Source organism: Pongo abelii, chromosome 5, assembly GCF_028885655.2.
Source record: "Pongo abelii isolate AG06213 chromosome 5, NHGRI_mPonAbe1-v2.0_pri, whole genome shotgun sequence".
Lineage (NCBI taxonomy): Eukaryota > Metazoa > Chordata > Mammalia > Primates > Hominidae > Pongo > Pongo abelii.
In genome coordinates this window covers 29,516,771-29,587,256 of record NC_071990.2, presented here as the reverse complement: position 1 = coordinate 29,587,256, position 70,486 = coordinate 29,516,771, and the positions used below count along the sequence as shown (strand labels likewise).

Below are 70,486 nucleotides of genomic sequence, written 5' to 3'. Positions count from 1 at the left end.
CGAGACTCTGTCTCAAAAAAAAAGAGATTAGCCCAACCAACAAGGTGAATCCCCATCTCTACTAAAAACACAAAAATTAGCCAGGTGTGGTGGCAGGCGTCTGTAGTCCCAGCTACTCGGGAGGCTGAGACCGGCCTGGGAGGCAGAGGTTGCAGTGAACTGAGATTGCCTCACTACACTCACCTGGGCAATGGAGCAAGACTCCATCTAAAAAAAAAAAAAAAAAAAAAAAAAGCAGCGAGAAGAGAGAGAAGAGAAGTAAGGCCCTCTTCCTGGTAACATCTTGCTCTACTCCTATTCCCGATGTGGGCCACCATTAGCGCTGCTATGTGGAGCAGAATTTGTGCATGCACCAGAGATTATACTTGCAATGCTATCAAAATACTCATGGGTGGTGGGGGATGCACAGAGGTCTTGCCAGGTCTAATGCTGGTGAGGAAGCTTTAGTTTGCTAATGGTAAGGGCTACTGGGCAGTACAGTAAGGGTACTGAGCATAGTAGCATCATGGACAGTAAAATGGCAGCACCTACAAATAAGGCAAGTAAGTAAAGCTATGGCTAAAAGAAAATATTCAGATAAACACTGGTAAGTCTTTTTGGAGAGGGATTCTGCCTATGGCTCAGCCAAGGCCCCGTGCTCTATGGCAGGGGGAATCTTCTGGATCTTCTGCTAACAGAAATCTTACCCACATAGTGATAACCCCAGTGATTTAATCCTTAGCAGCATTGCTGATATGCAGAGGACTCTCAGGGAGAGAGGCCCCTGGGTGCCTTGAGGATGCTTTCCACATCTTGTCACTGGGCTGGGCAGGGTTTTTGGAATCACTAATCTCACGTTGGCTTGTTACATGTGAGACACTGTGCAGATTATTAAACATGTTTGAGTTTCAGTTTTCCCATTTTGCAAATGGAAAGAATAATATCTATATCAGAGAATGCTATAAGGAGCAAGTGAGACAATCCAAGTAAAACACACAGCCCAAAACTGGTTATAGTAAAATAAATGCTATTATTATTATTATTATCCTGTAACTTATAGGGTGGAATGACTTAAATGTGTTTAGAATGTGTCACTATTATGGCCCATGGAACAAAGCATCCCATTTTACCAATACCTAGTAGGTCTTCAACAAACAACAGAGACCGCTAGGTTAATAGACTTGGAAACTGGTGTGATCATTCTGTACAATGGAATGAAACTCATCTCTGAGTCAGAAAATATGTAGCTCTTTTAGTGGGATAAAATGAGCCACATAGTCAAAATCCCTGCCCTCCTGGAGTTTATGGTCTGGTCAGGAAGGCAAATGTAAATACACTATTCCACAGTTACCTTAATTAACACTGAGATAAATTTTGTGGTTTTATTTTTATTTTGAGACAGGGTCTGTCTGTCACCCAGGCTGGAGTGCATTGGCATGATCGCGGCTTACTGACATTGACTTCCTAGGCTAAAGCGATCCTCCTGCCTCAGCCTCCCAAGTAGCTGGGACTACAGGCTCATGCCACCACACTCGGCTAATATCTTTAATTTTTGGTAGAGACAGGGTCTCCCCATGTTACCCAGACTGAGATAAGTTCCTTCCTTCCTCCCTCCCTCCCTCCCTTCCTTCCTCTCTCCCTTCTCCTTCCCCTTCCGCTTCCCTTTCCCCTTCCCCTTCCTTTCCCTTCAGCATGCACCACCACCCCCGGCTAATTTTTGTATTTTTAGTAGAGACGGGGTTTCACCTTATTGGTCAGGCTGGTCTGGAACTCCTGACCTCAGCTATCTGCCTGCCTCAGCCTCCCAAAGTGCTGGGATTACAGGCATGAGCCACCACACCCACATGGATTTTGATTTTCTTCTCTTTTCTTTTTTTCTTTTCTTTCTCTCTCTCTCTCTTTCTAAAAAACAAACAAAACAATGACTACAGTATGCCATATATGAGAGTGGCTAGTGGGATTGGGGAAACAGGGTTCTAAGTCTGGGGAATTCAGGGGAGGCTTTACTGAGGAGGCGCCATTTAAGCTGTTAGTAACATGAAAATGGTGTGGGGTGAGGAGGCTGAAGAGAGCACCACGCCCAGGCAGAGGGAGCTGGGTGTGTTTGGTTTCTGAGTTGAAAGTTAAGGAAGTTTAAAGAACAGCAATCAGATGACCATGGCTGGAGCACTGTGAGTGAGGGGCAGAAGGACCTGAGACTTGACTTTGAGGCCAAGCTCTGGTATTTATTGGCTGTGTGATCTTATGAAGTTCATTCAGACTTCCTGAGCTTCAGTTTTCCTATCTGACAAATGGAGATATTATCATATAGAAACAACAGAAAGAATTAGGAGAGCTAATGTGAGAATTCTTTGTAAATTATGCACCAATAAGGTATTCAGTTTCTGTGCAGATCTAAGTGTAACAAATACTGAAAGCATCTGAAGGTGTGTATGAGTCATGTCTGCTTTTTAGGTCTTCAGAGTGATGGCTTACAAAGACAGGCAAGGAAGAGTAAACTCAGCAGGTGTTTGTTTACTCTCAATTGCTAAAAGCCAAGCTTGCTTCACATCTGTTCCAGGCTTTCCCTCCACTAGGACTCAGTGGTTCCTGTGGTTCTCTGGACTAGGGTAAGATTAATCTGACCCACTGTAATAGGGTCATGGATGTGACATGGTCAGGTTTTCATACATGGCCTTTATGGAGATCCTTACTGGCATTTTAAAATTTATTTTATTTTCTTTTATTTTGAGACGGAGTCTTGCTCTGTCGCCCAGGCTGGAACGCAGTGGTGTGATCTCGGCTCACTGCAACCTCTGCCTCCCAGGTTCAAGCAATTCTCCTTCCTTAGCCTCCCCCGTAGCTGGGATTACAGGCATCTGCCACCACGCCCAACTAATTTTTTGTATTTTTGGTAGAGACGGGGTTTCGCCATGTTGCCCAGGCTGGTCTCGGACTCCAGTTCAAGCAATCCACCCGCCTCGGCCTCCCAAAGTGCTAGGATTATAGGCATAAGCCACCACGCCCAGCCCTCTTACTGGCAGTTTTATCATATTTCCATGAATAGAATTTCTAGTCTGTTGCCTCAGATTTGTTCATTTGACTCCTAAAACATCTATCTGTAAACATTTTCTCATGTTTATAAACAGTTTCACATATCTTTTTCTGCAATTCCAAAATTCACAGTACTCTGAAAACCAAAATTTTGTAACTCATTTGGTGGCAAAGCCTGGCCTGACTTGCATTCATTCTGTGACAAAACGAGATGTGAAGCTATTTATAGTCTTTCTTTACCTCATCTAGTGTAAATAGCCATACATTTAACATTAAAATATATTTTTGCTTATTATGGGCTTTAGACCTGCATACCCATATTAAATGATAGATTTTTGAGTATTGTGTAGCTTCTAATAGAAAAATCTGGGTGCTATATCCTTTTACTCTGAGTATTATTTGATTAGTGTGCTTTGAATAAGTGAACAATCATTTTAGGTACTTGAACGGAATATGACGAGAGACAGAAATCTATTGCAGCAAAATGAACAAACAAAAACCCTAGCAACCAATTACATACACACATTATGATGCATATGTTTTTCAGATTCGTATGAATAATTATTTGTAGATATTCACACCAGTATATACTTAATTACATGTTTAATTACATATAATACTTATTTTGAGATCTTTAAAATGCTCATTAAATTTGTGTTTATGAGAACTGAAACTTTTTTTTTTTTTTTTGAGACAGTTTTGCTTGTTGCCCAGGCTGGAGTGCAATGGCACAATCTCGGCTCAATGCAACCTCCAACTCCTGGGTTCAAGTGATTCTCCTGCCTCAGCCTCCCGAGTAGGTGGAATTACACACATGCACCACCACGGCCAACTAATTTTGTATCTTTAGTAGAGATGTGGTTTCTCCATGTTGGTTAGGCTGGTCTCGAACTCCTGATGTCAGGTGATCCGCCCGCCTAGGCCTCCCAAAATGCTGGGATTAAAGGCGTGAGCCATGGCACCCAGCCGGAGAACTGAACCTTTTCTAAGTCTGTTAACATGACCTCATTATCCTGTAGATGAACGGACAAAGAAGCTTTCTATTTTCCTTTTTGTTTCTTAGGTTAATCTAGCATTTAATTACATTGTGTTCATTCACTTATTATATAAAGGTGTACTTATTGAGAAATGATTTCTAGAGGCAACTTCACAGTGTCAACGTTGTAATCTGGTTATTGGCTCTGTGCACTCCTGAGACAGGGGTAGGATCCCCACTACCTCAGGGATTCTTGTGGGTGAGGATGGTAAGTGCTAGCGCAGGTATTCATAGTGTGGCTTTTTAATTTCGCTGAAGTTTTGTGACTCCCAAACTGGGCTCACCTGTACATGCCTGTAAAGACATGATAGAAATAGCTTCATGAGCTTCCTATTTCCTTTTATTGGCACAATGAACCAAGGCCAGAACTGCCAAGAATGTACAACTGCTATGGTCTGAATGTTTGTGTTCCCCCAAAATTCATGTTCTGAAACCTAATCCCCAATGCAATGTGGTATTAAGTGGTGGGGACTTTTGCAAATGAGATTAGTGCCCTTCTAAAAGAGGCCCCAGGGAGCTTGTTTGCCCTTCCACCATGTGAAGACACAGCTAGATGGCAGATGGCAGATGGCAGTCTATGAGGAAGCCAGCCCTCACCAGACACTGAATCTGCCAGTGCCTTAATCTTGGATTTCCCAGCCTCCAGAACTGTCAGAAATACATTTCTGTTGTTCATAAGTTACCTGGTGCAAGAGATTTTGTTATAGCAGCCCAAACAGACGAAGACAGCAACCAAACTAGGATTGTGTGTGGGGAGAAATAGAGAGGGTTTATTAAAGAAAGATGTTCCCTTACTCTTTTTTTTTTTTTTTTTTTTTTTTTTTTGAGACGGAGTCTCACTCTATTGCCCAGGCTGGAGTGCAGTGGCTCGATCTCTGCTCACTGCAAGCTCCACCTCCCAGGTCACACCATTCTCCTGCCTCATCCTCCCAAGTAGCTGGGATTACAGGTGCCCACCATCACGCCCGGCTAATTTTTTTTTTTTTGTATTTTTAGTAGAGACGGGGTTTCACCGTGTTAGCCAGGATGGTCTTGATCTCATAACCTCGTGATCTGCCCACCTCGGCTTCCCAAAGTGCTGGGATTACAGGCGTGAGCCACCACGCCCAGCCTACTCTCTTACTTCTTTCTGGCCCAGTGATTCTGAGTGCCTGTGCCTATCAAGACGGGAAGAAAGAGAACACACAAATGGAAACTGAGGGGAAGGATCAAACAGTTTCACAAAAATATCCTATTTTAGTGATATTAAATATGACGGAAAAGATTCAAAACCTCACTAAAAAGCCAGAGTGAATCCCAGAGTGTAAATAACTTCACGTTTGAATAATAAACCTTTGCCGTATACATTTTTCTAAACAGCAAGAGCTGTTACAGGACAGAAAACCCTCCTAGAAGACAGGTCTTTCATCCTAACCCAAGAGGACATGAACATCTTCCATTCACCCAGTGATCACCACTACTTTAGATGAAAGAATAGAACTGCAGTTTGACCCTTGATAGAAAATGCCTTGGAGCCAGGCGTGGTGGCTCACACGTGTCATCCCAGCACTTTGGGAGGCCGAGGCGGGCGGATTATGAGGTCAGGAGATCGAGACCATCCTGGCTAACACAGTGAAATCCCGCCTCTAATAAAAATACAAAAAATTTAGCTGGGCATGGTGGCGGGCACCTGTAGTCCCAGCTACTCGGGAGGCTGAGGCAGGAGAATGGTGTGAACCCGGGAGGCGGAGGTTGCAGTGAGCCGAGATCGTGCCACTGCACTCCAGCCTGGGCAAAAGAGCAAGACTCTGTCTCAATAAAAAAAAAAAAAAGAAAAAAGAAAATGCCTTGGAGTGGGAGTTGGGTGAGAGAAGTGCCTCAAAACTAAGCCTCTCAATGCAATAGAAAGAATTTGAAAATAGGGCAGTGAACTTAAGTTCAAATGTTGGCTCTGTCAGCTTTACAGGCTGTGTGACCTCTGATTTGCTTCTTACTTTCTTTAAATGGTAGTTTACTAGGCTCAGTATAGAACATGAATATCCACTCTGTGTTGTTAGGTGAGAATTTAATGAGATACTTCCAAAATGCACCTAGCATCTACCTGATCATCAATAAAGTGAACTATGTTGGTTAATATGTTTTCAGGGCTCCCAGAGTGTTAAATTCTGGGCTATATGCTCTCAGGGATGGATGGAAGATGAGGCAGAAGAGAGAAAAGGAAGTACAAAGAAAGTATGGGAGGCCAGGCCCGGTGGCTCATGCCTGTAATCCCAGTACTTTGGGAGGCCGAGGCGGGCAGATCATGAGGTCAGGAGTTTGAGACCAGCCTGGCCAACATGGTGAAACCCCGTCTCTACTAAAAATACAAAAAATTAGCTGGGCGTGGTGGTGGGCGCCTGTAATTCCCAGCTACTCAGGAGGCTGAGGCAAGAGAATTGCTTGAACCCAGGAGGCAGAGGTTGCAGTGAGCGAGATCGCGCCACTGCACTCCAGCCCAGGCGACAGTGTGAGACTCTGTCTCAAAAAAAAAAAATAAATAAATAAAATAAATAAAATAAAAATAAATAAATAAGAATAAAAAATAAAAATTATTAAAAAAAAGAAAGTATGGGAACTAAAATGAATAAGGTTTGTCATTTTTCAGTAATCTGAGTAGGAACTCCACTATCTCCATGAAAAACAGTCAAAAACTACAAAAGGAGATGGCATTGCCAAAGGCACAAATTGTACAGAAGTGAGAGAAGGATGGGATCAAGCCCAGGGATCCTTCCAGAGAAAAGAAGTTTTGTGCTTGATGTAAAAGGAAAAGAAGGAAGTAGACTGATTGTGGGGAGGATGAAATTAGGATACTCAAGTAGTGGTTCTGGAAGGACCTCTACAAATACCCTGAAAAATATGGCCAGGAATCCTGGCAGTGACATTGGAATATGAAAAGATGTGAAAGGGGGAAGTTGCAGCTACTGGTGGAAAAAGGTGAGTGGTTTGTATAATGAATATAATTGGAGCTCCTGTCTGTACCCTCAAATGCCTCTGCCTCCCAAACAAGTAACAGATTTTAGCTATACTGATTCAACCTGCTTAGGAAGGTTTTCTTTTAAACCTTTATAAATCAATTAAAAATGATTTATAGAGGAGACACTTGTAAAACATTTGAATAAAAGTTGAACAACAAATAAGATGAAAGAAAAGTATGCAGGCCCTGCACAGTGGCTCATGCCTGTAATCCCAGCACTTTGGGAGGCTGAGGCAGGTGGATCACCTGAGGTCAGGAGTTCGAGAATAGCCTGACCAATATTGTGAAACCTGTCTCTACTAAAAATACAAAATTTAGCCAGGCATGGTGGTGTGCACCTGTAGTCTCAGCTACTCGGCAGGCTGAGGCAGGAGAATCGCTTGAATCCGGGAGGTGGAAGTCGCAGTGAGCCGAGATCACGCCATTGCACTCCAGCCTGGGTGACAAGAGTGAAACTCCGTCTCAAAAAAAAAAAGAAAGAAAAAAAGAAAAGTATGCAATAATTAATGGCCCAGAGGCAATACTTGTTAACATTTTGAGGCATCTTTTAGCTGTTTTTTTTTTTTTTTTTTTTTTTTGACTGAGTTTCACTCTTGTCACCCAGGCTGAAGTGCAATGGCACGATCTTGGCTCACTGCAACCTCTGCCTCCCGGGTTCAAGTGATTCTCCTGCCTCAGCCTCCCGAGTAGCTGAGATTACAGGCATGCACCACCATGCCTGGCTAATTTTGTATTTTTAGTAGAGATGGGGCTTCTCCATGTTGGTCAGGCTGGTCTCGAACTCCTGACCTCAGGTGATAAGGGAAGGGGCACTATTGACATTTATGGGTGGGGCAGAGGTGTAAGATATTCTTCAAAGCACTACCTACATGTTGAAGAATTGTTCCTCACCCAGATTCTCAAAAGTCCCCTAGGACATTCATGTAGTGAAAACCTGTGTTTAATTATCTGAGCCTAGAACTTAATACAGTTTTTAAAATTTTTTAAAAATATACAATGAACTTTCTAGGAATGCAATTATAGTTCTGTGTAAATTTAGGGAAAATTAAGTTTGCTACCAAGAGTTGTTCAACATTTTGTTAAATAACTTCATTGATGGCAACATGCTGGAGGTAGTTGAGTCACCAACTCAGCACCTGGATCAGCCTGTGTTGGTAGCAGTTCCATCCCTGTGGTTCTGTGAATAGGTGGAAGCATCTGCTTACTCCATCAGGACTTCTAGGGTAGTCGGGCCTCGGCACTCACACATTAAAATACTGTTTATGTTATTTTATTGCAAGTTACTTTTCTTTCATTTCCCCTTTACGTTACAGAAAGGGAAGCATTTTGCTTTTTTTTTAACTTGTGTATGTAGGTAGGTTATATCATCTATGACTTTCTCTCCCTCCTTCCCTTTCTTTTTTTTTTTGAGATGGAGTCTTGCTCTGTCACCCAGGTTGGAGTGCAGTGGTGCCATCTTGGCTCACTGCAACCTCTGCCTCGTGGGTTCAAGCGATTCTGGTGTCTCAGCTGGGATTACAGGCGCACACCACCACGCCACGCTAATTTTTCTATTTTTAGTAGAGATGGGGTTTCGCCATGCTGGCCAGGCCAGGCTGGTCTCAAACTCCTGAGCTCAAGTGATCGGTCCGCCTCGGCCTCCCAAAGTTCTGGGGTTACAGGCATGAGCCTCATCTATGAATCTCAATTTAGGACAGTAAAAGTGTCATTACAAAATATTTATTGTAAAAAAGGGTTGGAGGTTGAGAATCTCAATTCTAGTCAGTCTCTCAGTGTTTGGTTTCTTCCTACCATTTTTTCCCCCTAGGACCAGCCAGAAAGCAGCTTTTTTTTTCGTCCCCCCCAACAAGGAGCCCACTGTTTCCTCTCCCAGCCCAAACTCAGGCCTACGAACAACAGCAGCAACACACACACACACACACACACACACACACACCCACCCTCCACTTCAAGGTATAGCCAAGAGCTTCTGGAGCCGTCAAAAAGGTCTGTACCTGCTGTCTTTAGAGCTTCCAGTTTGCCCTTGGTCAAGAAACACTGTTTGCCAGGCCCTGCTGGAGTACATTAGGTAATATTGGCTTCTAAACCACCCGGAGGTTCTTTTTTCTCTTGTCCTTTTACTCCCTTCGTACTTCAATTTCTCTCCTTGATGTCCCCCTCCCTGTTTTGTTTTTTGCCTCCAATCCGTTCTGCGCGTTCCCTGCAGAGCAGGCGAGTAGCAATGCTGCTGGACCATGGAGCTGCTCTAGTCTCCCAGAAATCTCTTCTACACCCAACCCTTCTTGCGCTTAGGTGGTCCTCAAGTCCCCCTCCCCCACCTCCTTCTGACCCAGGCTTCTTTCTCGCCCTCCGGTCGCAGTTCTCCTGGGCATCTGCCTCTGCCTCTCTCCTCTCACCCGGATCCAGGGCTGCCTTCTCTTTGTGCAGCCGTCCTTCTCCACCTTCATCCCAGACTCCCTGTCTCAGCGCCAGCTCCTCTGCCTTTGGCTCGGGTTCCCTCACCCCCACCCCAGCTTCCAGTTGTTTGGTCCGCAGGTCCCTCGGCAGTGACCGGTGCCCGCCGACGAGTGCGTGTACACCAGTGCACCTCCCTCTCCCCCACCCCTCATCCCCGCGCCTCTCCGCCGCCCGCCCCACCGCGCTGTGGGCGGTCCAGGGCGGGGCTGGGATCCGGGGCGGCTCCCGGGGCTCGGGTTGTGGGAGGCGCCCTCTCCCCGGTCTTCCCCTCTCTTCCCCCCGCCCTGCCTTCCCCTTCACCCTCCTTCTTCCCTCCGCCCGGGAGCTCTCCCCGGTCCCCGGCGCCGCCTCCTTCCCTCCCGGCTCCCCGCTCCCGTGGCTGCCGCCGCCCCGGGGAAGAAGAGACAGGGGTGGGGTTTGGGGGAAGCGAGAGAGGAGGGGAGAGACCCTGGCCAGGCTGGAGCCTGGATTCGAGGGGAGGAGGGACGGGAGGAGGAGAAAGGTGGAGGAGAAGGGAGGGGGGGAGCGGGGAGGAGCGGCCGGGCCTGGGGCCTTGAGGCCCGGGGAGAGCCGGGGAGCCGGGCCGGCGCGCCGAGGTAAGAGCCAGGGTCCCGGGTTAGCAGGGCTCGGAGAGGGGGCGCGCGGCGTCGTGGGGGAGGGGGCAGTGGGCGCAGGGCCCAGCTAGGGGAAGCGGGGCTGGGGGAGAGGAGGAACCGCGGGGATGGAATCGGGGAGCGCTGAGGCGGCCGATGCCGGGAGCGTGGGCAAGCCAGGTTCCTGCGAGCCGCGGGGGCCGGGGGAGAGGAGGTGGTGAGAGGTGGAGTCCCGGGAGGGTTGGGGGCCGAGGGAGGCAGGAGGAGGGTGGGGACAGGCTTTCTCTCCTCCTCTCCCCCCACCCCGCGCGGGGCTCCGCCCCCGCCTCCTCCGCGGGGCGCTCTCTTGGTCCCCAGGCTGAGCCCGGTCGGAGCCTGCGAGGCAACCGGCAAGAGGTCGAGTAGTCTCCGGGTGCGGGCCGCGCCGGCGGGGCTCGGTCCTCTTCATGGCCGCCTCTCACTTAGATGCTGCTGCTGCTGCTACTGGCGCCACTCTTCCTCCGCCCCCCGGGCGCGGGCGGGGCGCAGACCCCCAACGCCACCTCAGAAGGTGCATCCTTCTTCGACGACCTCGGGCCCTCCTTCGCCCCACTTCCTTTTCCCTGCATCTCCTCATTTCTGGTCCTCATCACGATCCCATCAGTCCCACATATCATCCCGGTCTGGCAACCCCTTCTGCTCGGCCCCACTTTACTACTGCTGACCTCCTTCTGTCACCCCACGTTACTATCCAGCACCTCTTTTCTCTGTCCACATTGCTACACTATACCATCTTTCTGTGCATTATTTTCTCCGCCTCAATCCCCTTTCCCAGCCCCACATTACTACCTCAATTATTCCCTTTTCTTGGTCCCACTTTGCTGTCCAGATGATCTTATAAGCCTCCCTTTATCCTCCTATCCTAATTCAACTCTAATATCCTCATTTAGCCTTTTTTTTTTTTTAAAGAAAAGCTCCACCCACATATCATACCCTTCATGATTTCTTAATTACTTTTCTTTCTTACCTCCACCCAGCACCCTTCCCTCTCCACTTGTGGGTTCTCTCATCAGCTTTAACCCTGGCCCTTTACTCTCTGTCCTTTAGCCAGGGGATCTGTACCTGTCCCCACTCCCACCCTCTAGTGCCCCATCCCTCTTCCTCTGTCCCCAGCCTGCCCACAGACCACGCCCTACTCTCCCCTTCCTCCCACTGGGGAGCCTGCCTTTTCCTCTTTCCCACCATTCCTCTTTGTATGCCTCCCCGACTCACCCCTTAGGTTGCCAGATCATACACCCGCCCTGGGAAGGGGGCATCAGGTACCGGGGCCTGACTCGGGACCAGGTGAAGGCTATCAACTTCCTGCCGGTGGACTATGAGATTGAGTATGTGTGCCGGGGGGAGCGCGAGGTGGTGGGGCCCAAGGTCCGCAAGTGCCTGGCCAACGGCTCCTGGACAGATATGGACACACCCAGCCGCTGTGGTGAGTAGCCTCGGAAGCCCCTCCCCTCTTCAAGACTATTCCTTTTCCTGCCGCAAACTTAGCATTACTGCTTGCAAGTCAGCACTTTAAATCCAGTGTACCAAAATTCACAAATACATTTATTGAATGACTACTACATAAGAGCAATTTTGCTCTGTGTGGTTGGAGGTAGTAGAGCTAGCAGCCTGCACAGTTCATTTCATCCTCCCTTCATTAGGCCACTGATCATTGGCCTATAACATTGATAATTCATCTTGTGAGTTATTCTCTTTGAGGATCATTAGTGGCAGATGATGACAAAAAAATTCTAAAATGATTTCAACACATTTTTGAATACCTCTGTCACCAACCCAGAGACCATATGCCCAAGAAACAAAAGCCAGTTTAATATTAATAGAAGCCAACTATAATAAGAAAAGCAAATCTGATTGTGCATCCAAAGTTATATACATCTACATATTTCAAAGCCAGAGAACCGCCCACTGTAGCTGACTTTGAAGAGATCCCATTTTGTGTGCTTATAGCCCCATCTTGGGTTCCTACAATGGTAATGTTTTTTTTTCTTTTGGGAATGTGTGGATGCTTGCAGAGGTAAGGGAGGATTGGAAGATAGGTAGGCAAATCCTTTTCACATGTGATTTTCTTTAGAGCAGGATGCTTGTGGACCCAAACCTGCACCTGAGTCCCCTGCTCTTTAAAGAGAAAGAGCCTTCTTCAACTCGCCTCTCTTCTTATTTTCCTATCTCTCCACAGTCCGAATCTGCTCCAAGTCTTATTTGACCCTGGAAAATGGGAAGGTTTTCCTGACGGGTGGGGACCTCCCAGCTCTGGACGGAGCCCGGGTGGATTTCCGGTGTGACCCCGACTTCCATCTGGTGGGCAGCTCCCGGAGCATCTGTAGTCAGGGCCAGTGGAGCACCCCCAAGCCCCACTGCCAGGGTGAGGGGAACAGCTGCCTGCATGCAGCTGATGAGGACGCTTGTGTGAGGATGGGAGTAGGGTGGGATTGGATAATGGGAAAGAATGGGGAGCTATAAAAATGTGGGGGAGGACATTGGAAAGGGGGAGATGAAAGTCCCTTTTTCCTCCATCACCTGCCTCAAACTTCCTCTTGCAGTCCCCGGTATCCTTTGTAGGTTGGGGGCTTCCTTCCTTTACCTTTTAAAAAAATCTTCCTGCTCCCAATTCTTAGGCCTCACGTTTTCTCTTTTCCTTTATGAATCTCACCTCTCTCACCTTCTTCAGGTTTAAATACTCCAATTTTCCCTTTCTCTAAACTTAGAAATTTCCATGCATCACCCTCTTCTAGAATTCATCCCTCACCATTCCTTATATACTTGATTTATTGTAAAGACTCAGAAATAAATCAAACATTCTACTAAGAAAAATTGAGAAGGGGAGCTCTGGGGGTGGAAACATTAGGGTAAAAAGACTTAAAATTGGAGGCAGCATTATCAGAAGATGAAGAACAACTCAGGGATGGGGTGGGAAGAAGACAGTCCTTTTCTATACCTCCCAGATAACCTCCATTATTCCCTAAGGGAATCAGTGTTGTGTCTACTTTTTTTTTTTTGCCACGTAATTTTACAAACTCTCCCTTTTCTAGACACCCGAACTCTCTGCCATCTTCTCTCCTGGGATGCAGCCATCCCATTCCTATGCCTCATACTTCCTCTACCCTGGTAGATTCTTACAAGATCCTTGGGCTTTACTTTCCTCATATAACTTAGTTATTCTGCTTCTAGTTTACCATTTTATTCTGGAAATTGAGAGTCCCATCCAGGGGTGGACTTATGACACTACTGAAACTTAGGCTTCAAGGTTCCTCACCTACAGGGCCCTCTTCCTGTGCTCTAATAATATAGAGGGCTCGATGGATATGTGTTCATATGGTAACAGGCTTTTGTAAAAATTGCAGAAATAAGATTTTAACAGCAATTGCTTAAAGCCAATTGTATGTGTAATTTTTTTCTTAAAGACTCCCAATTTTGTAATATTCAGGCACCGCAGAACCAAGATCTGCCCCAAACTTAGCTATTGGCATTCCCGTCTCAAATTCTGTTGTCCTGTGAAAAATCGAAGAAGAAAATAAGTCCTGACCCCCAGACCCACCTTGCTCTTATCCCCAGGCACCCTCCCCTCAGAAACGCAGGCTTCTGCTCTCCCCGGTCTTCAGCATGGACAGGTGTGGGAGGGGGCTGGGGATCAGGCCAGGGAAGCTGGGCGCCGGTGGTAACTCTTCTCTGATCCCCGTCTTTCCTGCTGCCAGTGACTCGAACGCCACACTCAGGTGAGATGAGAAACCCTTACCGCGCGCACTGCAATGCCCTCCCCTTCACTCTGCACCCTCCACCCCCTGAAATTCTGCCTTTAGGCTACGGGGCGTCGTCCTTTGTCACCTTCCCCAACCCACCCCAGTTTGCGGCCACCCCCTTCCCACCCTACCTGTTTCCTGCCTCCAGTCCCGGTTTTCCACGAGGCTGCGGTCCCTCCTTGTCCCTGCTTGGCTACACTTCCCTGGGCTCCACCTCCTCCCAGACTGTGCCTCGCCGGCGTCAGGCAGAGCCCAGCAGAGGGCGGCAGGGTGCTGGGAGACTCTGAGCTCCCACCACGTTTTCCCCTGTGGGGTTCCTTGCAACCTTCTCTGGAACCTTTTCCAGCCTACTGCCTCCTAGGATTTCACCTAATGGACTTCCTCAGCCTGTCCCACCCATCCCAACCCTGGCCAGGCCTCTCGCGCTCTTCCCCACATCATTTCCTTCCGTGTACCCCTCCCTCGTCTTTTCTCAATTCCATGTCCCGTCTCCCTTTCTGAGGCTTCTGTCTACCCCGCCCCAGGCTCTCTTCCACGACCCCACCACTCCCTGAAACCAGCCTCCCTTCCGTACCCAACTCGTTCCCTCCAAAACCGTTTCCTCTCCCCCACACCCTCAGTGCTTCACTGTATCGACTAATACTCCCACTTCAGACCTCAGGCGCCAGCCCCGTTTCTCTCCCGTCCCACTCGCATCCTTCCCTTCCTACCCTGCTTCCTCCGTGCTTCAGCCTCCCGCGGCTCCCTCCGCCCACCCCGCCCTCTTGGCACGCCCCGTCCCCATTTCTCCTCCCCTCGGGTCCCCTTAAGTGAGATCCCTCCCTTCCTCTTTCGTTCCTTTCCTCTTCGAGGTTGCATCCCCCCTCCCCTCCCCTCCCCGCCCCTCCGACTGTCGCTCCCACCTCGGTGCTCGCTTACCTCCCCGCCCCCTTCCTGCCTCCCAAGCTGCCGCCCGCCCGCCCCCCCCCACCCGGCTGCCGCGCGCCGCCCGTGACGTCAGAGCCCCCTCCCAGCCCCACATCTCCCTCCTGCTCCTCCTCCTCCCCTCCGTCGGTCAGTCAGTCCGCGAGGAGAGTCCGCGGTGGCGGCGACGGTGGCGAGAGCCGCGGGGGCCGTAGGAAGCCAACCTTCACTGCTTCTCCGGGGCCCTCGCCCCCTCCTCCCCACAAAACCAGGGATGGAGGCGCCTCCCCAGCACCCTCTCAGCAGCCCTCCCCAGGAAAAGTGTCCCTCCTGAGCTCCTTCCGCTCCCCAACAGCTACCCCTGCCCCCCACGCCATGGGGCCCGGGGCCCCTTTTGCCCGGGTGGGGTGGCCACTGCCTCTTCTGGTTGTGATGGCGGCAGGGGTGGCTCCGGTGTGGGCCCCCCACTCCCCTCATCTCCCGCGGCCTCACCCGCGGGTCCCCCCGCACCCCTCCTCAGAACGGCGCGCAGTGTACATCGGGGCACTGTTTCCCATGAGCGGGGGCTGGCCAGGGGGCCAGGCCTGCCAGCCCGCGGTGGAGATGGCGCTGGAGGACGTGAATAGCCGCAGGGACATCCTGCCGGACTATGAGCTCAAGCTCATCCACCACGACAGCAAGGTAGCCCTGGACATGGGGGTGGGTGGGAGGTGGGGGCTTGCGGGGCAGGGGGCCAGCCAGCTGCACGCGCCCCCATGTGTCTGAGTCGTCTCTGGGATTGCGAGGCAGACCCCTCCCTTGTGTGACTGGCAGGAGATGGGCTGGGGGTGCAGGAGCTTGGGGAGAGTCGCAGGGGCTGGAGGTCCAAGATGAGGGTCTAGGGGTTCAAGATGGTTAAGCATGCTGCAAGGCAGACCCTTCTGCCCCGCTGCGGGAGTCTCGCAGAAGTGTCAGGGTTTGGAGAAACTGGTGGTGGATTTAAGGTATTAGGAGACACTGATCCTCTGAGGGAGTAAACTAACCCTGGAATGGGTTGGGGGTGGAGGCAATGTCAGAGGTGGGGAGCTGGATTGGGGGTTTACATTTACCATGGTAACAAGGTAAAATCTTGGCGTAGGTTGGAGCTGGAAGGAATAGGGACAGAATGAGGAAAATTTTGAGAGACTTGAGAGCTCTAGTTTATCATAACAAAACAGCAAGGTAGTGGTGAGCCCTACCTGACTCCTTCTCATCCCTCTATTCCCAACCCTGTTGAGCATTACCAGACTGTGGGATAGATGGCATATGGTGATTGGGGAAGGCTAATGATCAAGAGGTGGGCAGAGGCACTTGGAAAATGAATTGGATTGGGGATCCACATGGGAACCCCCACAATAGCATGGGGATGAAGAAGAGTCAGCATACAGGGAGAAGAGAACAGAAAAGAACGGCAGTGGGGGAGAGGGGCAAGGAGGTAGCGTGGGGATAATGAGAGATCTTGGGGCACCCTCTGGAACTTGGGTCCTGACCTTCCCTTCCCTTATAGCATTGTGGCCTTTAGGATGTGAGAAGGGAAATGGGATATAGGGATTAGGGAGGTGAGTTGAGGGAGAGAGAGAAGGTAAGCAAATTTGGGTCCAGGGGTATTAGGGGATTGCTTATAATGAGGTTCTTTTCCCACCCCTCTCCCCTACATGAATAATTGGGGGTGTGGGGAAGGATGTGACACAGGGAAGAAGATTTAAGACCTCAAATTTATCTTCACTGGCATGTGGCCCCAGAGACTTAAGGAATTGGGTTAGGGTGAAATAGAGTACAGAAGGTGAGAATTTGGTGATCTTACTAAAGATCAACCTTGGGGTGGTCCAAGGATTTATATTCATTTTCAGAACATCACTATACACCTAGAAATAGGTGTGTGTCTGGGATAGGTGTGTGAGGGGACAGAAGTGAGGTTGAAGGTAGGGTGCTTGAGAAGTGAGCACAAGGATTATCAGGAGCTTGGCGAGAGAACTTAAAATCCTTTTTGACTGTTACTTTCTCGTGGTTCTCAGCCTTCAGTGTACATGAGAATCACCAGAGGAGTTTGTTAAAAATACAGATTCTAGCTTCTTGGTCAGGGATGAATCCCAAGTATTTATCTGTATTTTTACTAATAGACATCCTGTCTTGGTGGATTCCTGAGCTGTAAGCTAACCCCAGAATGCCTATGGGAAGAGCAGCAGGGTACAGGAAAATAATTAGGTATTAGGGTACGGGAGGCAGGAAGAGAAGTAGAGGATCAGATCTGGTAGAGGGTCAGACTTGGGACAGTCAGAGAGATCATTGGTTTTGGGGAGTGGAGTGTGAAGAAAATGACAGGGAGAGATGGGTGCAGGCTTTATGATAGGGAATCACAGGAGATAGGGGAGGCCTGGCTGTGAGCTCAAACTCATCCACCATGACAGGTGATTCCCTGGAGGTGGTGGGGAGCAGACGCGGGACCTGGGAGAAGGGAACTGGAGAACATATCAGAGGCATCAAGCGGGGTGGGATGGGAAGGCAGAAGAACCGGAATGTGTCAACTGGAATGAGTCGGTTTCCTGCCTGCAAATCCAGATCCTTGCAAGAGCAGAGAGAGGGAGGAGAACTAAGGAAGTCTATTGGGGAGGGGGAGAGAATCACGTGGTGGAGAGAATCTGCAGTGATGAATAGTGTGTGGAAGAGGGAAAGGGTTGCAAGAAAAAGTAGATAAGAAATCAGGAAACAAAATGGGGGGCATGCCTTGCCCTGTTGATATATATCTTATATGTTCTTGTATGTCCTCATTGTTCCTATTAACCCTTTCTTTAGATGAGAAGTGGAGGGGCACTGAGGGGCTGTGGGAGAAGCTGGGAGCAGGATCTGGAGTAATAGATGTGGGGAGAGTGCAGGAAGGTGGGTCCTGAGAATGGTAAAGATTTACAAAGTTGCCCTAGTGGGAGGCATAAAGAGAAAAGCTTCCAATGTGTTGAGCACTGCCCTTGGCCAGGGTGAGGGTAGGGTGGGCAACAGAGAATTCTCAGTGAGTGCTGGTTCTTCAGATTCCAACAGCTTCCCCTGGCTCCCCCTTCTCCAACTTCCCACCGTGTCCCAAATGTCAGGCCTCAGTGGGAGGTAAGCAGGCTCCGGAGTGCTTTCTTTATTTCCTTTCTACTTATCCTCCCCTCCCGGCAACATTTCACCCTCCATAGTCCCCTGAGCCCCCTGTCTGTGTCCCCTCTGCCCTGGCTCCCCACTGGCTGCCATTTCGTCTTCACATGCATTGGGGTTCCAGCAGCTTCTGAAATGTCATATATCAGTGGGAGGGGAACAGGCAGTGGGAGACCCAAGGCTGGCCCTTCCTCCCCCATTTCCCCTCCTCCCAAGCTTCCTTTCTTCTCCAGCTTTCTGCTTGTTTACTTTCCCTAGCTCCAAGCCTCTCTTTAAGGCACCTCTCAAATTGTCTGGTTTCTTGAGTTCCATTCTATTCATTCTCTCTGTTCTTTCCTCATCCTACATTCTTCCCGGCTTCCACCCCCCAGTGTCTTTTCTTCTAATGGACCTGTCAAATGTCAGCGCCCAGTAGGAGGGATGGATCACTGAGCGGGACCCCCTACTGGTCTTGTTCCTGTTCTCTCTTTACTTATCACTAGCTCTGAAAAGAGAAGAGGGAGGAAACAAATGGAAGGTGGGGAGAAGGGGTTTGCAGAGGTGAGGAAGGAATTTTCATAATATGGCTTTGAGCAAGCTATCTGGGGACATTGAAAGAGTTTACCATACTCCTACTGACTCTTCTTCCACCCACTGGCATTTGAAGCATAGAAACATGGGGTAAAGGGCCTGGTGACAGAGGGAAGGGGGATGTCTGAGGGTGAGCTGAAAGGAGGTAAGGTGGTATGTTCATTAATACCAAAGGAGGGGTGTTCAGGAGAGGTGATGGGTAAGGCTCCAGATGGAAGACAGAGAAGGAAGTTTAATGAAAGAGGAGAAAAAAGGCACTTGACAGGAAGAGATGGCAGAAAGGAGAAGAAAATGGTAATTAATGATGAAAGTGAGTAATTGAGAAAGGAACTAATTTGTTCAAGAAAGATAAGAATAGGAATTGCAGACAGGGGAGGGGCCCCAGGAGAGCTTGCCCTCCTCTCCTCTCTTGTCTTTCAGTGTGATCCAGGCCAAGCCACCAAGTACCTGTATGAGCTGCTCTACAATGACCCTATCAAGATCATCCTTATGCCTGGTTGCAGCTCTGTCTCCACGCTGGTGGCTGAGGCTGCTAGGATGTGGAACCTCATTGTGGTAAGCAGGGCTATGGGGGTCAGAAGATGGGGTCATTCCCTTTTGATTTCTACTGAAGGGACGATGGTGATTGCGGGTTTGTATTGAAAAGGAGTGCGGAGGACCTGCTACTAAGATTCAGAGTCCTCTGCAGACCTGAGCTAGGCAGCCTCCTAGCAACAGTGGCCTGACAGTGCTGCAGCTGACCTCTTTCTTCAGAAGGAATTGAAATTAGATCAGTGAAAGAGCATCCCGGTTGTGAGGGGTGTGTGGGCCTTTGAGAATCTCTTTTCCTTAGGCAGACCAGAGGTGGGGAGGTTTGGAGAGAGTAAGGAAGAGAAACCCAAAGGCAGGAAGAGGGTTAAAGGAACTCTTGGCCACTCTTGGTGTCCTTAGTGAACAGACCCTGTTGCACTCACTCTCCCTGCCCCACAGCTTTCCTATGGCTCCAGCTCACCAGCCCTGTCAAACCGGCAGCGTTTCCCCACTTTCTTCCGAACGCACCCATCAGCCACACTCCACAACCCTACCCGTGTGAAACTCTTTGAAAAGTGGGGCTGGAAGAAGATTGCTACCATCCAGCAGACCACTGAGGTCTTCACTTCGGTGAGGAGGGGTTGGGCAAGGGGTAAAGGGACATAAGCTCAAATTCCAACGCCAGGAGATGTGACGTGAGATTCACTTTTAGGGGCAAGAGCTTGATTCTTCATTAAAAGAGAACGCATTCCATGTGGGTTAAGTGCAGTTCTTTCTGTAGCCAGGGGAAAGAATGAGTTGAGTTTTTGGGATCCTCTCTATCTTTATGATTTTATGATTTTTTTCCCCCTGTTTGATGCCCTGTTCCCCAGACATATAGACCCAGAATGACTCAGTTCTGTTAAAGTAGGTTCAATCCAAAGTGGGGGCAAGAGATGGGAGGGAAGATGAGATAGGAATCCAGGAAGGCAGCAGATTCCAGAGGCTCTCAAGGTGGGTGGTGGGTGGGTGCGAATGGGAACAGAGGGGATGGAGCCAGCGGATTACAGAGGAGAGAGGGAGAGGAGAGAGAGAAAAAGACAGAGAGAGGAATGGGGGAGAGGAGAGAGAGGGGCAGAAAGACAGCTGCATGGATTTGGTAGTTGGTACTAAGAGAGAGAAGCCGACAGACAAGGAGAGGTTGAGGGGGAAGAGGGAGATTTGGCGGGGGGGTGGGGGGTAGAGAGGAAATACAGGCTCTACATCTGAAGAAGGCAGTCTGCTCCCTCCCTTTTATTCTATTCTTTGGGTCTTCTATCCACTGTGTTCAGTGGCCCTTTAATCCTCCCCCACTTTCACTCTGATTCAGACCATTCTTCTCTGATCCTTTGTCTGTCTGCCCATTTGCCTCTTGAGGTTGACATCATGCTGTCTGTCCCAGTCCTTGCCTTGTCTTTTCCTGGTTCCTCTATGTTTCTTTCCCCCATCTTTGCCTTCAGTGGTAGGAGTGGGTGAATGGAGTGGCTTCCCCCACACAGAGCCTCAGCAGGGGCTCACCATTCATCTTCCCACTTGGAAGCCACATCCTAAGACCAGATGCCTTCCCGAACTCCTGACTTCAGGGACAGAAGCTGTTGAAGGAAGGTTCAGAATGGCTGCTTCTTTGCTCTATCTGAGTATTGCTCTGAAATCCCCAGTTAACCTCTCTGGTCTTTAGTACCTCATACACCCTGCGTTTTTCCAACTTGTTTTTCATTTCCACCCAAGACTCTGGACGACCTGGAGGAACGAGTGAAGGAGGCTGGAATTGAGATTACTTTCCGCCAGAGTTTCTTCTCAGATCCAGCTGTGCCCGTCAAAAACCTGAAGGTCAGATGGCTGGGAGTGGTGGGCTCTGTTTACAGAGGGACCAAGCTGGGGGACAGTGACTGGTTGGAGAGGAAAGCCAGGCGGGGGCAGGTTTTGATTCTCTGAGGCAATAGCATCTCCTGGGGAAGTTTAGCTCCATCTTCCAATTGACGTTTATTCACTATACGTTGAGCGTTACCCTGCACTAAGCACTTTGGGATGGGAAATCAAAGCTGTGAAGACGTCTGGCTTAGCCCCTCAGGCATTCCCGGGCATCCCTCAGGAGCTGTTTCTTTCTCTGTTCTGTAGCGCCAGGATGCTCGAATCATCGTGGGACTTTTCTATGAGACTGAAGCCCGGAAAGTTTTTTGTGAGGTGGAGTTGGATCTGAAGCGGGGGGGGCACTGGGTGGGAATTTCCCTTGGTTTTCTTGTGGGGCCTCCTCTCGGCATCTGTGCCTGAGTTGATAGCATATGATCTGAGGTGGCGATTCATAGGATGTCTCTGTCTGTTGGCTCTGACTGCATCCCTTGTCTGCACACACATGATAACTTTCTTCAGATCTCATTTTTCTACTGCTTTGTGTTTCCTGAGAAGCCCATGAATTCCATCTGTCCTGACTGGCTGGAAAAGTCCACTCAGAAATACAGGGGCTGGGGAGAAACTTAGAAGGCAGAATTGTCAGCCTTTCCTACTATCCCCAAGACTTGTAGATTTCTCTTTTTAGTTCTACTGCTCTTCCTTGATTCCCAAGAGGCTAAATAGTGTCAAGTGAGATAAGACAAAATCAAACAAATGAGCAAACAAAAACTCAGCCATCCTCCTCTGTATTCAGGTGTACAAGGAGCGTCTCTTTGGGAAGAAGTACGTCTGGTTCCTCATTGGGTGGTATGCTGACAATTGGTTCAAGATCTACGACCCTTCTATCAACTGCACAGTGGATGAGATGACTGAGGCGGTGGAGGGCCACATCACAACTGAGATTGTCATGCTGAATCCTGCCAACACCCGCAGCATTTCCAACATGGTGAGAGTGTGGGGACTTGCAGGCTGGCACCTGGGAGGGTGGAGAGGACTGAGGGGGCCTTGCAGGGGAAAGGGTGGCAGGGAGAGGGTGTGGAATTTGGATATAAAGGAGAAGAGGGGGCTGTGCCCACCCTGAACTTGACTGCATTATGTTTCCTGTGGATCCTACCTTTGCTCTGACTTCCTTGGGTAGGAGAGAGAAAAAAAAAACGATAGAGTTGTATGTTCAGTAGGTTCCTGATGAGTGGAAGGGCTGTTACCATGGAGACGAGGAGCAGTTGGTGAGAAGTCAGGAGGAACCGGCGTTAATGATAATATGGATGCTTGTATACACAAGCACACCTTTACAGGAGCACTGTGTCTGGGCAGAATTGCATTTTATTTTCTTGGTGACTTATGTTAGTATTTTAGAGTTGCTTAATATTCACTCATGATTGATATGCAATTAGCTTGGATCCTGTTGCTTTTTTTAATGATTCTTTTTTTAGAATTGTATGTGGAGAAGGGGCTTTTGAAATCATTTAGCCCCAGACAGCTGGTTAATGACAGACTTGGAGCGAGGGGGGGCATTCTCTGATTTGGGAGGGCTGGGGCAGCCCTGCAGCTGAGGGGCAGAAGTGAGTGTGGGTGTGGGCGTAGGGGAAGAGGCTTCTTTGTTGCTCAGCACTACATTGTAAAGAGTACAGGAATTTTGGGTAAGCTCGATACGGCCAACTATGTGTCTGCTTATTATACCAAGTGTGTACCTGCTTTGGAGAGCATGTTAGGGGTGAGTTCGTGGTTGTAAAGCCCCAAAATAGCTTGATTAAAAAAGTTTTACTAACAGTGGCATTTATGTGGCACTTAGATTCATGATTTCAGGGATCCTAACAGCAAAACTCTGATGTGGACTTATCTACATTTTGTAGACCAGGAAAATGAGACTCAGAGTGGTTTAATGACTTGTCCCAGGTCATGCAGCTACTCAGCAGTCCAGCTGGAATTGAGTCCTAGTTAAATCTGACTCCAAACTGCTCTGCCTCATCACTTCCTATGGAAAACCATGAAGCCTGACTAAAAAGTTTGTAACTTTTTATCTGCTAACACTATTTAGCTACTGGCAGTTGCTGAGCAAAGGAGAAATAAGATTTAGGAAGTTGACTCTGGTGATGCGTTGTGATGAAAGATCTGCTGCCACATGGACTCTGATGATACACACTGTTTTGGGACATTCTAAATGGACTCTATGTTTTAAGGTATGTTAGTTGAAAAATACAATGAAAAAATTTTGGAAGATCACTTTCCTGTAGAGTACCCAAGAGGTGAGTCATCCGTAAAACCTGGGAAAGTATTGGAACTGGCTATCAAAGCCAGAAAGACTTGTTGGTGCCCTGAGTCCAGGACTTGCCAATCGTTGCTTCTGTCTTATAGCAGGATGCTAGAGGAGGCTGACAGAAAACAGGGATTTGGCTGGGTCCAGTGGCTCACACCTGTAATCCCCAGTACCTTGGGAGGCCAAGGCAGAGGATCACTGGAGCCCAGGAGTTCAAGACCAGCCTGGGCAATATAGTGAGACCCCCAGCTCTAAACAAAAAGAGAGAGAGAGAGAACAGAGAGTTGGTTAGGGACATAGAGGGACACCTGAGCATTGGGGCGGGAAGACTTGGAAGATCCCTTTCTGACTTTGTCTCTAGAGAAAGATGGTTCCTGCTTTTGAGGCTATAGGGCTTCCAGTGGGACCAGCCTAAAATGCTAGTGGGGAAGCCAATATTTTCTGAAGAGGATAGAGCAGTCTTAACAACAGGTTGGGGCGAAAGAGATATAGATGAATCAAACAGCACGAATAGAAGTGGATCAAAGCAAGGGTTGGACCTAGGGGGCCGGAGCCATGGAGACTTAGAAAGGAAGCAGAGTTGCTTTTATTCCCTAAGGATGGCCTTATGTTTAGATCAATAGTTCTCAAACTTTAACGTCCGTCCGAACCACCTGGAAAGGTAGTTAGTTCACAGGTTATCAGGCCCTTCCCCTGGAAATTCTGATTCAGTAGATCTGGGCTAGGGCCTGAGAATTGACATTTCTAGCAAGTTCCTGGGGATGCAGATGCTACTGGTCTGGGGATCACACCTCGAGAACTATGAGTTAGGGTAGTGGTTTTCAACTACTATCCTACACTTTCAGACGCTACACTATCTGGAGGCATTTTTGGTTGTTACAGTTGGGGGTAGGGGATAGGGAAGGATACATGCTCCTGATATCTAATGTATAGAAGCCAAAGATGATTCTAAATATCCTACAAAGCACAGCCCCCGACAACAAAGAATTATCTTGCTCAAAATGTTAATAGTGCAGAGACTGAGAAACCCTAGTTTAGAGAAAACATCTTTAGGGGCCATATGTGGAAATGGAGAGTGGGTTAGAGTGGTTTTAGAGAAATGTAGCTGTGGGCTAGAGGGGAATGTGGGAGGTGGCATTCTGGAGATAAGATTGTGAGGAAATCCTGATTGGGGTAGAGAGCCCATCAGACCTAGGACCAATACAAACTAAAAAGCTACCTCAAGATATACATTTTAACCCACTGTCAAGCATCCATTCTTGAGAGCCAGACAAGGCTGTTAAAAAAATTAGGTATAAATTTGCACTTGGTTGATTAACTAATTGCTATGGGTTGAGGGGTCTTTATTGTTCAGATTTCCTTAAGCTGCAGAGTAGAGTTTCTGTTTGACAATCTATAACTCTATCTTTACTGACTCAAGGGGGAAGCATTCTACTCTTCTTTACTCTTGGTGTGGCAGGAGCAGTGGTGCCCCCAGTGGTTAGGCATGTCAGTGGTAGTGACCTGGCGTGAGCACAGGGTCTGATGACCTGAGCAGGGGACCGCATCATGCTGAGCAGATTAATCCCTTTCCATCTGGGTGGTTTTTTTGATGCCATATTTACCTTGAACTGAAGATTGGATAGACCAATCTTTCAATCTGAAGCCAAAGAACTACTCAGAGTATTAGCCTAGCTGCTATTTGTGCAGGTGCTCTTAGAGAGAGGCAGTCTCATGTACAGAGACTGTGTAGGGTGGCTGGTAAGAGTATGGATTAGCTCTGCTACTCACTAATAGTATAACTTTTTTTAGGCAAGTTATATAACTTTTCTGTGCCTCAGTTTTCTTATCTCTAAAATGGGGATAATAACACCTTATTGGATTGTTTGAGGATTAAATAAGGTGATATAGTTTCCTCAGGAAAATGCTCGATATGTACTAAGGACTGTATACATGTTAGCCATCATCATCATTATCATCATCATCATCATCATCCTGTGTAAGGAGGGATTGATATCAATGAAACATTTCAACAAAAGAGTTAAGAGGGCTCAGTGATTTGAAACGGTCTAATGTGATTCCAAGGCTTCAGTCTCATTTACTGGGAACTGTTTGGGAGTAAGGAAAAATTGAGCTTCATCTTGGATATTTTGATTTTGAGATTATTCATCATACATTTATAAATGCCTCAGAGTCAGTTAGAAATATGGACTTAAGGCTGGGCGTGGTGGCTCATGCCTATAATCCCAGCACTTTGGGAGGCTGAGGCAGGTGGATCACAAGGTCAGGAGTTCAAGACCAGCCTGGCTAACATGGTGAAACCCCGTCTCTGCTAAAAATACACAAATCAGCTGGGTGTGGTGTCGTGTGCCTGTAATCCCAGCTACTCGGGAGGCTAAGACACAAGAATCGCTTGAACCCAGGAGGCAGAGGTTGCAGTGAGCCAGGATCGCACTACTGCACTCCAGCCTGGCAACAGAGCAAGACTCCATCTCAAAAAAAAAAAAAAAAAGAAAGAAAGAAAAGAAATATGGACTTGAAATATTGGGCTGAAATTATAGATCTGAGTATCAATAACAAAGATGAGGTTGAGGGTCAAGGAAATTCACGTAGAGAAAATGTAACTTACTTCATACCCAGCACTTTTATACATGTTCTAATTTTATTTCATACTATTTTAGATAGTATTATTCTCATTTTAAAGCTGAATAACCAACTAGTGAGGTTTAATAACTTGTTTGAGATTTCATAGCAGGTAAAATGATTAGAATATGAATTCATCCATTTATCTATCCAACAGACTTTTTTTTTTTTTTTTTTTTTTTAGTAGAGATGGGGTTTCACCGTGTTAGCCAGGATGGTCTCGATTGCCTGACCTCGTGATCCGCCCGCCTCGGCCTCCCAAAGTGCTGGGATTACAGGCGTGAGCCACCGCACCCGGCATTTTTTTTTTTTTTTTTTTTGAGATAGAGTATCCCTCTGTTGCCCAGGCAGGAGTGCAGTGGTGCAATCGCTGCAGCCTTGACCTCCTGGGCTCAACTCGGCCCCTCCCAAGTAAGCTGGGATCACAGACATATGCCACCAAGTCTGGCTAATTTTTTTTTTTTTTTCTTGAGATAGAGTCTTGCCTGTTGCCTAGGCTGGAGCACAATGGTGTGATCTTGGCTCACTGCAACCTCTGCCTCCTGGGTTCAAGTGATTCTCCTGCTTCAGCCTTCTGAATAGCTGGGATTACAGGTGCGTGCCACCATGCCCAGATAAGTTTTTGTATTTTTAGTGGACATGGGGTTTCACCATGTTGGTCAGGTTGGTCTCGAACACCTAACCTCGTGAATCACCCTCTTCGGCCTCCCGAAGTCCTGGGATTACAGGCGTGAGCCACTGCACCCAGCCAAGTCCGGCTAATTTTTTTTTTTTTCTCTGAGATGGAGTCTCGCTCTGTTGCCCAGGCTGGAGTGCAATGGCATGATCTTGGCCCACTGCAACCTCCGCCTCCCGGGTTCAAGTGATTCTCCTGCCTCAGCTTCCTGAGTAGCTGGGATTACGGGAGCCCACTATCACACCCAGCTAATTTTTGTATTTTTCTTTTTTGAGACGGAGTTTCACTCTTGTTGCCCAGGCTTGAGTGCAATGGCGCGATCTTGGCTCACAGCAACCTCCGCCTCCCAGGTTCAAGCCATTCTCCTGCCTCAGCCTCTGGAGTAGCTGGGATTACAGGCATGCGCCACCACGCCCAGCTAATTTTGTATTTTTAGTAGAGACAGGGTTTCTCCATGTTGGTCAGGCTGGTCTCGAACTCCGGACCTCAGGTGATCCACCCGCCTCAGCCTCCCAAAGTGCTGGGATTACAGGCCTGAGCCACCGTGCCCAGCTAATTTTTGTATTTTTCATAGAGACAGGGTTTCGCCATGTTGGCCAGGCTGGTCTTGACCTCCTGACCTCATGATCTGCCCGCCTGGACCTCCCAAAGTCCTGAGATTACAGATGTGAGCCTCTGTGCCCGGGCCAAGTCTGGCTAATTTTTAAAAAAATTTTGTAGAGTTGGGTCCTCTCTGTTTTGCCCAGTCTTGTCTCAACCTCCTGGGCTCAAGGAATCCTCCTGCCTTGGCTCTGAAAATGAAAATGTTGGGATTACAGGCATGAGCCCCCTGTGCCTGGCTGCCTTTTTTTTTTTTTTTTTTTTTTTAAGGCAGAGTCTCACTCCATCGCCCAGGCTGAAGTGCAGTGGCGTGATCTCTGCTCACTGCAACCTCTGCCTCTTGCATTCAAGCGATTCTCCTACCTCAGCTTCCCAAGTAGCTGAGATTACGGAAGCCTACCAACACACCCAGCTAATTTTTGTATTTTTAGTAGAGATGGGATTTCACCAGGTTGGCCAGGCTGTCTGGAATTCCTGACCTCAGGTGATCCACCCTCTTTGGCCTCCCAAAGAGCTGGGATTACAAGCATGAGCCACCGTGCCCAGCCTGACTTGTTTTTTATAAAGCCTTTTTTTTTTTTTTTTTTTTTTTTTTGAGATGGAGTCTTGCTCTGTCACCCAGGCTGGAGTGTAGTGGAGTCATCTCAGCTCACTGTAACCTCCACCTCCTGGGTTGAAGTGGTTCTCTCGCCTCAGCCCTCAGCCTCCCGAGTAGTTGGGACTGCAAGTGCACACCACTTTGCCCAGCTAATTTTTTGTATTTTAGTAGAGATGGGGTTTCACCACGTTGCCCAGCTGGTCTTTAACTCCTGAGCTCAGGCAGTCTGCCTACCTCGGCCTCCCAAAGTGCTAGGATTAAAGGTGTGAGCTACTGTGCCTGGCCTTTTTTTTTTTTTTTTTTTTTTGAGCAGTTTTAGTTTCCCAGCGGAATTGAGATGAAGGTACAGAAACTTCCCATATCTCACCACATGCATAGGCTTCTACATTATCGACATCCTCCGTCAGAGTGGTACATTTGTTACCACTGATGAACCTACATTGATACATCATAATCACCCAAAGTCCGTAGTTTGCATTAGAGTTCACCCTTGGTGTTATATATTCTATGGGTTTGGACAAACGTATAATGACACATATCTACTATTAAATACTTTACAGAGTATTTTCACTGGCCTAATCCAATGGACATTTATTGTTACTTCATTATGGTTGGGCACAGTGCTAGATCCTGATGATTAAGAGAGGGCATGGGATTTGGTCTTGTCCTCAAGGGTAGAACCCAGGCCCATTGCATCTTCAAAGCCCAGGCTCCTTCAAAGCCCAGGCTCCTTCAAAGCCCAATGTAGTAGCGACTGCTGTACATTGCCTGTGCCTCTTGCATATCTCACTTCTCTATCTCTCTAGAAAGCTGGAGAGAAAAGTGAGCAAGGCATGAGGAACAAAGTTATTTATTTATTCTTCATTCATCTATTTATTCTTTCATTACAGTGTGTGTTAAAACATTCCAAACCCAAACAATTATTTGTATGGTTCCCTGTGTATTACTTGTGGTTTCCCAAGAAGTAGTTGCTAAGCTTTTCCTTGTATGGTTTCTGTGAGGTAAGGAAGGAATGATGTGATTTTCTCCAGTATGTAGAATGCAGTTCCAAGAGGTTAAGTAATTTACCTACAGTTATTTAGCCAAACAAGGTTACTGCAAGGTATATGAAGTCAGGTCTCTTGACCCAGTTCATGAGAGAGTTAAAGGAACTATCATTCTTTTTAGCTTTCATGGAAAAAGAAGGTTGAGTGTTGGGAGGGGTGTGGGTAGGATTGAGTAATGGACTTCAAAAATGTGAAGGATATTTCTGTAGTTTTCAGTCTTCTGAAAGCCCTCTAAGAGGCAGTGAACCGAAAGCACACAAGAATGGCAAGAAGTTAGCATGCTGAAGAAAAATCCTCCTGGCTGGCAAGCAGAGTGAGAAGACTGCTATCACCTTTTCTAGAATCTTTTGGAATTGTAGGAGCTGTTAGATCCTGGGTTAACTCTATGAAGAAAGTCAGAAGGATCAGAGAACATCAATGTCACAGCTCTTCATTGGAATATCCATGTCTCCTCCTTTACTGTGCTCTACCTTCCATCCTTTGCCACTCATTATCCAGAGTGTTTATTTGTCAAACTTCTCTGTTTGCAGTTCTGAGCTAGCAACTGTACACACTAAGACCATCGGACACAGCTAATACCTACTCTAGTCTAGCAGCTTCCGATCTAAGGCAGACACATGGGTATAGTTAAAGATTTTGAATGTACATGTGTCCAATCTGACAACAGTAACACAAACCATCCATTCAAGTAGAAGTGTTTGAGTCAGAATTGGATTGCACCCCTTCCCCCGCACCCACACACATTTCGGTTCTTTCCTCATGATTTTTTCCTCCCAAGACATCCCAGGAATTTGTGGAGAAACTAACCAAGCGACTGAAAAGACACCCTGAGGAGACAGGAGGCTTCCAGGAGGCACCGCTGGCCTATGATGCCATCTGGGCCTTGGCACTGGCCCTGAACAAGACATCTGGAGGAGGCGGCCGTTCCGGCGTGCGCCTGGAGGACTTCAACTACAACAACCAGACCATTACCGACCAAATCTACCGGGCAATGAACTCCTCGTCCTTTGAGGGTGTCTCTGTGAGTTACAACTTCCTTCATACTCCCCTGTCTTACCAATCTCGAGAGAGACTCCCAAGAGGCACCTTCTACAAACATGCATTCTCTGTTTTTCTCAGTTACTTCTTTGCAATAATCAGTCTCCGACCAGAGAAGTAGGGATCTTCAAATTAGAAGAACCCATCAAAGCCTAGAGGAAAAAAAATGATGTATTCCATTTTTTTAAACTCCTCCCCTCGTTTCTTTTCAAACTAGTCCAAATATTCATGAGTCAGATGAGAACTGTAGGATTTTGAAAGACAAAACAGTCTGAAAGGTCATCTTCTTATTCCTTTTAAAATGAAAAGATTAGTTTCCAGAGAGATTTGCTGACTTGCTTAGGCCACACAACCAGAAGCCTGCTGGTGTTCTGTCTGGGGATTTTTTCCCATTCAAATCTCATGAGTGAAGCTCCTTCTCCAAAGAATAATGTTTCTAAAATCTAGGGTATGGGCATCTGGGGTATGTCCTATATGCAGGCAAATGCCATAAATAGCATTCATTCAGAGGCTCAATTACATCAAAAACAGAAGGATTTAAAGAGTCCCTGATGTTCTCTTTCACTCCTGCTTTTGTCTCCTTTGCCTTCCTCCACATGTTCCTTCCCTCAGGGCCATGTGGTGTTTGATGCCAGCGGCTCTCGGATGGCATGGACGCTTATCGAGCAGCTTCAGGGTGAGTACAGGGGCAGGAGGGGACTGGACATGGGGGCTAGGCTGGGGCTGGGCTGGGATGCCACCTGGGAAAGAATGCCAGAGACATCACAAGATTGCCCTGGCACCTCCCCAGTTCTGCCCTTCTCTTTTAACTCTGTTCATCAAGCTTGTAAATAATAATAATAATAAGCTTAGCTACAAGAAGATTGATGTCTTTGAGTTGCACTGGTTTTGCCCTTGAAAAGAGGTGTGCAGGCTGGGTGTGGTGGCTCACCCCTGTAATCCCAGCACTTTTGGGGGGCCAAGGCAGGCAGATCATGAGGTCAGGAGTTTGAGACCAGCCTGACCAACATGGTGAAACGCTGTCTCTACCAAAAATACAAAAAAAAAAAAAAAAAAAAAAATTAGCTGGGTGTGGTGGCAGGCGCCTGTAGTCCCAGCTACTAGGGAGGCTGAGGCAGGAGAATCACTTGAACCCAGGAGGCAGAGGTTGCAGTGAGCCGAGATCACGCCACTGCACTCCAGCCTGGGTGATAGAGTGAGACTCTGTCTCAAAGAAAAAAGAAAAGAAAAGAAAAGAAAAGAGGCATGCAAATTAAAAACAGCTACTCTCTTTCCCAGTGGCTTCCATTAATTTCAGGAATTTCCCTTTGAGTGGCTTGGATTGAGAGGTTGATGACCTGTCAGTTAGACTCAAGAAAGCTGAATCTAGGAGAACCGCTATTTTTTTTTAAGGGAATCTGCCAAATTTCCTTGCTGTGTAAAGCTTCAATGTGTATAGCTTGGCTTCTGTAGATTGTATTTTCTTGAAACTTAGCACACAGGTATTTGCAGAACTTCCAGGAGTTAATTTTTCTGCTCCACTCGGCTCTCAGTCTTTTACGGCATGGCCAAGAGAGCTATTTCTTGGCCTCCTGTGAAAAGTTTCTTTCTTCCTTTCTCCCCACCTCCACATCCTCTCAGCTCCTCTTTGTATCCAGGACAAGAGGAAATGGACTTCAGCCATGGTGAAAGGAGTGTGAGTTGGCTTTTGAAGGAAAAGTTATGGTAACGGAAACAGTTCTAGAACAGAAATCTTAGAAATGACCAAATTTTACTCAATGGCGCTTTAAGAGGCAGATAAAACTTATCCAAGGAATTAAAACTCAAGCCAACGGAAGAGAATGTTCTAAAATTAAAATGAAAGCCACTGGGAAAATAGAGCCTGCCCATCATGAGAGGAAGAATAAGCAGAAATATGTGTAAAGCTTTAGAAGCCAAAATCAAAGTGAGAGACATCTCGCCGAGAGAGGTGTGAGGAATGGAATAGGTGGCAGACATGTTGTGGAGCCTCCTCACTGAAGACTTTTAAACATAGATATTCTTATTTATTTGAGTTGCCTTGGGAACCACCTTATATTGCTTTTAAGTCATGTTGCTGATTCAAGCGACTCGTAGGTCCTTCCAAGCATCCTTTAGGGCCTCAGGTGAAAATAAAATCAGATACAACCATGCAAAGCTCTAGGGAAGTGGGAAGTTGAAAATGCCTAGGATCAGCTCTTTGGCTCCCTGTGGTCACTCCTTTTATTGTCGTCTGCCCAGGTGGCAGCTACAAGAAGATTGGCTACTATGACAGCACCAAGGATGATCTTTCCTGGTCCAAAACAGATAAGTGGATTGGTGAGTGGATCTTGTTTGTATTTTCCTTCAGCCCCTCTGGACAATCAAGGCAAAAAGTCATGCCTTTGAGTGAGGATGGAATGGTGGAGACTGTTAGGTTGGAATGTGGCTGGCAGCTGGGCCAGGAGAAAGGGTTAAGTGAGAGTGAATACAACCCCTAAGGCGTGGGTAGGGGAGACTGGTGTATTTGGAGAGGGAATAGGCGGTGGTTAGTACTATTTTTAATAGTACATTGCTTGGGTAACTGGGGATTAGAGGCAGGGGGTGGGCAGAGGGCGGGAAATGGAAACTCCATTTGGGTTTCCCAGATGTCCTGGTGTCTTGATATATTTGAACCAGCTACTTCAAGCCCAGAGCTGTCTCTTTATCTGTCTCTGTCAGGAAAACGGTTGCTTAAACTATGGAGGAGGAGGGAAAACCTCATGTAATTGTCATCTGCCAAAATGTGCTATTTGTTTTTATATGTATTTTTAAAATTTTTCCTATTTTTATGTAATTTAGAGGTAGACGTGCAGTTGTGTTACATGAATATATTGCATAGTGGTGAAGTCCAGGCATTTAGTGCGCCTGTCACCCGAATAGTGTACCTTGTACCTAATAGGTAGTATTACATCCCTCAAAATATACTTTTTAAAGAGAGAAAGTAAGCAGTTATTCTTTGTGTACTTGGCCTAAATGATAGGACATAGGAGAGAAACTGAAGATGGACAAAAGGAAGGACCTACTGATAAAAGAAAGGCTCCTTGAGAATGAAGGGGAGGCCCAGCCATTGAAGATGGCTGCCATCTGCCCTGCCCAGCAGAAATCTAGTCATTCCCAGCACTGCTGGAGTTTTGCCCTTTTTTTTTTTTTTTACCATTTGAATTTAGGACAGTGTTCTGGATTGCTATAAATGCTGCATGGCCTAAATTATTCTTTTAAAAAAAAACTAAGCAAATTGAAATTAGTTTTTTTTTGGTGAACTCTGACAAATTTGAACTTCCCCCTAATAATAACTGGAAAACATATTTGGGACTATCACCCTGCCAGGATTAAAATTTCAGATTTGCTTTCCTTCTTTTTTTGTTTGTCTTAAGATTAGGTGTCCACACTAGATACTTCAAGGCCTTTTTAGCTTTATGATTCCATAATTGTCATTTGAAACTTTGATTTGGGTTATGAGAGACCTTATAACATTTTTTAATTATCCCCTTCTTTCTCCTCCCATTTTCCTTTGCTGTAAGAAAGACAGAAAAACTTAAAGAACAAACAAAAACAAAGACTACAACTTTGGTGACATGCCTCAGCATTTCCCAACCTATGGATAGACCGTTCACTCCATCTTCTCATCTCATTTCTGGTTGCTTCCTAATGGCCCCAGTGGCACTGAGCATTCTGCCTGCAATAACCTCTGTTCAGTGCAATTAGGGCCTCGTGTCCCCAGCCGATGACTGAACGTCCATCAGCAATCTAGTTCTTTGCCCTTTTCTCTTATCCCGTCTTCATTCCTTTGTCCTCCTTCCCTTCTCTTTTCCCTTCCCCTCTTCCTCCCCTGTGCCATGCAGGAGGGTCTCCTCCAGCTGACCAGACCCTGGTCATCAAGACATTCCGCTTCCTGTCACAGAAACTCTTTATCTCCGTCTCGGTTCTCTCCAGCCTGGGCATTGTCCTAGCTGTTGTCTGTCTGTCCTTTAACATCTACAACTCACATGTCCGGTAAGTTTCTCTTCTGACATTTTCCTTGTCTGCCTCTCTGAGATACTGATCATGTTCCTGGAACGGATGAGAATGAAACCTGTGTAACTCCCATGGCCATGTATCATGGAGTTTTTCATTCTGACTTGTTGAGAATGAAAACAGGGAAACCAGATATAACCCCCACTCCTACTCCAAAGTAGCTAACTGGAAGAAGAAAGAAAAGAAGAGAAAAAAACAACCTTTGGGGCCAGGTCTCACAGTCTTGGACTCTACATAAATAGCCCGTATTCTAGTGGGGGCCTGTGCTTGGGAAGCCCTCTGCAACTCCATCTTCAGCCCCATGACTGCATTGCTTTGCCTCTCAAGGCTCCACTGTCTTCTCCAATCCTGTCTTCCTTTAGCCCCTGGCCCTGAAATTAGAGTCATGCCATTGCATGGTATTTGGAGAGCTCAGCCTCCCTGGAGAAGAGGGGTAATTCTCTCTCACTCTCACGCTCTCCACCTCTGCCCTAGTTATATCCAGAACTCACAGCCCAACCTGAACAACCTGACTGCTGTGGGCTGCTCACTGGCTTTAGCTGCTGTCTTCCCCCTGGGGCTGGATGGTTACCACATTGGGAGGAACCAGTTCCCTTTCGTCTGCCAGGTGAGGAGGTGGTGGGCAAATTCCTTACAGGATGTGGTTCTCCCACCTGTCTCTGGAGTGCCTTCCATGATTTATGGTTCTCTGCCCTTCCTCCTCAGCTTTCCCTGACTCTTGTCCCTGTTCTTTCCTTCTAGCATCACCCCTCTGGTCTCTGTTTGGCTCTGTCCCTTCTTTCTGTGCCTGCAGGCCATTTTCATTCTGTAGTTTACTTGTCAGTTCCAAGGTTGCCATGGCAGGCCTTGCAGAGAAGAGGAGGGAGCCACTGAAGGCAAAGGAAAGGGATCTGCTCAAAGGTCTCCTGAACAATGGTGGCTTGTCTGTGGTATGGGGGTTGAGAATCAGAACTGTGGACTTTTCTTGGAAGCCTTTGTTGGGTTTGGAAGGATAGAAACAGAGATCGAAACACAGCAGAGAGTTGGGGGGAAGGGACCACTGCCACACAGGGAGGAGGGGCTCTGGGACTGTTGGTACATGGAAGGTTCTAGCGCTGTGGGGAGAGGCCAGCTTCAACAGTGATAGTTGAGTGGTTCTCTGTTCCGCTGGTGGAAACACCCACTCTTTCTCCTGATCTGCCTGCCTGTCCTTGCTCTCTCTTTTTCCTCTGCTCTGTGCTGTCCTGATCATACATCTGTGCACATGGCATTTCCATGCACATGCACATGCAGTTCATCAGGAATCCTCTGTTCCCAGTGAGGCCAGAGTGCAGCTGGAGAAGCAGACAATTAGCTGTAGTGCAGTAGGAGAGGTTCCAGAGTAGGGATCTGCACAAAGTGCTTTGGGGGCAAAGAAGGGAACACAGCTCACTGCTGACGTGATTGGGTGGACCTCACTGAAGAGGTGGCATTTGAATACTGAAGGACAAATAGGATTTTATCAGCTAGAGAAATAGAGGAAGGCTACTTCAGGGGCATAGGGAGCATCGTATGGCTAGAAAATACATGAAAGAGAGTAGATGAAGAGAAAGTGAGTAGTTCAGCATGGCTGGAGCGTGGGGTAGGTGTGGGGCTGGGAGATGAGCCTAGCTGGACAGGTGGATGGGAGCATGTTGTGAAGGGTCTGTGTCACATCCAGAAGTGTTCAGGCTATAACTTATAGATACTGGGGAGTGGTTGGAGGTTTTTGGCCACCAAAGCCAGGAGGTTTTAGCAAGATCACCCTGGTGGTGTGGAAGTAGAGGGTGGATGGGAGGAATTGTTCAAGGTGGGGAGACTGCCCTCCCCCTGCCGTTCCCCGTCCTGTTCACATTTTCCCATCCTCCCTGTGTCACCATGTGCTCCCTGCCCACACTCCCTTAGGGTTCTGCCCATCCTTACTGCAGTCCCGGCTACTACCCTACCCTGTTCTGCCTGTGCCCTCTCTTCTTTTCTAGGCCCGCCTCTGGCTCCTGGGCCTGGGCTTTAGTCTGGGCTATGGTTCCATGTTCACCAAGATTTGGTGGGTCCACACGGTCTTCACAAAGAAGGAAGAAAAGAAGGAGTGGAGGAAGGTGAGCTGCTGCCCAATCCTCAGCCCACAGATCCTTGGCTCCTGGGGCACAGAGCATTTTCCCTGACGTGCCTATTCTCCTCACATATTTATCCAGACTCTGGAACCCTGGAAGCTGTATGCCACAGTGGGCCTGCTGGTGGGCATGGATGTCCTCACTCTCGCCATCTGGCAGATCGTGGACCCTTTGCACCGGACCATTGAGGTACCGCTGGAGAGGAGGTGCTATGGTCAGGAGAATGAGCAGGGCTCAGTGGGTACTTGGAGAGAGTGCCTTCGTCATATTGGAAGCTCTTCCTTTCCTTCCTAGAAGAAGCCCCTCATAGGCCTCCAGATTCAGCTGAAGAAAGGAAGGGGTGGGGATCTGGGAAGGGTGTGTAGAACTTCCAGGCATCAGGGAAAGTGGGGAACAAGCACCTCCAAGGGTTCAGGAAAACATTCTTAGGCCTAGAATGAGATTTGGCATCAGCATTCAGGGTCTCATAGGAAAACGGTTGGAAGCCATAGACTGAGAAGCGTTGAGGAGAGGAGGGGAGGCTGGCAACCATCTTTCTTGTGACCTTGTTTCTCCCCTAGACATTTGCCAAGGAGGAACCAAAGGAAGATATTGACGTCTCTATTCTGCCCCAGCTGGAGCATTGCAGCTCCAGGAAGATGAATACGTGGCTTGGTGTGTGGGATGTGGGCAAAGGAGGGCAGGGATGCACAAAGGCAGGAGGGAAGGCAGGGGCAGAGGGCTTGGAGGGAGAGGGGTCTTTGGAAGAGGAGGTAGAGAGTTTGTCAACCCAGTTTGAACACCCTACTCTTTGTTATTGCGCTAATCTTTTCTGAGAATAGGGGAGAGTTGCTCTTTTGCTATGAGGAGCTTAGGGCCCAAAGCACAGATGAAGAACTTGTGTTCAGCAGAGGAACAAGTGGGGGTAACCCCACCTCCAGACTCGACATTATCTGTTAGATCCCCCTTGGCCTTATTAACATTGTTTGATTCATGGTCACAAATTGCAAACCTACCCTCTGCCTGGAAAGCCACCTTCCCACCTGTAGGGTAAGGGTGAGGCATGTGTGGCCCAGACTGGCCTATTTCTAGATATTCAACAAGCCCTTGCCTGACTGACAGCAGCTTGCCACCATTGCTTTCCTGTGTGAATCCCAGGAAAAAGTGATGTGGTCTGGGCAAGTTGGGTGGACATAGGGGATAGGGGACACAGGGTGAGGTTTGCTAGGTCAGAGGGGTTGGATTGGAGAGGAGAGCCCCCTTTCCATTGCAGAGTAGGTGAAGGACAGAGAGGGGATGGGGATTGAGTGAGGAGCATTGTGGTCCTTGTTGCTCAAGTGACTCTCTCCTGCCATCCTAGGCATTTTCTATGGTTACAAGGGGCTGCTGCTGCTGCTGGGAATCTTCCTTGCTTATGAGACCAAGAGTGTGTCCACTGAGAAGATCAATGATCACCGGGCTGTGGGCATGGCTATCTACAATGTGGCAGTGAGCACTGACCCCATGGCATTGACCCTGTAGGCTGACCGCTGCAGCCCAGATATGGCGGACTAGGAAGAATCAATGCTAGATCTGGGATCCGTTCCTTAGAAGTCTTAAAAAGTTTGTTAATTCTTCAGGTTTATAAAGCACTTTACAGTTTACAAAGCTCACTACAGACATTGTATCATTAATCTTGCAACTACCCAATGAAGTAGATATTAGTATCCCTACTTTATAGGTGAGGAAACAGAAACACAGAGAAGTTAAATTGCTTGTCTGTGGTTAATGGGCTGGACTCTATTGATATTTCCTGCCAGGGACTGACTCTGGAGGACCCGGAATGTGTGCATAGAGATCCTGGGAGTTCCTGCCTTGAGGGGAGGGGTTAACCAAGAGTGAAAACTGGTTTGGGACAGTTTGAGATTTTTCTCAATCTGTATTTGAGGATGATCCTGAATTTGGATCCTTTTCAAAGGGAAAGTTCACCAGGAAACCGTCTGCATAGACTCCCTCCCATGGGAAGTAAACTCTGGATCTTGTCTGCGCCTGCAGACCTGAGACTCCCTCAATGTGTCTTTCCCTCTAGGTCCTGTGTCTCATCACTGCTCCTGTCACCATGATTCTGTCCAGCCAGCAGGATGCAGCCTTTGCCTTTGCCTCTCTTGCCATAGTTTTCTCCTCCTATATCACTCTTGTTGTGCTCTTTGTGCCCAAGGTGAGGATCTGGCTTTTCTCCCACCCTCTTTGTTCCCATGTTCCCTCCATCCCTCCTTCCTATATTACTGAGTTCCTCTGCCCTTCCGTTCACCCTCCTCTCACTCCTCCCCTTGTTTTGGGCCCAACTCTCTTATCAGCATTCCTTCCACCTCCAACCTTCCATCAGCCAATCACTAGTGCAGTCCTTGCTGGGCCACCCCACGCCCAAACATTTGCCCCCAGATGCGCAGGCTGATCACCCGAGGGGAATGGCAGTCGGAGGCGCAGGACACCATGAAGACAGGGTCATCGACCAACAACAACGAGGAGGAGAAGTCCCGGCTGTTGGAGAAGGAGAACCGCGAACTGGAAAAGATCATTGCTGAGGTGCGGGGGTGGGTGTCAGGGTAGGGTGTTGGAGTGGCGGGGTCCTGGAGGCTTGCGTCTTAGCTTGGGTTGTCTGAAGCCAAGCCTGAGATACAGGTCAAATGTTCTTAGTTCATGGAGGGAGGGTCCTAGGAGACAACCTGTAAGGAGTGAATGGAGCAGCATAGGGGAGGGGAAAGGGCTGAGCAAGATTCTATCTCAGGCAAAATCCAGTGTTGGCCTGGCAGGTGGAGGGGCTCTGGAGTGGGAGCTATGTGGTTGACTCAGCCTCCTCAAGGCAAGGGGATGGCTGTTCACTGTAGGTGACAACTGGAGAGAGGCAGCTGTGAGCCTCTAGTAGTCAACACTCACAGCAGCTGGGTGTCGCATGCAGCCCCAGCATAAAGGACCTGGGCAGGCGTTCACTGTGCCCCAGGCTGTCATTAGGGGCTGGTGCAATGCCAAAGAGAGGGATGTTCCAAGTGGGTTGACACATCTCTGATTTGTTGGAAGCTCTGTGCACTGACTTTTCTCTCCTTCCCCACTTTTTCCATTTGTTTTTAAATTCTCTCTTATTTCCCTGATCACATTTTTTTCTATTGGTATCCCCGTTATGTTCTCTGGCTTTTCTTGTTCTGTTTTGATTTCTCCTTTTAATTTATTCTGTCCACTTACCCTATGTCCTCCCCCTACGTTTTTCTGTGCCCTTCCTCTCTTTCCCTGTGCCCTTCCTCTCTTTCCCTCCTCCCCACCCCTTCATCACCTCCTTTTCTCCTACTATCCCAATTGTGCTTCTTCCTCCAGAAAGAGGAGCGTGTCTCTGAACTGCGCCATCAACTCCAGTCTCGGCAGCAGCTCCGCTCCCGGCGCCACCCACCAACACCCCCAGACCCCTCTGGGGGCCTGCCCAGGGGACCTCCTGAGCCCCCCGACCGGCTTAGCTGTGATGGGAGTCGAGTGCATTTGCTTTATAAGTGAGGGTAGGGTGAGGGAGGACAGGCCAGTAGGGGGAGGGAAAGGGAGAGGGGAAGGGCAGGGGACTCAGGAAGCAGGGGGTCCCCATCCCCAGCTGGGAAGAACATGCTATCCGATCTCATCTCTTGTAAATACATGTTCCCCTGTGAGTTCTGGGCTGATTTGGGTCTCTCATACCTCTGGGAAACGGACCTTTTTCTCTCTTACTGCTTCATGTAATTTTGTATCACCTCTTCACAATTTAGTTCGTACCTGGCTTGAAGCTGCTCACTGCTCACACGCTGCCTCCTCAGCAGCCTCACTGCATCTTTCTCTTCCCATGCAACACCCTCTTCTAGTTACCACGGCAACCCCTGCAGCTCCTCTGCCTTTGTGCTCTGTTCCTGTCCAGCAGGGGTCTCCCCACAAGTGCTCTTTCCACCCCAAAGGGGCCTCTCCTTTTCTCCACTGTCATAATCTCTTTCCATCTTACTTGCCCTTCCATACTTTCTCACATTTGGCTCCCCCTGAATTTTGCTTCCTTTGGGGGCTCATTCTTTTCGCCAAGGCTCACAGCTCCTTGCCTCTGCTCTGTGCACTCACGCTCAGCACACATGCATCCTCCCCTCTCCTGCGTGTGCCCACTGAACATGCTCATGTGTACACGCGCTTTTCCCGTGTGCTTTCTTCATGTTCAGTCACATGTGCTCTCGGGCGCCCTGCGTTCACAGCTACGTGTGCCCCTCTCATGGTCATGGGTCTGCCCTTGAGCGTGTTTGGGTAGGCATGTGCAATTTGTCTAGCATGCTGAGTCATGTCTTTCCTATTTGCACACGTCCATGTTTATCCATGTACTTTCCCTGTGTACCCTCCATGTACCTTGTGTACCTTCTTCCCTTAAATCATGATATTCTTCTGACAGAGCCATATGTACCCTACCCTGCACATTGTTATGCACTTTTCCCCAATTCATGTTTGGTGGGGCCATCCACACCCTCTCCTCGTCACAGAATCTCCATTTCTGCTCAGACTCCCCCCATCTCCATTGCATTCATGTACCACCCTCAGTCTACACTCACAATCATCTTCTCCCAAGACTGCTCCCTTTTGTTTTGTGTTTTTTTGAGGGGAATTAAGGAAAAATAAGTGGAGGCAGGTTTGGAGAGCTGCTTCCAGTGGATAGTTGATGAGAATCCTGACCAAAGGAAGGCACCCTTGACTGTTGGGATAGACAGATGGACCTATGGGGCGGGAGGTGGTATCCCTTTCACACTGTGGTGTCTCTTGGGGAAGGATCTCCCCGAATCTCAATAAACCAGTGAACAGTGTGACTCGGCACCCTGCAGTCTTCCTGTGAACAGAATGGGCTTCAATCTAAGAAGGGAGGCTCAGAGGACTCCAAGTTCATGAAAAGGCATTGAAGCGGAGGGTGAAAAGAGGTGTTTTATTGATCCATTGAGGGCTTAGCAGAAAGAAGCAGGACATGATTAAGTCTGAGATTAGTGAGTGAGGACACTACTGGTTAAAAGTGTGGGCGGAATCAGACTGCCAGGGTATCAGATCCAACCACATGCAAACATTTTCTTAGTCTCTCATTTATGAAAATGAGAGTAACAGTAATACATTCCTCCATAGGTTGGGTACAAAGACTATATAAATTGTGCATTCAGGTGCCTAGGATGGCCCTTGGGCCATGATATATGTTGCGTGAATGTTAGCCTCTGTCCCTGCTGTTGACTGAGTTCCTTGACAGTAGTGGGCATGTATTGGGAACCTGGAGCAAGTGCCTAAGCATCCCCTCTAGGGACGCTCCTTCCCAGGAACTAAGAAGAGTAAAAGAATGATGACTGCTAGAAGGTAATGGATGAGATGGCTGCTGAGTGCTTCCAACCTTAAACATCTTTGTTTAGGAACTCTGAGCATCTTGGAAATAATTTGCTATCAAAATGAAAAAAAATCTTGAACGGACAAGGGCAAAAACACTTGCCTGAGACTTTAAACATTTTTTGTGTCATCTTGGAGAGTGCTTTTTTGAAGCTCAACTTTTCTTTTACTTTGGCACTGATTTTTAAAGTGATTCTCAGATTTTTCTAAGAGAGCTGCAAGGGTTGGATGGGCCCTGTCATTCATTGACCTGTTAAGAGCCAGTTTCTGAACTTCCACTAAAGCATGGGCTGGTTGAATCTTAGACCAGTACTTGAAAAACTTTCCACTGTGATTATCCACCTTGGACCAGTTGGACTTAATTTGAGTCTCTCTTCTTCCCACAGTGAAATATCCTCTAGGAAAAGAGAAGTCTATGGAGTAGATAAGCCTGCAGTGTGGAAAATGAATAGTTGGCATCAGAACAGCAGCAGGAGGCTGGGCGTGGTGGCTCACGCCTGTAATCCCAGCACTTTGGGAGGCTGAGGTGGGTGGATCACGGGTCAGGAGTTCAAGACCAGCCTGGCCAAGATGGCGAAACCCTGTCTATACTAAAAATACAAAAATTAGCTGGGCGTGGTGGTGGGTACCTGTAATCTCAGCTACTCGGGAGGCTGAGGCAGATAATTGCTTGAACCCAGGAGACGGAGGTTGCAGTGAGTTTGTACCACTGCACTCCAGCCTGGGCGACAGAGTGAGACTGTCTCAAAAAAAAAAAAAAGGAAAGAAAAAAAAAAAAAGGGAACAACAGCAGCAGGAGCTATAGAACAGCCCTGGGTAGAACCTAAAAGACCCAAATTATCATCTCAAACTTGCATTGCACTTAAGTGGGCTGTAAATTAGAAACAAAGGGTGAAAAGTTCCACTGTGGCCAAAGGTGAGCCAGACACTCTGCTAGCAGGAGTCCGGGAGTCGAGAGCCAAACAGTGGGACTAGCAGAGTGCCCAGTGCAAAGGGGTGGGAAGGAGTGAGATTGAGGATATTAAAAAGGTACTTAGAAGAGAACTTGTGAGATTTTTACTGGCCAAATTTAAAACATGACTGAGCACTATTTTTCATACAGGCCTCTTACTAATAAGAAAAACAATTTTGAGATAACTACTTGTTTGAGTTCACAGTTAATGTTCCTGATGATTAAGATCAGTTGCAAATGTTCATCTGTCAATGCTTATCTACAATGAGACTTCATGTATTCATTTCTGAAAGTGTCTTTTCAAGGTGAAAGGTGCTATTGATTAGCACTAATACTAATTATTAGTACATTAATTACGTATAATTATAATGAGATATATGTATATACACACACACACATATACATATACACACACACACAATGATATATAATTAATATATAATTGTACCCCAAGGGGCGCAAAGGAGATGTGTTGCCAGGTGGAGAGGTCACCACTTGGCAGTTCTGGGAGGACTTGCTCCCTGGGCACTGTGAGGCAGGCTTTGCCTTTCAGCCCTGCCTTTGGGTAGGGTTCAAATCACTTTGTAACTTTGGAATGTCCTAGAATGTAGACTGCCTGCAGGCTTCCATGTCCCCTGCTTTTCCCTGACTTAGCTTGTTTCCTCCCTGCCCTCCTGTTCGTTGTCTACCAGTAGAGAGCACTTTGTGCGCACTTGGCTGCTACATTAGTTAGGTGATCTTCAACAAGTGTTGATGGTGAGTTGCTGTGACAGGTGCTTTTTTCGGCACTGAGGCAAAATGGTGAGTAAGATGGCTTTCAAGGGTTGTACCTTCTCGATGTGGGAAGATGACCAGTGAGCAGAAAAATAAACGAGATCACTTAAGAGAGCAACCAGGAGTGTTGGGCATCTCACAGCCATTAGCTCTGTTGTGAAGGACAAATCTAAAAGCAAGGGGACTGTGTGTTCATTTTCTGGGGTCACAAAACTACTAAGGAGCAAAGCCAGCATTCAAACTGCATATATTATTATCTATTGCCACAAAACCTGTTACCCTAAATGGCTTCAGACAACAATAATCATTTGTTATCTATCATGGTTTTTGTGGGCTAGAAATTCAGATAGGGTACAGTGGGGAAGGTTCACCCTGCTCCACAGCATCTGGAAGATCTGAAGTCTGAGGGTTGTTGTTGTCCAAAAGGTCCTTCACTCAGCGTCTAAAGGGGGTGTTGGCTGTCAGCTGAGACCCCTACACATGACCTTTCCATGTGGCCTGCTATTCCTCATGACCTAATGACAGTTCCGAAGGCAAGTGGAGGCAGTTGTAGAGAGCCAGCCAGGTTTAAGCTGTATTTTTTTTTTTTTTCCTGACAAAGCCTTGAAAGTCCCGTAGCATCACTTCTGAGATATCCCACTGGTCCAAGCAGTCACAAGGCCATGCCTGGGTTCAGGAGAGGAAACACTTCACCTGTTGGTGGGATGAGCGTAAGTCACACTGTAAAGAGAACATGTGGAATGGGACAAATGTGTGTTGCAGGCTTCTTTGGTAAAAGCAGTCTGCTGCATCTGGTCTGCCTGCTGCAAAGCCAGTGTTCACTTCACCTTACCACGTTCTTTGTCCGCCCTCTGAGCTGAGCACCCTAGCCTTGTATATTTGCTGTCATACAGCCTCTTACCAGGCCCTGGATTCCTCTGGATGCTTTGGGGCCAGCTGTGATCTCACCCCAGCAGAAAATGGGAAGTGTTGAAGATGGTCCTGCCAATGGCTCCTCCCACAGTCCTTGGTAGTTTTAGGACACTCTGGATAGGCAATATTTTGTTTATCCACTCAGGCTTTTGAAGCAGATAATTCTGTGACTTTGCCCTTGAGGGAAGCTATCACTTGACATGAAGCTTACCATAAATAAGGTAGGCTTCATGTTAAGGGAGGCTGTCACTTGAAGGCAGGCGGAAAGGTGCTATTCATTAGCCACCTTATGGTGGGTTCATGTCAAGTGACAGCTTCCCTCAAATGGGATGCTACTCAAAATACTTAACCAGTATGGCATCCACTTACATGGCTCCCTGGAGTGTGGAAGGACATGCTGGAGACTCTCCTGGAAGGTGAGTTCAGCACCAGCAGCAGCTGTGGTAGGGACACGTACTGAGGCCTGTGTGGGCTGGACACTGGGACTGATGCAGCAAAGCTAGGGAGACAGATGCAGAAGCAACATCATGTGGCCTGCAGAGTGCATTCCCCAGGTGTGTGTAGGGAGTGTAGGAAAGAAAATCCTTTTCCTCTGCCTGTCTTAGGTTCTCCAGCTGCAGCTGTGTAAATTAGAGTGGCATAAAACAGATTAATGAGAGAAAAACAAATAGAAGTTTATTAACATTTGCTTAATGCATGTACATATGGGAGTACCCAGTGGTGAACAATGCAAAGGGGTGGTTAGAATTTGGGCTCATGGCTGGGCGTGGTGGCTCACGCCTGTAATGCCAGCACTTTGGGAGGCTGAAGCTGGGGGATCACTTGAGGTCAAGAGTTTGATACCAGCCTGGGCAACATGGTGAAACCCTGTCTCCACTAAAAATACAAAAATTAGCTGGGTGTGGTGGCAGGCACCTGTAATTCCAGCTACTCGGTAGGGTGAGGCAGGAGAATTGCTTGAACCTGGGAGGTGGAGGTTGTAGTGAGCAGAGATTGTGCCATTGCACTCCATCCTGGGTGACAGAGCGAGACTCTGACTCAAAAAAAAAAAAAAAAGAATTTGGAGTTCATACAGTTGCCCCTTGAACAACTTGGGGCTTAGGGTTGCTGACCCCACACACAAACGAAAATCTGCACATAACTGTTGACTCTCTCCAGACTTAGCTACTAATAGCTTACTGTTGACTGAAAGCCTTACTAGTAGTGTAAACTGTTGATCAACACATATTTTGTATGCTATACATCTTATATATGTATTCTTACAATAAAGTAAGCTAGAGAAAAGGAAATGTTATCAAGAAAATCATAAGGAAAATACATGTAGGGTACTATACTGTATTTATTGATACCTTAAGTTTACATCATTTACATGATGAATCGTCGGAAATGGCAGCAACCCCAGCAACAGACCTTGATCTATGGTGTATATGAAGCAATTCAACTTTTTATAGAGTCATGACTTTGCTTCTTGGGAGAACTTCCAGCATCACTATTGGCACTTCATATGGGTCCTATGGTGTTATTTAAGGTTCACAGTTTTGCTCTAGACATGATGAAATATATGCAAGAATCTTGAGGGATCACTCTTTACTGCTATACACAATTTACTGGATAGATGAACTGCTCATGCAGAAATGATTAGTGTCACTTGGCATTTTAGGCAGATACTTGCAACAATTGAGCTCGTCACAATAGTAAGAGGAGGTGGCTATCAAATTACAGTAGAACAGTATACACTACAGTTAATTTTATGTCATTATGATTTAATTCTGCATCTTTTGTTAAGCTTTCTCTTGACTTTGAGTGGCTTATGTGTGGTCTGTAAGTGTGTGCATAAGTTTTGATAAATTTTATTTATTTTTTGAGACATGGTCTCACTCTGTTGCCCAGGCTGGAGTGCAGTGGTGTGATCTTGGCTCACTTCAGCCTCAACCTCCTAGGCTCAGGTGATCCTCCTACCTCAGCCTCCTGGGTAGCTGGGACTGCAGGTACATGCCACCATGCCGGACAAATTTTTTGTATTTTTAGTGGAGATGGGGTTTTACCATGTTGCTCGGATCGGTCATGAACTCCTGGATTCAAGCAATCTGCCCACCTCAGCCTCCCTAAGTGCCTGGCCAAATTTTTGTTTTTTATAGTAGATTTGTGTATATTTTTTGGTAGTATCTACATATATTTTATACATTTATTTGTTGATGAAAAGAGTAAAATTTGTAAAATGTTTGAAGAGGTTTATTCTGAGCCATTTATGAGTGACCATGGCCTGTGACACAGCCTGAGGAGTTCCTGAGAACATGTGCCCAAGGTGGTTGGGTTACAGCTTGGTTTCATACATTTTAGGGAGCCAGAAGTTGTTGACAAAGACATAAATCAATACATGTAAGGTATACATTGGTTCAGCTCAGAAAGGCGGGACATCTCGAAGCAAGGGAGCTCACAGGTCATAGGGGGATTCAGATTTTCTGATTGCCAATTGGTTGAAAAAGTTAAGCTCTGCCTAAAGAGTTGAAGTCAGCAGAAAGAAATGCTTGAGTTAAGATAAGGGGGCGTGGAGGTGGCGTTGGGAGAGATGTTTGTGGAAGCAAAGATTCTTGTTATGTAGATGAAGCTTCCAGGCCTCAGAAAGAATAGATGGTAAATGTTTCTTATCGCACCTTAAAAGATGTCAGTAAAATCCCTCCTGGATCAGAAAAAGACCTGGAAGGGGAAGGGGATTCTCTACAAAATGCAAATCCCCATGACAAGAAATGGCTTTGCAGAGTCATTTCAAAATGTCAAATAAATATATTTTGGGGTAAAATACTTTGATTTCCTTCAGGGCCTGCTATCTGTGATGTGATGCTATACCAGAGTCAGGTTGGAGTTGACTATTTTATTGCTACAGAGAATCTTTTGTCAGTCTTATGATCTCTATTTTAATGTTAATGCTGGTCAGTTGTCCCTAAACTCCAGAGGAAGGAGGGTATCACTGGCATGTCTTACCTCTCTTCCTGTCAGTTAGGGGGCTTAGAATTTTATTTTTGGTTTACACATGACACACTTTTCTCTTATTTATTTATTTGAGATGGAGTCTTTGTCCCCCAGGCTGGAGTGCAGTGGCGCCATCTCGGCTCACTGCAACCTCCACCTCCCGGGTTTAAGCGATTCTCCTGCCTCAGCCTCCCAAGTAGCTGAGATTACAGGTGTGTGCCACCACGCCTGGCTAATTTTTTGTACTTTTTAAGTAGAGACGGGGTTTCACCGTGTTAGCCAGGATGGTCTCGATCTCCTGACCTCGTGATCCACCTGCCTCGGCCTCCCAAAGTGCTGGGATTACAGGCGTGAGCCACTGTGCCCAGCCCTATTTATTTTTTTAATTGAGGCTGGAGTGAGGTGGTGCAATCACAGCTCACTGCAGCCTCAACCACCTGGGCTCAAGAGATCCTCCCACCTCAGCCTCCCTAGTAACTGGGACTATAGGTGCGTGCCACCATGCCCAGTTAATTTTTTTTTTTTTTTCTTTTTGCAGAGATGGGGTTTCCCCATGTTACCCAGGCTGGTCTCCAACTCCTGAGCTCAAGCAGTGCATCCATCTTGGCCTCCCAAAGTTCTGGGATTACAGGCATGTGCCACAGCACCTGGCCTGTTAATTTTTCCAGTGCTTCTAAGCTATGTGGTTTGTCTGTGAGTTTTTTCAAATTGTCACAAATCTCCAAAAATTTTCAATATACTTACTGGAAAAAATCATGTGTGAGTGAATCCATGGAGTTCAAATCGTGTTGTTCTTAGCAACTGTATACCATCTTGGCTAGGTAAAGGAAAAGGAGTTTGGGACTTCTGGGTGAGTGGTAGATGGGCAGGCAAGTTATGGGAAAGTGACCAGGAAAATATGGAACGAAGTGGTTTAGTAAGGTTTGTTATGTGGATTTAAACTCTCTTCTCCATTAGTAGAGTCGTACCTTTACAGATAGAAAAGGTTTGTTATGTAGATTTAAACTGATGTCTTCTCCATTAGTAAGAGTTGTACCTTTACAGATATAAATTTATTTACAAAAGGAAAACTTGTACCCTGTTTTACAGCATTCCCTCGTCTGATGATTTTCAATTGTTAGCTCAAAATAATCCATATGCTAAAGATAGTTTGAGGTGGCATATACTGGTACCCTTCAAGGGTGAGCGATTAATTCTGCATAGGAGGAGCCAGAAGGTTTCCCCTTCCCTGGGAGATAGAAGGATAAGACAGGGCTGGGCCCTACACATAAGTATCTATTCATGATTCAGTGAGCCCTTCAGACGTTTGAGGTTTATTTTATTTTATTTTTGAGATGGAGTCTCACTCTAACTCCCAGGCTGGAATGCAGTGGCGTGATCTCGGTTCACCGAAGCCTCCACCTCCTGGGTTCAAGTGGTTCTCCTACCTCAGCCTCCCAAGCAAGGGGTTTACAGGCACCTGCCACCAGCCCTGACTATTATTATTATTATTTGTATTTTTAGTAGAGGCTTTTTTATTTTTATTAGAGACTTCATATTTTTAGTAGAGACGAGGTTCTTGAATAATGTTCCTTTAAGGCTTCCAACTCACATGTCACGTTAGAATGAATAGTTAAGTGCCTTCCCTCAGGAGACCTAAATCATGTAGGTTTGAAACATCTGTAAGGGATCCTTTTTTTTTTTTTTTTTTTTTTCTGGTTGTATTCAATTCAGTAGCTTCTGTATCTTTCGAAATAATCTCTACCTTCCTCCTTAATCATTTTGCTCCCCGGTGTAACTCCTTCCCCCACATCTCCCTATCTTAATGCACAACATGCTTATTTCTGTCTTTAGCCTTTTCTGTTATAGAACCAAACTGGGGTCTGCTTGCCTGGTGCAATAAAACCAGATACCTACACCAAGGATTGCACCAATAGAAAGAAAGGCATTGATTGCAGGACACTACACAGGGAGGACCAGGCAGCTAAACACTCAAGTCCTGGCCTCCCTGATGTCTTGCAGGCAAGGGTGTTAGCGGCACAATGTATCAGAGTTACATGGCATAAAAATATGTTAGCAGCTGCGAATCTGTACAGGTCTGCAGCAACCTCAATTTTTGCCTCCTCAGAAGAAAGAATCTGACTGAGGGGCATAAGGCAGAGTAAGAGACCGAGGCAAATTTTAGAACAGGAGTAAAAGTTTATTAAAAAGCTTTACAGCAGGAACAAAATAATGTAAAGCCCACTTGGAAGGGGGCCAAGCAGGCAACTTGAGAGATCAAGTGCATGGTTTTGACCTTGACTTAGGGTTTTATATGTTGGCATGCTTCCAGGGTCCCTTCTCCCCTGAATCTTCCCTTGGGCTGGGCTGTCTGCATGTACAGTGGCCTGCTAGTGCTTGGGAGGGGCCGCATGCATGGTATGTTTACTGGAGTAGTACACATGCTCCCTTGAGACATTCTTCCCTTACCAGGGAGTGTTCCTATAAGGTTATAAACCAGTTAAATGCTGCCATTTCTCCTCTTAGTGCCCATGCATGAGCCCACTTGCCCAGCTCCTGAGATCTTACCAGTTTCAGGTTTTTCTATTTATTGGGAGACTGTTTTTCCCTGGCACAGGCTGTGACCAATGATTATTTTAGAGAGACAGCTTAACAACCGCCTATCACCTGATGGTTGCCTGACATTCCTGGTGGGGAAGGAGGCCGTTTCCTACCTTACTTGTGTCTGACTAACTATTGTTAACATGAGTTTTTAAAGGCAGGGGTAAGGTAGTGTGCAGTGGCTCACACCTGTAATCCCAGCACTTTGAGAGGCTGAGGCAGGAAGATCACTTGAACCTAGGAGTTCAAGAACAGCCTGGGCAGCAAAGTGAGACCCCAACTCTACAAGAAATAAAAAAGTTAGCCAAATATGGTGGCATATGCCTGTACTCCCAGCCACTCAGAAGGCTGAGGTGAGAGGATCCCTTGAGCCCAGGAGGTCGAGGCTGCACTGAGCCATGATTATGCCACTGCACTCCAGCCTGGACAACACGGCAAGACCCTGTCTCAAAAAACAGGAAACAAAAAAAGGCAGGGGTAAATTTCAGAAAAGCAGAAGCTACAGGAACATTGGAAATCAGTGCATGGAGGTTCTACATTCTTTTTTTTTTTTTTTTTTTTGAGATGGAGTCTTGCTCGGTTGCCCTGGCTGGAGTGCAGTGGTGCGATCTTGGCTCACTGCAAGCTCTGCCTCCCAGGATCATGCCATTCTCCTGCCTCAGCCTCCCGAGTAGCTGGGACTACAGGCACCCACCACCACGCCTGGCTAATTTTTTTTTTTTTTTTTTTGTATTTTTTGTAGAGACGGGGTTTCACCGTGTTAGCCAGGATGGTCTTGATCTCCTGACCTCGTGATCCGCCCACATTGCCTCCCAAAGGGCTGGGATTACGGCCGTGAGCCACCGTGCCCGGCCTCCATATTGGTTTTGATCTAAAAGGGTGGGATATCTTGAATCAGGGGCTGACAGGTTATAGGTAGATTCAAAGATTTTTCTGGCCAGGTGTAGTGGGTCATGCTTGTAATCCCAGTGCTTTGGGAGGCCAAGGAGAGAGGATCCCTTAAGGGCAAGAGTTTGAGACATGGCATAAAAATATGTTAGCAGCTGCGAATCTGTACAGGTCTGCAGCAACCTCAATTTTTGCCTCCTCAGAAGAAAGGAGAAACATAACAAGACTCTGTATCTACACACACAAACTTTTTTTTTAATTAGAGGCTGAGGCAGGAGAATTGCTTGAGCCTGGGTGGTTGAGCTGCAGTGAGCTACGATTGCAACTGCATTCCGGCCTAGATAACAGAACAAAAGCCTGCCTCAAACAAAAACAAAAAAACCCCAAAATTTGCAGTTAGTTAAGGAAGAGAACATTTATTTAAAAATTTGGGGTCCAGTAGAAAAATGTTAACTGCCTAGGAGGTGTTACTTTCTCCAAGCTCCTCAGGAAGAAACTTAGAACAAAGAATGATGGTTAAAGTTCAGTCATTTTCCTGTCCTCTGAGGTCTATGCCAGCAGATTCATTTGGTGGGGTTCCGAGTTTCTGAGAGACAACTCAGAGACATATGTTAAGAGGTTATCTTTAGTTTCTATGAGGAAAGCAAACCTATTCAGAATGCTTAACTTCCTTGGCTATTGTCTTAGGCTGCTATTACCTTCTTGCTTTTCAAGTTGCTACTTATTTCTCAGAGCCAGCTAGGTGCCTGGAATTTTCCTTGAAGAAACTCAGGATTTTGCTTTATTTCCATGCTTGGGAGTCCACAAGCCCCTAAAGAGGGGGTCTTTGCAGCATCTCATTTCTACACAGTCAGCAAATACTTCTTCTTTTGTTTACTCTTCTGCGGTTCAAACCTCTCAGAAGCTTCCATGCTCACTGCTGCTCCAAGCACTCACACCCTTCATTCTTTAATTCTGTATTCCTGTAGACTCTTATTTGCTCCAATTCAGTTGTGTAACTGTCATGTATGCTGGAACTATGTGCCTGACCATCCCTATTTTCATTGGACATTGTGGGGGTTGTGATTGAGTAACTTTATATTGGATTTTCTCACAGAGTATCCAACAGATGACTGTCACATGGAAACTGAATGAATTTGGGATAAGAGATGTTAGTCCTAAGTCCTATGTTAAACCATTTATTCAACAAAGCAGATTCTTTTAGACTGCTTTATTTAATTCTCTGTTGCATTTCCCCTAGAGTCTGTCTAGAAACGATTTTACTATACACAAACATTACAGCCTCTGGCTGTAGGGAGCTGATAAACAGGAGAAAAATGTAGACATTTCTAGGTTCCAGTAAGAGAAAGCGGATAGAGGGGGTCATGAAATAAGGTCTTACTACAGTGATTTGAAAAGTGGAATTAAGCTTAGCCTTACCTATAGGGCTGAGATTATGATTATGATTATTTGAGATAGAGTCTCACTGTGTCACCCTGGCTGGAGTGCAGTGGCAAGATCTTGGCTCACTGCAACCTCCCCCTCCCAGGTTCTCCTGCCTTAGCCTCCTAAGTAGCTGGGATTACAGGCACACGCCACCACGCCCGGCTAGTTTTTTTTTGTATTTTTAGTAGAGACAGGGTTTCACCATGTTGGTCAGGCTGGTCTCGAACTCCTGACCTCGTGATCCGCCTGCCTTGGCCTCCCAAAGTGCTGGGATTATAGGCGTGAGCCACTGCACCTGACTGATTAGGATTATTAAATATAAAATGGGGGCTCTACATTAAGATTAGGATATGCTCTAATAATGAGGTCAAGGAGACAATAAGATTAACACAAGGATGGCTAGGATAAAGATTAGGATTATAATAGAATTAATGTTGCTGTTCTGTGCTGATGCCAGGATAAATGTTGAATCAAAATCATTTTATGTTGGAACTAGAAATAAAACTAAGATTTTCCTTTTTCTTATTTTATCAGCGTGTACTCAAAAGGGAATTTGGTATTGCTGCCCTTTCCAGGAAAAAGCTGGGAGACAGCATATGTGGGATTGGAAACCCAGAACCTTTTATATATTCTCTTTGGAGAGTAAGATTCATTCATTCATTCATTCATTCATTATTCATTCATTTATACATTTATAAAACTGGATGCCAATTTTATGCAAAATTCTGGTCCTTGCCTTCTGAGAGCCTGAAATCTAGTGGGTGAATAAGCCAGAAACACACACACAATCAACTGTAACACAACTTTTTCCAAAAGTTTTATTGTTCTATTGTTTCTTATGCTTTGAAGTATTTGAAAAACTCTTATTTTAAGGAAGCGAAACCCCTTCGGCTGGGGGATCATTTAGATATAGTTTTAGATTGAAATGATTTCCTCAAAGCTTGTTGAGAAGTTGAAGCTTTTCACCTGGGCTCGGGAGGCATTATTTTTACCAAAACGCAAGGTTAAGAGCATGGAGTCTGGAGCCAGTTTTCCTGGGTTCAAATCCTGTCTTGCACATTTTCAAGTGGTAACATAAATTCTGTGTTTTAGTTTTTACCTCTGAAAAAGGATAATAATATTATCTGCTTCATAGTGTTGTATAAGGATTAAATGGGTCAATATGTGTAAATTGCAGGGGGTTCCTGACTTTGACCATTTTTTGACTTTATGATAATGCAAAAGAGATACATTCAGTAGAAACTGTACTTTGAGTACCAATATAACCATTCTGTTTTTCACTTTCAGTACAGTATTCAGTAAATTACATGAGATATTCAAAACTTTATTATAAAATAGACTTTGTATTGAGGATTTTGCTGAACTGTAGGCTAATGTAAGTGTTCTGAGTATGTTTAAGGTAGGCTAGGCTAAGCTATGATGTTTGGTAGGTTAGGTGTATGAAATGCATATTCAACTTACAATATTTTCAGTATATGATAGGTTTTCTGGGAGGTAACATCATCATAAGTCAAGGAGCATCTGTACTTTAAGTGTTACTTGGGTTAACATAACAATTACATATCATAACAATATCTATGTCTTTGAGCAAAGTACAGTTCGGATGACCCTGGAGCAGAAGTCTGGGGTGTCACATGCAATACCATATTTGGCCGGTAGATGACACCAAGGTCCACAATGTGCCAGCCTAAACATGAAGATATTTTTGTGTCTTTTTGGCTGCTCCTTTACCTGTGATTTGTGGGCATTGTAAGAGAAGAAATAGAACTGAAGAAGCTAAGTTTCCTTTGTAAGGCTCAAGTCTGAAATACTGGGATATGTGATTATGGTGTGAAAGCAGCAGTATGTATTTGAGAGTTGCCTGACTGAAAATTATGGGGCCTGGATTTTAGTTCTGATGCTGTGGACACTGTGTGTTCCTGGGTGAGTTTCTGAACTTATCTGGGCTTCAGCTTCCCCTTCTCTTTTGCTGTTATTTGAGAAATAAAATAGAATGAGAATACAAAACAGACGTATAGCAAAGTGGGAAAAACATGAGGGAGAAGCAAAGAAGATATGGTAGGAATTAGAATTGGAGGTGACGGAATAGTGGGGATATGGCAAGGGAGGGGAATTAAAAATGGAAGTGATAAAAGTAGGAACATGACTATGGAGGCGAAGACTTAAAATAGAAAAAAATATAAAATATTATACTTGATGCCTATAATTTTTCGCGTAAAGATACCTCCCTTTACTACATTTCAGACGCTGTCTCTTGCACAAATACATGCACACACACAGACATGTGGCTTTCATCCATTCCCACAGTGTAATGGGTGTGAGGAAGGCAGAGGGGCAGGGAACTCAAACTTTCTGATAAAAGCACATAGAATCTCCTCTCTTTTAAAGCACATTAAGCAGCTCTCCCTCAGCTTTGTGTGAGCCCCATTTCCTTCCCCAGCAATCTCCTGAATGCCCTGGTTACCTCCTTGTTCCTCAGGGTGTATATGAGAGGGTTAAGTGAAGGAGTGCTCACTGCATAGAAGAGACCAAAGAACTTGCCCCTTTCTTGGGCATAGGGATTTTTGGGCTGGAGGTAGACAGCGATGACTGAGCTGTAGAACAGGGTGACCACAGTGAGATGGGAGGAGCAGGTCCCAAAAGCTTTCCTCTGCCCTTTTGCAGAGTTAATCCTCAGCACTGCCCGGGTAATGGCTCCGTAAGAGACAAGGATGAGGCTGAGAGGCACAACCAAGATGAAGACACTGGCAACAGCCATCTGGATCTCATTGTAGGAGGTGTCCCCACAGGAGAGTCGAATTAGAGCTGGGACCTCACAGACAAAATCATCCACCTGCCGATGGGGGCAGAAGGGCAGGCTCAGGGTGGATGGTGTCTGGACCACTGACTCCACTAGCCCAATGACCCAGGCCACAGATGCCAGCTGCCAGCACAGGCGGGGGTGGATGATGGTGGCGTAGTGGAGGGGCTGGCAGACAGCCATGTAGCGATCAAAAGCCATCACTGTCAAGAGGATGCACTCAGTGGTCCCCAGGGACAGGAAGATGAAGAGCTGGACAGAGCAGCCCAGGAAGCTGATGGTCTTCTTTGGGCCCCAGAGGTTGACCAGCATCTGGGGGACACAACTCGTGGTGAAACAGAGGTCCAAGAAGGAGAGGTTGGAGAGGAAAAAGTACATTGGAGAGTGGAGCCTGGGGTCCAGCACAGACAGCAGGATGATGAGTGTGTTGCCCACTAGGGTTAGGAGGTAGGAAGTAAAGACAACCACAAAGAGAGTCCTTTCCAGTGCTGGGTGTTCAGAGAAGCCCAGAAGGAGGAAGCCCGGTGTGGAGCTTTGGTTAACTATGGCCTGTTCTTGTTTGTACCTGGAGGGATGAGGCTGTCACCCCAGTGTGATTCAACCTGTCTTATCAAAACTCAGCCTGGGTGTTTGTGAGGTGACAGCAGGTAGGTGTTTCTCTTCTGTCTCTGCTCGCCCAGCCTCCCTTTCCAAGGCTTGTCACCATCCAGCAGCTCCTTCTCGTTCCCTGTTCTTCCTGGTCAAACATTGTCTAGTGAGAGTGAGGAATCCATGAATGTACTGGACAGCGGATGGATACTTCCTGGGTGAGGGCAAAGGAGGCTGATTAAAATATGCATTAATTAATTAATTCATTCATTCAGGGGAAATTTATTGAGTGCCACTATGTTCTGAATGCTGTTCTAGAGTTGTCTCTTATTTATTGGATGATCTCGTAAGGTATATTGAATGAATTTTCTGATAAGTTGTCTCTGTAGGCTCAATTATTGCTCTATTGGTTGAATGAATTATATAGAACTCTGTACATTCCATTTATTTTGTATTTTTTCATTTGCAGGTAAGCTTATCAGAGACAGTATTTTATCTATGAGAGAGATTTTGTTTTGTTTTAAGATATCCCTACTTATAGAGAGACCAGGTTTGTTGCCCTTGCCTTTTTAGCAACCTAAGTTTCTGAACCAACTGACTTGCAGGGAGGGGTGGAAATTGGTCCACATGCTTCATCCTTGCCATGAGTAGTTTACAAGTAGGAGGCAAGAGTGGCCACAAGCATGTTAAAATCACCAGGAGTTCACAGGAACATTATCGAAAGACTCCAAGAGTCACTCTCCCTAAATCCTGTAGTCTTTCAGACACCACCAAAAAAAGAGTCCAAAGTTTAAAGGCCAGTAACACCAATGTACTGGGTGAATGAAAGTAAAGGTTCTGTAGGATGACTGACCAATTTGGTTGGATATATCAGGGAAAGCTTCCTAGAGGAGGTGACTGGACTTTTTCCTTAAAATAGAGATGTATTGGGGCATAGAAGGTCAGCTGAGAGCTGGGGGTGGGAGACTGAAGCCACTCTGGCAGGTCAGAGACAAGGACTCAGGGTCTTACAGGACCTTAGGAAGGCCATGAGGGGAGCAGATGAGACGGTGGGCCACCCCACAAATGTGCCATGGAGCTCAGAGGATGGCAGGAGTGTCTTCCTCTTACAGGGTCCCCATCTTGTATTAAGCTCTATCACATCTCCCTTTTTGCCAGGACTCTCTGCCATTGTCTCTGTCTTCTTCCTCTTTCTCCCATTATTCTTTTCTCGCTTAAAATGTATTTTTAATTTTCAAAATATTGTTACGTATTTAAACAACCAGGTTAAGGAACTGAGCAAATGTTTCAAGTATCTTAGAAGCTTCTGTGTGCCCCTCCCTGCTCTCTCAATTTTCTCAATTTGTCACCCCTCAAGATGTCACCACCATTCTATTTTTTTTTTTTTTTTTTTAGACAGAGTCACGTTTTATAGCCCAGGCTGGAGTGCAATGGCATGATCTCTGCTCACTGCAATCTCCACCTCTTGGGCTCAAGCTATTCTCCTGCCTCAGCCTCCCAAGTAGCGGGGATTACAGGCACTCAAGACCATGCCTAGGTAATTTTTGTATTTTTAGTAGAGACGGGGTTTCACCATGTTGGCCAGGCTGGTCTCAGACTCCTGACCTCAGGTGACCTGCCCGCCTCGGCCTCTCAAAGTGCTGGGATTACAGGCATGAGCCACCGTGTCTGGCCTCTAAATTTTTAATTATGCCTTCACTTTCATTTTTTGAGATGTATTTCACATACCATAAAATTCGTCCTTTTGAAGTGTGTAATTTAGTGGTTTAAAGTATATTCACAAGTTGTGCAACCAACACCATTTACTTCCAGAATATTTCATTACCCCCAAAAGAAACCTCATGCTCATTGGCTGCCGCCCCCTGCTTTGTTTTCTTTGTAATATAAAATTCTTTGCATGTAACCTTAAACAATAGCCAACTGTTTCTTATTCATCCGTCATGTGTCATCCTAATTCATTTTCTACATTTCTAACTTTGTCATTATCTTGGCATTTCATTCCTTTCCTTTCTCTGCTATATTGCTGAATCTCTTTAGATTACAACCTTTCTTAGTGACTCTTTGTTTCCATTTCCCTCTTTGATCTCTGTCTTTTCCACTCTCATTATTTTTCTCCTACTCCTTTTCCTTCTGACATATTCATGCATTGGTCTATGCATTTATTCATTTCTTGAGCCCCAAAGTGCCAGCATTGTGTTAGGAGCTGGGGAAGGATTTGGGAGGTCCCTTGAAAGGGGTTTATGATAGTCTAGTGACCATGAGCTACCCTTGCTGTTAGTAGCTACCATCAAAGCATGGTGATAAACAACTCCCTGAACATCTGGTTCTCACAGTGACCCTACAAAGAGATATAATTATCCCAATTTTACCAAAAAGTGAACAGTCACAGATGGGACAAGAGACTTGTAGAAGGTTACCTAGTCAATAAGTGCTAGGACTAGGATTTTAGAGTACGTTTAACTCCAAATCTGGTGCTCCAGTGTTGACGATAGGTGGAAACTGATATCTCACAGCCAAAGAGCAAAGGTTCTACTTACCTTCAATCAAATAAAAATCTCTTCTGCTACCAGCAATTCCCCATGACAGAGCTCTTAATTGGTGCCCAGCCTCCACTTGTACATCAGGAAGAAACAAAAAAATAAAAAGGAATGGGCATCCTTGAATGGGCAACTGCATCTCTGGTCACAATAGGGATTGCTAATGCTGACCATCTGGCACTTTTCTAAGCACACATGTGTGTGATGAGCTGGAGCTGGCTCAGATTATCTCTTGATTAGTAAATTTTTAGGAATTTTGTGAGACAGTTATTAAACCGTCAGTGGCTTGAGACAGCCATGGCAGGAATATTTACACTATGAAAATTGGCAAACACTACAAATTAGGGCTCTCCCCATTTGCCACCAACCAAGATGTTTATTAAACATTTACTCTATGCTGCTGATTGTCCTTCACAACTCTACATATTATTCTCTTCCTTCCAATATGAAGAAGTTGAAACAAAGAAATATAAATAACTTTCCCAAGGCAGTATAGTTAGTAAGAACCAGAGCTGATGTTTGAACCCAAATCTGCTAACTGTAGAGGGTGTGCACCAACCAAAGCCCACCAAATTTCTGCAGGGAGGATGAAGCCAAGGTCAGAACTTTGCCATCGAGTTCTTTGCCAACAATTTTCCCCCTCAGTCTAGGGAGAGGTGTGCCTCTGTTTTAGTGGCATTGGAGGTAGAAATGTTGACATGGTATGGTGGTAGAGAGAGGGATCCCACGGAGGGAAACAGCTGATTAATTCTGCTGAGACCCTAGGGTCCATAGCCCACAGACAATTCATTAGCCACTAATTATGGTCAAGGGGGCAGGGGAATATCTATAGGAAATATGCCAACAATAGTCATCACTTTGGTAGGTAAAAGAGGTCACTCACTGCTTCTTTCTGTCAACAGGAAGAAAAAGGACAGTGTCTCTCCTCCCCACCACCTCCAGTGAGTCCCGGGCATCCTGGTAGTCCTCTCAGGCTTATGATTCATCCATTCAGGACCTCAGTTTTTAAAGTTCTCAGCTTCCTCCTTTTCTATTTAGTTATTCTGAGATGGACCACACTGTAGTAACAGAATTATAAAGCTCTGGGTTTGGAGAGTACTTAGAACATTTAGCCAATCTTCATATTACTGAATCGTTATGCTTCTCTTCCATTAGAAAGGGAGCCTATGAGATCAGCTAATAAATGGCGTGTACTAGGTCCATGGATCTACCCAGTAGTCATTTCTGCAGTCTCTAAATCTGTAACTGGAATGCACATGCTTGTCAGTTGGCAGAATCCCCACATAGTTATTTAGTCTGTGGAGTACGAGCTACAGATTGAAGTGGAAGCCCTGAATCTACACCTCTTACCACAAAGACAGTGAATCAAGACAATATCACAATTCAAGGGAAATGGCTGATTGAGGCCACCTTTAAAGGATGCAGGGGTTTGTTCCTATCATATTTCACATTTAATTCACCAGTCTGGTCGCTACAAAAATCAGATGCATCTCGAAAGATGACCAGACTAGCACAAACTCAACCAAGAAATAGCTGTAATTGCAGCTGTTGTGCCTGATTAGCATGGTTTCAGGTCCATGTTATATAGCTATTAATCTGGCGAATAATGTGTTCTTTTCTTTTCTTTTTGAGATGGAATCTCACTGTTGCCCAGGCTGCAGGGCAATGGCACGATCTTGGCTCACTGCAACCTCCCCATCCCAGGTTCGAGCGATTCTCCTGCCTCAGCCTCCTGAGTAGCTGGGACTACAGGCGAACGCCAGCACGCCTGGCTAATTTTTGTATTTTTAGTAGAGACAGGGTTTCACCATATTGATCAGGCTGGTCTTTAACTCCTGACCTCATGATCTGCCTGCCTCAGCCTCCCAAAATGCTGGGATTACAGACGTGAGCCACTGTGCCTGGCTGAATGTGTTCTTTTCAAATACTATCAGGAAGGAAGACCAAAGGCAGTTTGAATTTACAGGGTATGGATATAAGTGTACATTTACGTTTACATTTCTGCTTCAGTACCATGTTAAAACTCTCCCGTCATAATAGGGTCCAATGGGACATGGATGTGCTGCAAGTCCAGGCAAAAAAGCCTTGATTTACATCATTTGCTGATTTCTGCAGTGTAAATATTCTCACCATGGCCAATTTAAAACTGTCAATGTGATATTACTGAAAATGCAGAGTTGTAGAGAAATGTACAGTAACACACCATTACACAGAAGAATGTATAATACAGAGGGTTTTTTGTTTTTTGTTTTTTGTTTTTGAGGAATAAACAAACGGTCTTTATTAGGCTCAGACCAGAAGTCCACTGGGTCTTGAAGAGACCTGTGTGTATTTGTCAATTTTCTTTTTCATGTTCTTTTCCACCTATTTCTGTAGCCTCATAAGCTGTTTCTTCTTCTGGTAGTGGATCTTGGCCTTCTCCTTCCTCTTCTCCAGGGTGGCTGTCACTGCCTGGCACTTCCAGCTAACTTCATGAGCTCGGTGTCCAGGCGGACAAATTTTCTTGTAGGCTTCAGACACACAAGTTTGAGGGCAGCAGGAACCACCAAAGCTTTTTCTTGTCATGGGGTGGTGGAATGCCATCAGACACCTTGAGGTGGTTCAGGGCAGCCTGGCCTTGGTGAGTCTTGTGGGGCAGTGGGCCTTGCACCATCCACCAGAAGATGCGGCTAGGGCCGAGAAATGGCAGGGCCTCGAGAAGGGTTAGTGTTCATCCGCTTGCGGAGAAAGCCCAGGTACTTCAACTTGTTTCTGTAGAACTTGCCAGAAATGTTGATGCTCTCACAGTGCACGACCTCTACCTTCTGGCCTAGAGGGAGGGAAAGGGTTGGGAAGTGCTGAGGGTGCCACCTGAAGGCTCTCCCTCTACCTGTGACTGCACACAGGCAGTGATGGCCACAGCAGAGTTCATGTTTAAATTAAAAGATAGCCTAATGGAAAATCACTTCCGAACCAGGAGGACCGCACCCCAGGAACAGGAGTGGCTGGCAGGTCTCAGAGCAGTGCATGGGGTTGGTCTCATGGCCATGAGACTCAAACGAAAGATGGTGATTGTTGCTCATCACCAATCCAGAATATTTTTATTATACAGACAACGTTATTTAGTATTTTTATTATATAGACATAACAGATATAAATAACCAGAAGAGTATAGAAAATATGGTAAGATAGTTAAATACCTAGAAAATGAAGAGCTTAGGGATTTGTTACCTATATCTTAAAATAACTTATTTTAAAATAATAGTCATGTTTAACAACTGGTTTGCACAATTTCTGAAAATTTAACAGTTGGCTCCATGAGGCAGTATGAGCTAGCTGCAGCACACCACTGAACGTGGACCTTCTGGACATTCTGCAAAACATGACATTGTTCCACTGTATCAACAATATCTTATTAATCAAACAGAATAAGCCATGAGGGCAAGCATATTGGTGGCACTGGTAAGACAAACGCACTCCAGAGAGTGGGAAATATACCCTTTGAAGATTCAGCATCCTCCACATCTTTGAAGTTTTTAGACTTTGTGCCAGGACATCCCTCTAAAGTAAGAACACATTATTGCTTTTCACACTTCACACTAGTAATGCAGAATTGGAAAGAGATGCACAGTAACACACTATTATACAGAAGAATTTATAATACGGAGGTGTTTTTTGTTTGTGTGTTTTTTGGAATAAACACTCTTTATTAGGCTCAGACCAGGAGTCCATAGGTCTTGAGGAGAACTGTGTGTATTTGTCAGTTTTCTTCTCCACGTTCTTTTCTGCCTGTTTCTGTAGCCTCATAAGCTGTTTCTTCTTCCAGCAGTGAATCTTGGTCTTCTCCAGGGTAGAGAATGCTTGGTTGTCCTATTTAGGATCTAGAGGAAGCATATTCCACACTCATGAGAATACCACATGGAACAGTTTACTAGCGACTACTGAAGCCCAGAGCAGACCTGGGGTCCGCTGCTGTTCTAAGCTGTCATATCAGCCGTGTAGTACTGCTTTGGCCATGTGACTCAATACACTCTGGGGCACTAAAAGTATCAGTGGTGGGAAAAGATACAGTGTGGCATTTTGGGCAAGCCTTGAAAGGAAAATCACAACATAGATCCCTGGGGTTCTTGATCAAATCTATGCTGTCTGCTGCAGGAAAGTAAACCCCATTAGGAAACAAGTCCTAGCCTGCTCTTGGGCCTTACTAGAGACAGAGCTCCTGATCATGAGACATCAAATGGCTATTAGGCTAGAACTGTCCATCATGAGCTGGGTCCTGTCAAATCAATCAAGTGATAAGGTCTGGTGGTTGCAACATCATCAGTTATAAGAGAGAAGTAGTATATCCTGGATCAGTCGTGGGTGGAAATGGAGGGCAAATGCAAGGTGCTGAAGTGGGGGGCCCAGATTCCCATGTGCTCCACACTGTGGCCTTGGTACTTCCCAACTTGCTCATACCAGTGGCTCATGGGAGTGTTCTAGTTATTTATTGCTGCATAACAAAGTCTCCCCAAATTTAATGGCTTAAATGAACACAAACCTTATTGTATCTCACATGTTGTGGGCCAAGAATTTGGGAGGAAATTGGCTGGGTTTCTTTATATTTCATGTTGCATCAGCTGGGATCCCTTGGAAGTATTCAGCTGGCAGGTGGACTTCTCTAGAGGGTCCGAGACAGCTTCACTCACTTGCCTGGCACCCTGGTGGGTTCACTGTAAGTTTGGGCTCATCTTCTCTGTCTTCGTGCTATCTCAGGGCCTTTCTACATGGTCTGCCCATGTAGACTTTTTACTTGGAAACTCAGGACTCCAAGATAGCAAGGAGGAACAGCCAGTTCTCTTACAGGCTGGCCCCAGAGCTGGCATGGTGTCACTTCTGCCACGCTGTTTTTGTCAAAACAGACATAGACTAGCACAGATTCAAGGGGAGGGGAAATAGATAGCCCTCCTGATGGGATGATTGTCCGATAGTTTGTAGCCATCTTTAATCTGTCATGGGGGGAGGGGTACTTTATAATTGGCTAATGGAGGAAAAATGAGATGACCTTGGTTCATGGATGTATCTGCTGAACACATTGGTGTGAGCTGAAAATGGACTGCTGCTGCATTATAGCCGCACTCAAGAGTAGTTCTGGAAGACAGTAGAAATTGTAAATCCTCCCAATGGGCAAAGCTTTGAGTAGTGCACCTGATTATCTATTTTGTGTGGAAAGAATAATGGCCTAATGGAAGAATATTTGTGAATACATGGGCAGTGGCAAATGGCTTGGTTGGTTGGTCAAGTGCTTGGAAGGAGGAGGTTTAGAAGATGAAGAACAATGAAATTTGAGGAAGAGGTGCTTGGATGGATTTATGAAAATGGGAAATCTTTTTATTTATGAAATTGGGAAAATTGTGAATATCTTTGTGTTACATGCTAATGCCCACTAGAAAGCATCCACAATAGAAAAGGCTCTAAACAACCAAGTAAACAGTGACTATAGGCCAGTTCACACTAAGCAGCCTTCTCCACAGGCCACCCTAGTGCTGGTAAAAATGGACTTATGAAGGCAGTAACTATGGTGGCAGGATGCAGGTCTGTATGTATTCAACAGCATGGCTTTCACTCACCAACACTGATCTAACTCCTGCAGCTACTGAATGTGCACCCTGTCAGAAACAAGCAAATGCTGCCCTTAATATGGCACTATATTCTGGGCATGAGTTTGCAGATCCAGGATTCAAATTGGATTTGAATCCAGACCATCTGATGCTGCACAATGCGAAAGGGCTCCGTGTATTTGTAGAAAACCCCCAAACTGACCATTTTCTCCTACTATATTCTCAACATTCAACACTTCTAGTCACCAAAACATGTTGGTTTTTATTTTATTTTATTTTATTATTTTTTGAGATGGGAGTCTTGCTCTGTTGCCCAGGTTGGAGTGCAGTGGCGCGATCTCGGCTCACTGCAAGCTCTGCCTCCCGGGTTTATGCCATTCTCCTGCCTCAGCCTCCCGAGTAGCTGGGACTACAGGCGTCTGCCACCACGCCCGGCTAATTTTTTGTATTTTTAGTAGAGATGGGGTTTCACCTTGTTAGCCAGGATGGTCTTGATCTCCTGACCTTGTGATCCGCCTGCCTCAGCCTCCCAAAGTGCTGAGATTACAGGGCTGAGCCACCGTGCCCGGCCAACATGTTGGTTTTTCTCCCAGACTGACCAATAAATTCTTCAGTGGACACCAACTTGGTGTCCTATAATTCAATTCAATTCACTTCTGACATTATTCACCTGGAGATAGAGTGAGATCCCACAGGTTAAAGGATCCCATAAGACTACTCCCCACTTTAGGTGCCAATCACAAGTCCAAGCTTCTGGAACTTCTGACCTACTGGGAACCCTATTGGGGGTTCCCACATTCCCCTCCTTGGGTTTGATCATTTATTAGAGCAGTTCACAGAATACATGAAAGCTCTTTAGTTCAATTTACCAGTTTATTATAAAGGATATTCCACAGGATACAAATGAACAATGAAATAGAAGAGATGTACCGGAAAAGGTGTGTGGGAAGGGTTACAGAGCTTCTGGGGCATGCCGCCCTCTCAGCATTTCTGTGTGTGCACCAGCCTGGAAGTTCTCTGAGCTCCGTAGTTCAGGGATTTTTGTGGAGGCTTTGTCAAATAGGTATAGTTGATTATTATTATTATTTTTTATTATTATTATACTTTAAGTTTTAGGGTACATGTGCACAATGTGCAGGTTAGTTACATATGTATACATGTGCCATGCTGCTGTGCTGCACCCATTAACTCGTCATTTAGCATTAGGTATATCTCCTAATGCTGTCCCTCCCAACTCCCCCCACCCCACAACAGTACCCAGAGTGTGAGGTTCCCCTTCCTGTGTCCATGTGTTCTCATTGTTCAATTCCCACCTATGAGTGAGAATATGCGGTGTTTGGTTTTTTGTTCTTGTGATAATTTACTGAGAATGATGATTTCCAATTTCATCCATGTCCCTACAAAGGACGTGAACTCATCATTTTTTATGGCTGCATAGTATTCCATGGTGTATATGTGCCACATTTTCTTAATCCAATCTATCGTTGGACATTTGGGTTGGTTCCAAGTCTTTGCTATTGTGAATAGTGCTGCAATAAACACACGTGTGTATGTGTCTTTATAGCAGCATGATTTATAGTCCTTTCGGTATATACCCAGTAATGGGATGGCTGGGTCAAATGGTATTTCTAGTTCTAGACCCCTGAGGAATCGCCACACTGACTTCCATAATGGTTGAACTAGTTTACAGTCCCACCAACTGTGTAAAAGTGTTCCTATTTCTCCACATCCTCTCCAGCACCTGTTGTTTCCTGACTTTCTAATGATTGCCATTCTAACTGGTGTGAGATGGTATCTCATTGTGGTTTTGATTTGCATTTCTCTGATGGCCAGTGATGATGAGCATTTTTTCATGTGTCTTTTGGCTGCATAAATGTCTTCTTTTGAGAAGTGTCTGTTCATATCCTTTGCCCACTTTTTGATGGGGTTGTTTGTTTTTTTCTTGTAAATTTGTTTGAGTTCATTGTAGATTCTGGATAGGTATAGTTGATTATTAACTCAATGTCTAGCCCCTCTCAATTTTCTGGAAAATTAGGGTAGAGCTGAAAGTTTCAAACTTCTAATCATGGCTTGGTCCCTCCAGTCAGAGTCCCCATTCAGGGGTCCACCAAGGGGTCACCTCATTAGAACAAAAGATGCTCCCATTACCCAGGAAATTCCAAGGGATTAGAGCTCAATATTAGGAACTGATATATTTGATCAAAGACCGAATATTAGAACAAAAGACTCTCCTAGCACCCCTGTTGCTCAGGGAATCACAAGGGCCTTAGGAACTCTGTGCCAGGAACTGGGATCAAAGGCCAAATATGTATATCTTATTATATGACAATATCACAGCCTCTTGGCCACCGCATTATTCTGCAGCCCATGACTGCAATAGCTTTTTGGATTATATTCAGATGCTTTTCACATGTGGCTATAGACTCATGTACCATACTCAGTGATGATCTCAGAATTACATGTCATTTTGCTATGAGTCTCTCCCAAGTTTAGATTTTTGAAAAATCTTTTGGTTTCATATTATATTATGGGATATATTAGCAATCTCTGATAGTTTTGTGGCATATTAAATATTTATGGATGAAGCAGCTTTGGGAGCAGATAATGGATAGGGTGTTTATAACTAACCTAATTTAAATTTTATTATAGTTACTACATTACTATGGCTATTTTGCATGGCAATTAATGAAGAGCACTGGAACTGATTCCTACTGGGGCATAAACTTGTAGCCACTTCTGCCTTGAGCTTATTAGCTGCTTAAAATTTACACACATGCACACACATACACACAATTTATTTTGAATATGTAAAGCACACACAGCTGTAACATTTAAAAGACAGGCAAAAATATAAAGTGAAAAGCAGATTTATCTTCCATGTCTGTTCTTCAAGTTACTGCTGTCGATGATGTCATAGGGCTCACCAGCTCCAGAAACAGCTTCTTCTGCAGGAACCTAGGAGGCTTCCAAGACACAAAGGGATTTTACTTCCTGCTGAACGAAGTTGGTAATGGCTTTCTTGACTCCTCTAGACCTTGCGACCGCTGGATCCCAGTTGGTGTAATCTGCCACACTCTTTGGAAGGAGCAGGCGTCATGGGCCCAGAGCTTGAGCCGATTTCTTCTCCTTGACACGGCGATCTTGTCTAGGGGAGGCTGGCACAGAGGTCTGCAACCATGGGCCAGCTCCGCCCTGCTCTGCTGTCAGCCCGCGCTGGAGGCCAATGCTTTCGTGAGGATGCAGGCCCTAGGATTTCTTTCCATAAATATAGTCTATCCTCCATTCCCATGGGTTCTGCATCCACAAGCAAACATGAATTGAAAATACAATATTCTCAGGATGCTAAACTCATGGATGTGAGAACCGACTTTTTGTATTTGTGAGTTCTGCAAGGTCAACTTTGGGACTTCAGCATCTGCAGATTTCGACATCCAAGGGGTGTCCTGGAACTAATTCCTTGGGGATACTGAGGGGTGACTGTAATAAATATTCGTTAAATACCTACTATGCCAGATACTATGCCAGGCACTAAGAGTATAAGGATAAGTGGGCCAAAACCCTGACCCTCACTTTCCTTACTGTGTACTTTGAGAGGTAGACAATTAAAAAGATCCTGTTACTTCATGGGAAGTGCTTTTTGTTGGTGGTAGAGAGGAGCTGGAGGGGAGAGTCTTCCAAAAAGAGGGAGGAGCACGTTCAAAGGCTAAAGGTGGCAGAGAGCCTGGTGTGGTTCATAAACTTGCACTTGCAGGTAGGTCTGTGAACTTGCAGGATTCTAGGTGGTTGAGCCTTAGGAGGTGGGGATCGTAAGGTCTGGAAAACAGGCACCCGATCTAGGAGTTTGGGCTCCACATTTTATTACAGGGGGAATCTATATATTATTTTTGGCTAAGGGAGTAACATATTCAAAATTGTACTTTGGAATGATTACTCTGGTTCAACATGGATAATCAATTTGAATCGGTCAAGACTGGAGGCAAAGAGGCAGTTAGTAGTCATTCATATCATCCACCAAATATTTCTGGTTCCCTTTCCTGCCACATGATTGGTTTATTTCCCCTCACCTTGAAGTTATATGTAGCCATGAGATTTGCTTTGGTAAATGACCAATGAGTCAAAGTGTTATGCCCTTCTGATTGGAAACTAAGTGCTAGTTTGCCATTTGTCATGCTTATTATTTCCTTCTTTCCCAGCACCTAGGAGTGTTTGAGATGTTGGGTGTTCTGTCAGTCCACATCTTGGGGTGAGGATGACAAGGCAGAACCTCTGGTTGGATGACAATGGGCATGCAGCAGCAGCAAGAAATAAACCTATGCTGTTTCAAGTCACTAAGGATTGGTATTGTTATCACAGCATAACCTCTTTCCTGAGAGGAAAGAGGAGAGAATGGTTCAGTTCTAAACAGATTTTCCATCACACTCTCCATTCCATTCATGTGAGGCTTTGAGAAGGTAATGAATGTAGATCAACTTGAAAAAGGAAATAAGATTTCATAGAAGTTGGGGCTTACACTGCTGCTCCCTTTCTTCTGAGGCCCTTGCTCCATCCAGGCTCCATTGCAGCACTTTATTACTTACAATTGGATTTCATTTTTGTGCCTGGCTAGTAGAGGTTGGTCAGAATTTCAGAACTGCACTAGAAAATGGATGCAGGACAGCTGTTGCCACTGTGTAGCCACTGAAGAGCAGACTCACACCTCCTCATGGTCACTGTCATGCAGAGGTTGAGAGGAGGTAAAGGAAAATCATCTCCAGGAATGGGAGCACATTTTCAGGATTTGGCAGGAGATTAGTGTTGTGATCCCTGGAAAGTTGGATGATCAGGAAACCTACTAGGACTGGAAAAATAGAGTTTTCTGCCTGATAACCCATTTGGGTATAAATCCTAATGATGTTGGTATATTTATAATGGTGTAAAACCAACAGCATGCACTTGGTAAGTTAACAGATATGCATCTCAATTTAGGTCTAACAAATTGCTGTGTGTTCTTGGGTGAAATTACTAAATTCTCTGAGCGTCAGCTTCCTGTCAGTCCACCTCAAGCAAGTGGAGATGAACCATCCTGATGACAAAGGAAAGAAGACATTGTAAGAATCAGAAGTGGCTGGGCGCCGTGGCTCACTCCTATAATCCCAGCACTTTGGGAGGCTGAGGCGGGTGGATCACCTGAGGTCAGGAGTTTGAGACCAGCCTGGCCAACATGGTGAAACCCCGTCTCTACTAAAAATAAAAAATCAGCTGGGCGTGGTGGCATGTGCCTGTAGTCCCAGCTACTCGGGAAGCTGGGGCAGAAGAATCGCTTGAACCCGGGAGGCGGAGGTTGCAGTGAGCCGAGATCGCACCACTGCACACTCCAGCCTGGGAGACAGAGTGAGACTCCATCTCAAAAAAAAAAAAAAAAAAAAAAAAAGAAAAAAGAAAAAAGAAAAAAGAATCAAAAGTGATGGTAAAATGATGATGATAATGTGACAATTGGAGAGGGGTTACATAACCAGAAATAGGCATGGTGCAGTTGGAGAACCTGTAATGGAGGAGAAGAGAGTTAAAAACCAAATTGAAAAGAAAATAAAAATATAGAAATTAAATATTAAAAATGGGCAGGTATGATAATCTTTTTGAGCGTTAGATGTTAATTAAAGATACCTACCTCCTCTTACCTGACTCTTAGTCTTTCTCTGTCTCTTTCTCTCTCTCACACACACTAATATACTGTGACCCACTGTAAACGCTTTGATGGGTGTATGAAAGGTAGTATACTTGGGAGCTCAAACTTGTTCACAAAAGGATAAATAATTTCTTCTTAATTTAGAAAGCACATTAAGCAGCTCTCCCTCAGCTTTGTGTGAGCCCCATTTCCTTCCCCAGCAATCTCCTGAATGCCCTGGTTACCTCCTTGTTCCTCAGGGTATATATGAGAGGGTTAAGTGAAGGAGTGCCAACTGCATAGAAAAGACCAAAGAACTTGCCCCTTTCTTGGGCATAGGGATTTTTGGGCTGGAGGTAGACAGCAATGACTGAGCTGTAGAACAGGGTGACCACAGTGAGATGGGAGGAGCAGGTCCCAAAAGCTTTCCTCTGCCCTTTTGCAGTTAGTCCTTAGCACTGCCCAGGCAATGGCTCCATAAGAGACAAGGATGAGGCTGAGGCACAGCCAAGATGAAGACACTGACAACAGCCATCTGGATCTTATTGTAGGAGGTGTCTTCACAGGAGAGTCGAATTAGAGCTGGGACCTCACAGACAAAATCATCCACCTGCCGATGGGGGCAGAAAGGCAGGCACAGGGTGGATGGTATCTGGACCACTGACTCCACCAGCCCAATGACCCAGGCCACAGATGCCAGCTGCCAGCACAGGCAGAGGTGGACGATGGTGGCATGGTGGAGGGGCTTGAAGATAGCCATGTAGCGGTCAAAGGCTATCACCGTCAGGAGGATGCACTCAGTGGTCCCCAGGGACTGGAAGATGAAGAACCGGACAGAGCAGCCCAGTAAGATGATGGTCTTCTTTGGGCCCCAGAGGTTGACCAGCATCTGGGGGACACAACTCATGATGAACAGAGGTCCAAGAAGGAGAGGTTGGAGAGGAAAAAGTACATTGGAGAGTGGAGCCTGGGGTCCAACACAGACAGCAGGATGATGAGTCCACCGGGGTTAGGAGGTAGGAAGTGAAGACAACCACGAGGAGAGTCCTTTCCAGTGCTGGGTGTTCAGAGAAGCCCAGAAGGAGAAAGCCTGGTGTGGAGCTTTGGTTAACCATGGCCTGTTCCTGTCTGTATCTGGAAGGATGAGGCTGTCACCCTAGTGTAATTCAACCTGTCTTATTAAAACTCAGCCTGGGTATTTGTGAGGTCCCAGTAGGTGGGTGTTTCTCTTCTGTCTCTGCTCGCCCAGCCTTCCTTTCCCAGTCTCATCACCATCCAGCAGTTCCTTCTCATCCCCTGTTCCTTCTGATCAAACATTGTCTAGTGGGAGTGAGGAAACCATTAATGTGCTCAACAATGGATTGAGCCTCACACTGGTGCCTCTGACTTCCTGACTGAATGCAAAATGGCTGATATGAAGCGTAGATCAGCTAACTAGTTAGTTTTTATTAATTTTGCAAAAATTTATTAAGCACCTATTATGTTTGATTGCTATGCTACTACTGAATTTTCCCTTTGTTATGTGTGGAAGGAAATACAAAGAAATGTGTGTTCAGTGAGTTTCCTGATTGTAAACATTATTAGAGAATTCA

At 46.1% G+C, this 70,486-nt stretch overlaps 2 protein-coding genes, 1 non-coding gene and 2 pseudogenes across 9 annotated transcripts; 1 reads left to right on the top strand and 4 right to left on the bottom strand.

The window, feature by feature from the left end:
- Positions 1-10,004: 10,004 nt before the first annotated feature.
- On the top strand, positions 10,005-55,451 carry GABBR1 (gamma-aminobutyric acid type B receptor subunit 1). Of its 7 annotated transcripts, XM_054556827.2 has the most exons (24): positions 10,005-10,093; positions 10,556-10,640; positions 11,349-11,552; positions 12,306-12,491; positions 13,822-13,842; positions 15,290-15,450; positions 18,910-19,044; positions 19,459-19,629; positions 20,746-20,847; positions 21,136-21,201; positions 21,662-21,853; positions 29,485-29,727; positions 30,357-30,420; positions 31,983-32,060; positions 33,605-33,755; positions 34,251-34,383; positions 35,753-35,869; positions 35,966-36,073; positions 36,445-36,538; positions 37,224-37,351; positions 37,932-38,060; positions 38,285-38,428; positions 39,212-39,387; positions 54,411-55,451. In XM_054556827.2, the coding sequence occupies exons 2-23, from the start codon at positions 10,556-10,558 to the stop codon at positions 39,383-39,385; spliced, it is 2,886 nt and encodes a 961-aa protein (XP_054412802.1). In that variant the 5' UTR covers positions 10,005-10,093; the 3' UTR covers positions 39,386-39,387; positions 54,411-55,451.
- LOC100940232 (olfactory receptor 2H2) lies at positions 54,154-55,849 on the bottom strand. Its single transcript, XM_024248768.3, has 2 exons — positions 55,842-55,849; positions 54,154-55,111 (listed from the first exon to the last, which is right to left on the bottom strand). The coding sequence occupies exons 1-2, from the start codon at positions 55,847-55,849 to the stop codon at positions 54,154-54,156; spliced, it is 966 nt and encodes a 321-aa protein (XP_024104536.3).
- Positions 55,850-59,960: 4,111 nt separating this feature from the next.
- Positions 59,961-60,478, bottom strand: LOC100462213 (large ribosomal subunit protein uL13-like; annotated as a pseudogene).
- Positions 60,479-60,659: 181 nt separating this feature from the next.
- Positions 60,660-60,743, bottom strand: LOC112134037 (small nucleolar RNA Z195/SNORD33/SNORD32 family). The gene has a single exon (XR_002915620.1). It is a non-coding gene; the product is annotated as a small nucleolar RNA Z195/SNORD33/SNORD32 family (small nucleolar RNA).
- Positions 60,744-69,082: 8,339 nt separating this feature from the next.
- On the bottom strand, positions 69,083-70,009 carry LOC100451203 (olfactory receptor 2H2-like; annotated as a pseudogene).
- Positions 70,010-70,486: the final 477 nt, after the last annotated feature.

Excerpts from the sequence above, each read along its gene's own strand:
- GABBR1 (XM_054556827.2), top strand. The coding sequence starts at position 10,556 with ATGCTGCTGCTGCTGCTACTGGCGCCACTCTTCCTCCGCCCCCCGGGC. Across the intron at positions 15,451-18,909 it reads TCATCCACCACGACAGCAAG|TGTGATCCAGGCCAAGCCAC; the intron begins GTAGCCCTGGAC and ends CTTGTCTTTCAG. Across the intron at positions 35,870-35,965 it reads AAAAGAAGGAGTGGAGGAAG|ACTCTGGAACCCTGGAAGCT; the intron begins GTGAGCTGCTGC and ends ATATTTATCCAG.